This window comes from Lampetra fluviatilis, chromosome 26 (genome assembly GCF_964198595.1).
Source record: "Lampetra fluviatilis chromosome 26, kcLamFluv1.1, whole genome shotgun sequence".
Taxonomy (NCBI): Eukaryota; Metazoa; Chordata; class Hyperoartia; order Petromyzontiformes; family Petromyzontidae; genus Lampetra; species Lampetra fluviatilis.
The window spans coordinates 7,659,533-7,731,621 of NC_136300.1; positions in this window are offsets into that span (position 1 = coordinate 7,659,533).

The following is a 72,089-nucleotide window of genomic DNA, read 5'->3' on the forward strand; positions in this document are numbered from 1 at the left end:
ACATTTATATTTACGCGATCTAACCCCCCCCCCCCCCCCGCTGTGCCAGCCCCCTTTATTACGGATAATTTTGGTCGCCAAAGCTAACGTGTCCAACTGTAAACGCGCTGCTTGTTGTTGACCGCTTTCGTGTTGTTGGTGCCTTCGGTGCTGCGCTCAGGGATCCGTCGCGTTCCCACAGACGCAGCGTCGGTCCACAGAAGCCTCTCGAGAAAGAGCCTTCGGGTGACCGCAGCCGCGGCTCGGCGATGTCTTCGTCTTCTTCAGGGGGCGCCTGTTTCTCCCCGACGCGACTCCGATAGCGCAATTTGGGGCTGGGAGGGGAGGGGTTGGAGATAATTTGTTGATAAAATAACTCACGGACAATTCGGAGACGGCACGCGTGCCAAGGCGCCGATCACTCCGCAGCTTTGCAGATGAAGGCTCACGGCGGCTACGCAGGTTGTTTTTTTAGAAGATTGGGAAGAGAGAAAAAAAATTTGGCATTTCACAAAGCGAAGCTTTCAACGGACGGTCGACGCGAATCTCACTTGGCCGTCAACTTCTCCACTGGTTTGGTGGCGATTCGCCCGCGCCGCGCTCTCGCCAGGTTCACCTCGAAGCGCACGTGAACAGGTGAAGTGGGAGAGGTGGAGAGGAGCGGTGGAGGCGACCAATCGGCGAGACCAGGAGAGCCGCTGCTCTTGCATGGAAATTCCCGATGCATTTATGAGCAGCGCACAAGGCAGTTAATTACCAATAAAAGCAAAAATGGTAAAAGTTATAAAAGAGATTTTGTTTTAAATGGACTGCCCCGCGTAAGTAATTGAAATGAATCTTGATGAAATGTGTGCTTTGTGCATATAATAATATATATTTTTTAAAATCTACGTGTATCTTGTTTGCTTCATCGAGCATTGAGCTGTGATTATATCTGGTGTCCCTGAGTCAGTTGTGAAATTCCAAGTTATTCTGGCAGAGACGACTGTTGACTCACTTCCCACAAACTTGTACTCATTTTATTGATACGAGAGATGAACGGCTGAGTTTACCTCAGATAAGGAATTGAGCTCGTGACATTTTTTACCGTGAGATGAGTGACTTAACACAGTGCCATGCGCCTGGGTAATTTATCAAGTAAATAACAAATATCTACTCACGCAGAAATACCTCTTATTTATTTGTAATTTATTACCCATATCCCAATTGCAAAAGGGACCCGTAACTGTGCTATATCGTTCTCGATGGCGCTGGGCTCTCCGATTATTTATTCAAATAATCGCAGATTAATTCCTCGACTTATCCGATGATGTGAAAAAGAGTCGGGGGGGGGGGGGAAGCCCCCATCTCTGTTCCCACATGTGCCGTTGGAACGGGAAATGATGGGCGGGGCTTGGTGAGGTGATTAGTAATGGTCGTCGCGTTTCATTGGGCTTGGCTTGTAAGGGGTTTCCAGCCTTGGATTGCAGGATGTAGAGGCGGCCATTTTTTATAAAGGTGACCGTATAATGAAGCACACAAAGTTTAACACGTAGGCTTTTCAACCAATATTATCCATAAAAGAGTGTTTTTTGTAAATGTAAATTGAAAATGTTGTGGGTTTACTCTCCAACACACAACCGGTGTGCTGTACTCGTAACGAATTGGCACGTTTTGTTTACGTGACAAACCTTACTAATTGGCTGTGTCGGGTGGTGGCGGGTTTAGCGACGCATTTATATTTACACAATCTAACCAAGAAAGTTATATTATGAAGCACAAAATGTATTATAATTCATGTTCACAATAATAATAATATTAATTCCCTCTTTAATTCTCAGGGAAACCTCAGAGAGTCTCAAGACTGTGTTGTTGTGTTTCACCAATGTCTTGCAAGGGGCCCAGACTCAACTATCCACAGCAATGTATCCGCCACCTACTTGCTGTACTGCCATCTGCAGTCCCTCTTGAAGACTCACATATTCAAGAACCATTAATGATTCAGCCAATCTATGCCACTCGAAGCTTAAATTATGCACCGTTAAGGCATTTTCATACAAAAACATACTGACATATCGAAAGGCTAGGAATCTAAATTTGCGTTGAGTTTCTAATGTCCTCTTAACACATTGCAAATATCGTACATTACAAAATATCTGACATTTTAACGGTGTTTAAGTGTGTGTATATGCATTTGTAATCTGTAGTGAAGTGATTGGCACACATTGCTACGAACCCAGCGTACAAATGTTGGATTCCCAGCAACGACTAACACAGGGTTGCCAATGTCTGAACTGGTCCTGGGACTCCTGTAGATCGGCTCAGCCTTAAATGAGAGCCCAGTGAATAAACATGAGCACTTGGCAGGAAAAGGCGGTCATGCATTGTGCTGGCAACTTGACCCCATTGTGCACCAAGATGACCTTAATAGGTGCTTGCTGACAGCACTCGCCCAACAGCCTGTTGAAAGGCTCTTTGGGAGAAGCTTTGTGCTTGTGTGTGTGCACGTGAGAGGTGATGTGGTGGTTTCAGCAGTGTGCTACGAGCCCAGTGACCTGGAGTCATGGACAACACCAGTACAGCATGTGGTACAGCAACCTATCCCGAACCTCCCCTATGGTTGATCCAAATAACAAAAAAATGCCTTGTGTAGAATATAATTATCACTACTCGGAATACAGTCAGTCTGGCCACTCACTCAGCGTTAGTCTGTGCTCACGAACAGGGTTCGATAGCGTAGCGCGCTGACCGCTACAGATTCTCACCACACTCCACACAAAAAAACACAACGACAAAGATTCCCCTTATCGCTTGCCCCAACAAACTGTTGGGGCAATTGCTGTTAGCGAGCACCTATGAAGGTCGGAAAGGTACATGAGGGGGTGGGTGGGCCAACACCACTCCCGACCACCTTTGTTTCCCCAGTGGCGATGTTTACGCATCGCACCAGGTACTCGTTTTAAGGCTGAGTTGACCTAGGGGAGGCTCATGATCGGTTCAGATGCTCGTCGCTGGTGTTGGCTGTGAGCGGGATTCAAACTCGGGTCGCGGGGCTCCTAGCGCAGCACGCTAACCACTACACCACCGCTCCCCACTACCACACTCTACGCACACAACCACATACATACATACACACACAGACAAAATGGCTCGAGACCGGTGATTCAGTTCCTCTGACTCTTCAGAGATTTAGTGAGTGAGCAAGGCTTGGAAATTGCCAGGCGCCGGTGTTAGTGGCTTCTGTCCACGTGCTCAGAAGCGGTGGATTGGTGATTGGTGTTAGATAGGAGGTGGGAGACTCAATTGTCACAGGGGAAAGGCTGGGTGGTGCTGTGGTTAGAGCACTCGGAAGGTGGTGGGTTCAATCTAGATTCAGCAAAAACTCCACGTTATTGTGACGAGGACAAGTCGATCTCGATGATGACTGCTCACAAAGCGGTACTCGTAATGTAGACAGTCGAGAGATGGTGTGCAGAGTAAACCCGATAATTGTTTTTTTACCCTTTTATATGGCAACAAAACTGACACCTTTTTTACAAGGAGTCATGTTTGCATTGACCACAATACCTTCGGTCGGAATGCAAACAAAAACACAACTCTGATCATGTATGTACTGTCCTTGAAATTGATTGGTCCACACCCGAGACAGCTTTCTTAGAGCCTAGTCTCACCCTGGTGTTGGACCAGATGACGCCAAAAGGCGCACAACTCAAGGACAATGAACCATCAAAGTATGAGAGCTCGGGTTAAGCATTTACACCATTGGAACCTCATTTACCAGTAAACCCATCAACGGGAGCTGAACTTTCAACCTTGGCCTCACGATGTGCCCAAGCCAATATGGGCTTTGGCACATCGTGAGAAAGGATGATGATGATGATGATGGCCTGTGGTCGAGACCAACAACTGAATAACAGCCAAAGGAGGGGGGAACAAGCACATTATCTCTCCACCGCCGCGAAGGAGATGGAGTGATGAAATAATTTCACGTGCCGCTGCTGCGTGGATCGTTACATATCAGGGCCACGAGAGATGCTGGCGACTTGGTGAGGCCTTCGTCCAGCAGCGGATGAAACGTTCGACTGATGATTTCCATTCGCATTGCATTGCTGGCCATATCCGTAACACTTGCTCGGGGAGGCGTGATTGCGGAACCTCACGTCCCTCTGCGATCTACTCCGGGCTGGGAGAATGCCGTCCCTTAGTCGTTGGCTTTCCCAACCGAGAGATCGGGCGCCGTCCACGAACGAGCGTCAGATGAATGCAGCGGCGAGATGAAACGTGTCAATGCCAGCGTGGTGAGCTGCGACGCCCCGACTCGAACACTGGCACGGGCTACCTGGTGGTGCCCACCACCCGTCCTGGACTTTAGCGCGGCGGTCGTCACATTCGAGGCACTGCGCTGTGAGCCGGCAAGAGGCCGCGGCGTCTGCGTGGCTTGCCGCAGTCGTACAGCCCCCGTGAGGCACCCTTAGATCGCACACAAAGACAAAGATCCCCCGTATAGACTTAACATACCCTAGGGGCAAGTGCTGTTAGCGAGCACATATGAAGGCCGGAACGGTACACGAGGGGGTGGGTGTCCAGCACCACGCCCGACGGCCTTTGTCTTCCCAGTGGCCGCGTTAACACACCGCACCAGGTACTCATTTGAGGCTGATTCGACCTCGGGGAGGCCCAGGACCGGTTCACATAATCGTCACTGGTGTTAGCCGTGAGCGGGAATCGAATCCGGATTGCCGGGTTCATAGCGCAGCGCGCTAACCACTACACTACCGGGTTCCCAGATTGCACACACACACGCGAACTGGGGAGTGAGTGGTGGCGCAGTGGTTAGCGCATTGCACCATGAACCCAGTGTCGAGTGATATATGCGAGCCGTCCCTAGGGCACTCGGTGAATCGTCGCGACCGCCCCGGGCCCCGCACTTTGGTGGGTCGGGGGGTGGGGCACGTTTCGACCTCACGGTGTCAGACGTCATACTTCCTGCAGCCCCCTATCAACGGCCCTGGATACATGGACTCGTCTTGCGCCTCCCCCCTTGGGCTAACTCAGCCTTAAATGAGTCATTGGTGTGTCACGCGGGATACAGAGGCACACCATGCTGACCTTAATAGATGCTCACTAACAGCACTCGCACTGACAGTCTCAGCACGCTATGCGGGGGGGGGGGGGGGGGTTCTTTGTGTGTGTGTATATATTTTTTTTTTTATATAAATATCTATTTCAAAGAGTTTTGACAGCCCCAACGATAATTCCCATTGGAGTCTCTTAAAGTGCCAATGCCGATCTTGCATGCATCGTACAACATACATACAAACATGCGTGCGATGCATAAATATACAATAAACACGCTCGTTCATAATGCAACGACGGAAGTCAAAGTATGGAGGCGAGTGAAATGAATAAGTAACGCGCGTGCGCCCGATGCGTTTGGGCCACCGACTTGCGTCTGCCTCTGAGCCGGTGCACGCGCGAATTCAAATCGACGGCAAGTTGCTGCCGTGGTCGCGTTCGTGCCTCGCAGCAGCGGGCGTCTGGGTTTGACTCCCGGGTGTGTCTGGACGGGCGCCTCTCCGCAATGAGTTCGTTTGTTCTCCCACCGCCACTCACTCTCGTCCGCCCCCCCCCGCCCCTATCCTGTTCTGGCATGGGTTTCATCTGGCTTCTCTGCTTCTCTGGTGACCAGCAAGTTACGTAATTGCGATTACACGCACAGCAACATCGCCCTCTACTGCGAAGACGCGGCAGGATCCTCCCGAAAGAGAGCCTTGAGACTCGGTGAGGCTTATCACCCAGTAACAGAGCACGATCATTAACAACAACAATAATAATACAGAGTACGATCCCAACGTCAACCAAGGGAAATTCGTGCAGTATCAAAGCCAAATGAGCAGTCTGCAGTTTTCGCTGTTTCACTGCTGCCTCATGGGACAGCCAAATTTTCACCGGTTGAGTTGGTGATCTAGACAAGGCTGAGAGCATTGGACATACAATGTGTAGCGATTATTGGCATAAGGCACTACCCCTAAGATACAAAATACACCTATCCACTATACTCCTATATTTAAGTATCCTATATTCCTCTAGTCTTATGGACAGGTTTAAAACCAACATAATTACTTACAAAAATATTTAACAATGCCAAAATAATTGGAGAAATCACGTCCCCAGACTGTTCTGGCTGTCGTGACATCATTTTCAAAGGGGGGCGTTCTCTGGCACGAGGGGGTACACTGCTCGCTGGCAAGTGGAAATTATACTGATGACAGCACAATTGGAATATAATTGGGGTGAAATAAGCAAAACAAATTGAAAAATAAAAGACTGGGTGGTGGCATGCTCGCGGGAAGAGGGCATGTTGCAGGCCATCCGCTTCCCGCCTGCACGTTCGCTCGCGTCTCCTCCCTCTTCGTAAAGCAGCCGCACAGCAGCAAGCAGAGATTTAAAAAAAACAACAACGCTGCCTCTTAAATGATGAGAGATCCCCAACGCAAGGGAAAGAGGCGTGCAGACTGGGAGACAAATGTAGAAATAACAACACCCAAAGGTGCGCCACTCACGCAACAAAAACACACACGGAACAGCAAGGCACACGATTCCCATCCATATTCTTCGCGTGTTTTGTTTACTCAGAAAGAAAAGACCCCGCCGAGTCTCGTGACTTCTTTTCATGAGGGTCCTGCCACGTTGTCGCAAGAAGTGGCGATGATCGTCATGCATAGTCCCATGGAGTAATTTTACGGTGTACGTTATTTCTTTGTTTCCAAATTTGGACCGTGACGCCGGCTACGAAGGGCCCCACTCTTGCGACTGATGTAAACGGGGTGGTTTAACGTCACGGCCGACGTTTGCTACGTGCGATACGGCCAGCCTTGCCCAAGCCGCCAGCTCGGCAGAGCTGCACGCGTGGCCGTCTTGTGCGTCGTTTCGGCCACCAGGTCAACGCGCGTTTCAACAAAGTGGCCATCACCACCGCTATGCAGTCGCCCTCGCTACGTCACTGCTGCCCGTTGGGTCGGACGCAAGTCTGGGAGCATTGCGCACACCACGTGGCCCTCGAGTGGCGTGCGTGCCAGGCCTGCTGTTTGTAAGCACATCTGTGTGTGTGCTGTTACATCTTTAGCACAGGGGTTAGTGCAATATTGCGATTCCCAAATATGTTGAACGACGTGAGTTGCACGACGATCGCACAGTCTGTTTGTTTATAGTGTGATATCGCTGTTATGGTGAAACTTATCTTTTCTCAAATACCATGTCCCAACGTAACGTCTTTGAGAAAGCAAACTGTCATAATTAATTAAAATTGTGAATAATTAGATATTACTTCATCAATTAAATGAGCGCTTTGCAAAAGTGATGTTTTTTTCTCTTTCGGTAAATGACAGCATGGCAATTATATGACTTTAATTGCTTCTTGCGTAACTGACAAAATGTGCGTTCTAAGCATTTTAGGTGTTAAAGCCGCAATGATGAGCACACGTGTGGGCATGATTACGTTGAGTGAACTGCAGTCCGAGAACTTGGCAGCAATCTTCGTCGACACCGGAAGTGCAGTACAGCAAATCACAATGTATATTTGAAGGAAAATGCATGTCGAATTTCTTTCGCACCTCACGTAGAAAACCGTGCTGACGCGGGGTTGCGGAAATGTGAATTACAATCGCAAAGTTGCGAGTAGCTGGCTTCGCGATGCTCGTCATATCGTGAAATGTAATATCGTGTTGTGAAAAATTATATCTCAGTAACCGTTGGGTTTGAATGGACACACCTCAGCCGATGAGGGGTCAGTGGATCACAACCCGGCACTCGGTTTGCCTCGCTAAATAAGTCAATGCTACTGGGATACGTTCGTTGATTTAGGGGGCCCATTAGTCAATGGATTAAATGTCGTTCGATTTCAGCACTTGCGAATGCGCCCGCGCGTGTTTGTGCGCGTGTGGAAACATCGCCTCGAGAGGGAGACAAAGGCGGCCGGACGTGGTGCTGGTCACCCAATCCCCCTCGTGTGTGCCACTCCGACCTAGCTAGGGGCGAGCTAACAGCACTTGCCCCAACATTCTGGTAATGCCATACAGAGCACATGCGTCCTAATGTGAGCGGCAGGGTTTCAGTGGCAGCACAACGCGGTACAAATCTGACCAACCTGAGTTCGATTTCCGGCTCTGGCAAACGTAACGTCGTGAACGACATCCGAACAAGGTAGTGGGGAGGGGGGGGGTCCTCCTCCAGACTGCAGAGCGACTCTGCCTCATACGGGTACCTGTCACCGACTGCGGTGACAAAAGGGTCGTCCATAAATGACGTCACGCACCTAGGGGGGGGGGGGGGGAGATATTTGTGACGATGTGTGACGAGGGGGGGGGGTTCAAAAATGTGACGTCATATCAAAATGCGCAACTTTAAATAAATATAGACACTTTCTACTTAATTAAATAGACGTTTTAAGAAATGTTTTCTCCTACAACATCAGAGTGCAGCGCCACATTAAACACGCACTACAATGACAATAGTTTAAGGCGATTGTAAGCATGTTTTATTTGGGGGGGGGGTGTAGAGCTTTGTGACGTCATATTTGAGGGGGGTCTGACTTTTGTGACGCCCTGTGACGATGGGGAAGGGGGGTCAAAAATCGTCCAAAATTGCGTGACGTCATTTATGGATGGCCCCAAAGGCTGCTTGGTCGTCACTCGGACCACGACCACCACCACCAACCGCCCTGACGGTCTCAATAGGCGCTCGCTGAACACGCACGTGCCCCCCCCCCCCCCAACAGCGCCTTGCGCAATGGTGGGTGGGGGTCGGTGGGAGGCGACGAGCTGGGGGGGGGGGGGGTCGAGGCAGAGGGTGGGGGGGGGAGGTCTTTGCCTTTGTCAGCGCGTGTAAGTAAGTACACGTGACACCTCGGCCCGCCTGCACCTTTTCTTTTTTGCCCGGGCACCGCGGTTTGCAGCGCGGACGCGATAGGAGGTTAATAACGCGGGGATGGCCCCTTCCTTCTCCTCCTCCCCGGAGCGTCACGCTTCGAGCCGACGCGATTGGCACACAGACCCCGCGCAGATGTCACATCATTAACATTATGGATTACCCCGTAATGTCTCCGACAAGCATGGCATGGGTGTGGGGGGGGGTGGCGGGCTGTCTTTGTGTGTGGGTGGTTGTTGGGTGTGTGTGTGTGTCTTTGTTGTGAAGGCTATACGGGGGATCTTTGTCTTTGTCCATTGTGGGGGAGCGGTGGTGTGGTGGTTGACGTGCCGCGCGAACAAAAGAACCCCCCCTCCCCCCCCCGAGTTCGAGTCCAGCTCATGGGCATTAACAGTGGCGAATATTTGAACCGGTTATGGGGCCTCTCCTAGGTCGACTCAGCCTCAAATGAGTATGGTGTGGGTGTTGGGTATATATGTGTGTATTTGTATTTCTATTTGAATACGTAGGCTACTCGGGGGATGGTTGTCGCTGTGCGTTTATGGCGAGTTGGTGGCACAGTGGTTCGCGCAACTGCGTTGTGATCTTGACCACCCGGGTTCGATTCCTGCTCATAGTCAACATCAGTGGCGAAGATGTGATCTGGTCCTGGGTCTCCACGAGGTTGACTCAGCCTCAAATGCTCACCCAGTATGGTTGTTTAGCCAGCATCAGCAATAGGCTGGATGTAATTGCCTCACCAGCCGCTCGTAATACCTTAATAGGTGCTCACTAGCAATGCTTGCCACGACAGTCTATAAGGCTAAATGGGGGATCTTTATCGCTGGATTATCAAGTGCATTTCTCAAAATCACACCTATATGCCTCACCGTACAATAATAACATTAGTAAAACAGATAGGTATGATAAGATTTGAGTCTAGCTTTCACGATTGCTCATTTACTTTGATAACTTTGATCAAAATTGATCTTTGCCAATGTCTTGTAATCTAATCGTTAGTTAGAAACATTGTAATGGATGAGACAAAGAGACTTCAGAAATGAAATTTCTGCGTAATTTATACACTTACTTATTTTGAATGAGTTTCATGAATGCATTGGGCTTTAGAGAATTAACAACAAAGGCATTATCTATGAATATATATGCGAGGGTACTTAATTACTGTGTCATATGGAAGTTGCGCATCATTTTGCGGACAATGTTACGTATTCACTTTCAACGCAATTACTCGAGTATGTAATCATCAGCATTGGCCTCTGGCTAGGTGGCACTGCAGCTAAAGCACTTGACTCACAATCAGAGAAGGTTGCGAGTTAAAAAAATCCCAGTCAGAGCTCAAGTCAGCCTATCGTCCCTCCGGGGTGCGAACAAAATGGGTAGCGTCACTTTGTGGGAAGCCAACCAATAAAAGGACAGACTCGCTCTTGACATGGAACTGTGGAATTTCCACCAGCGGCTCAGGGCAAAGAGACATTGTGAATGTTAATGTGTCTTGCACATTTATTAACCATGTGAGAATCCGGTGAGATGCATGGTCTCATTTGTTGTTCAGATAAGCGTTTATTTTGCTCCATGTCTATCATCTGCAATAGATGTCGTGCAAAATGTGGGATTTCAACCGGTGCCTTAGAACCCATCCATCGGGGATAGGAATTGTCCAACATTTTTGAGGGCATGGGGACACTGACTTTGTCTCTCATCTATGTCGTCATTGGTGAGCCGGTTATGACCATTCAACTCTGTACACATGAAATCCAAATTTTATCTTGCATAGAAATCCAGGGCCTCGAAATCAAACCCAGGTTATCTCTGGTAAAAGGCTTCGCCTGGGATTCATTTCTCGCTCGACATTTTTCAGAATGCCAATTGGCTGGTTTGGAGTAGGGATAATTGTCAGCATAAGGCACTACCACTAGAAACAAATTGTATGCTTCTCCATATCATCAATATTATTGTACCGTATATTTAAACATATATAAGCATCAATGGGACAAATAATGCGAGATGGATGTGCAGTACAAAAATAATTCCTGGAACAGCACTCCGGACTGTTCTAGCTGAAAGTAAGCACCGGGCTTCGTACCGTTAAGGCAAGTCAATTTTCTTTTTTTAAACTCAAGAGACCGGAATTAGTCTCATTCACAAGAGTGACCCGGGTCACCAGCAGAGCAAGAGCAAAACATCGAATAAAATAAAGTACAGCAATTAAGCAAATAGTAATCAGGACAAGAACTACATTGCAAAAAAACGTAACTTCGCATTCAACAACAAATCGCCTGCAGCGTAAGTTGTCCCGGACAGATTATTTTAGACTGATCATAGTGCAACTACAATGCAGATCCCTGACACGGCTATGATAAATTTGCCTCCTGAGTGAGCGAGCTACCCTTCCACAACCCAGTTATTTCAGTTGAAAGCAGCAACAGCTTTATTAGAACAAGTGGAAACGCTTGCCCTTTGTTTTACAACAAAAAACTACAAAACATCTACATTTATTTTTTTACCCGCACACTCTTATTGCGTCGTTAACTGTGTTGTTAGCAGATTCTGAGAAAGGCATTAATGTGAGTGAGTGAGTGAGTGATTGACGGATGGGCAGCTCTGCCTGTGTGGAATCCTGATATGTCGCCTTCGTATAAATCAGCTGCAGGTCACGTTTATTGCCTCTATCAGACCGTAATAACCTGCAATGACGTGCCGCTCGTTGCTGCTTTTTAGGCAGTGTTAGCACTACAATGAAACAATTCAAAACTGTCTACACTGATTTACCTGACGCCCTGCTCCGAGTGTAATGACCTGCGTAAAGTTTACGCACTTATTCTCTCTCTCTCTCTCTGGCAGACGTGTCTGTAATGTGTAGCGTATAGTGCAATGGCCTCGTTAATCCTGCGCACTGTATTATTTTGTCTAACTTGATTTTGCTTTGATCAACGTCCTTGTCCATACACGTTGGCCAATTCGCCAGCATTGGCGTAAGCAAGCCTGACTCTGCTGATGACACTTTGAATGTCAACACCATTGTGAAGTTTCCTTGCTGTGAGCCAATGCTTCTGAATATACATCTATCGATATGTGCATTCTAGAAGGCTGTGCGCGTCGGATAGGATGCGTACATACAGGATTTGTAAATACAAGATGCGTAAATACAGGATGCGTACATACAGGATGCGTAAATATGCTTTAATTTGGTACGTGGAGAGAAACTTATGGAAAGAAGGTGGATTACCCGCTCATTTATTTCGTTAATTTGACAAGGAATGTTTAAAAAAAAATTGACCAAGACAATGTATGTTACAACACATTTTATCTCATTTAATATTGAGATAACATACTCTTAGGTTTTTCGGTAAAGTCACGTAAGTAAAAAAAAAATAATTTACATTTTTTTACCTACGTGACTTTACCGAACAAACTTAAGAGTATGAATCCTTGCAGTCACGAAAACTTCAAATCTAGAATTGAGATAACAATCGTTTTTATTTGTGATCCAATGCGATTGTTCTGTTCTGATTTAGTTTTCTTTGCTATGGCCAATGTAGTGGTGCCGATCTCCTGAGTTCTCACCTGCTTAAACAACAAGACAACATCTAAGCTCTTCATGTGGATGTAGACACAAGTAACAACTTCATATTGATTATGTTATCAGAGGTGTCAACAATTCATCACTGTCACGGTTTTGATTGAGGAACCGTACGCGTGTGAATATGCAGTAACGATGCAATGGATACCAAACTGTGCTACACATCCAGAAACCTGTGTTCGATTTCCAGCCATGGCTAAAATCAGTGCCAAGTGGTATCAGAACTTGCCCTGGGGCTCCCCTGAGATCGACCCTGTCTTAAATGAGTACAGCCGTGCCTGCAATTGTATAAACACGTACTAATATAAGAATGATTAATTTGTTTTTGTATCCCTTTGGGTTGTACGGTGGTTAGCGTGCTTAGCTCAAGATCGTAAGCTTGTGAAATCACATCTAGGCAAGTTGTCAACTCATGCCATCATCATCACAGGGTCAATAAAATGAGAACCACTGTGTGGTAAGCCAACAGTGATCACCATATGGGTAGAATCTTCCCTGCCATCGACACGTGGAATTTCCACTATAGGTTGCAAAATCACCAAATACTTTTTTTGAGCATGGAAACATTTAGACTTAAATTTAAACATGTCTAACCATTTTTAATAGAATATCTGTATTATGTAAAATGCTGACTTTAATAAAATAAATAATAATAAGTAACTTTCAGCCGTTTGTTCATCCGTGGTATCCCCACACCTTTAAGCCATGAAGTTATTTGACCATATTTCACCATACTGGTCGCGACATCTTCATGATGGACCTAGGACCTATTCAGATATCACTCGGCAATTCTGTTAGCCGCGGTGGCGATTCAAACTCGGCTTGCAAGACTCATAGCACAATGCAAAACTATCTCATTTAAAACTTGTCTTGGGTTGTAAGGCACAACTGATTGCTTTTGTAAGAAATACATCCATTGATATCACACATTTTTTTGGCTCCATTACAGACACTGTGACACGTTTATTGCTCATAAATTAGGAATGCCTCCCGGCGATATCAGTTCTTAGAAAGTGCATCGCCTACCGTGTAAAGTCGGGTTTGTCCTGTTTCCAAAAAGGAAGGTACAGATCTTTCTGAACTTACAAAGGAGCTTCTGTCGCAGCCGTACGCAACGTTCGAGATGAGCCTGATTTAGCCATCAACTGATGTCCCTTTATTTAACCAGGTGGTAGCTGATTGATGTTTGCGGTGTGTTCGTTCGTTGTGAAAGAAACCCTTTCAGCCACCTTGCACATCTCGCCAAATGTACCACATGCGGATCTCTGTGAAGCCGCGAAAGATATTGCGTCGTAGCAGCGAACAGTGGTCACACTTTAATAACGCGATTTTTCGATCTGTTGCATGTCGTCTTGCGGTAAAATTTTCGTAAACAAAATATATTGATCTTCTTTGTTCTTTCGGTAAAGTCACGTAGAATGGAAATAATAAAATAATAAAAAGAAAACAGAATAAAATTATTCTCACGACGTTTCGGCCACAACGCAAGCAGCCGTCTTCAGGTGGAGAGCAGGTCTGTCGAGTAGACAGAGTCTGAATGACACACTCCAGGCTTGGAGCGACTATCCCAGCCTAAATAGTCGCTCCAAGCCTGGAGTGTGTCATTCAGACTCTGTCTACTCGACAGACCTGCTCTCCACCTGAAGACGGCTGCTTGCGTTGTGGCCGAAACGTCGTGATAATTATTTTTATTATTTTATTATTTCCATTCCACGTGACTTTACCGAAAGAACCAAGAAAACGAATCCCTGCAGTCACGAAAGCTTTAAAAATCGAAAAAATATATTGAAAAATCTGTTGACAATCCACTGCTGGTTGAAGGCCTCCCCCCCCCCCGTACACCGTGTCAGTCACGGAAGTTGTTTGACCATACTTCACCAGGCTGGTCAGTGTCGAGTCGCATACAACACACTTTGCTCAAGACCAAGCGTCGAGGTGTGGGTCTCCCTGCTTGTGCTATTGAGAGACATTCTCCCTCTTTGTGTATGTACGCTGAACTTCTTTCGCACCGTACGGCAACCAGCACGGTGTGTCGGACCTCAGAGGTGACAGCCCAAATCTCAGCACGCAAAGGAATCGGATCGCAAAATGTGCTTCTCAACACCCCGCTGAGCAACATTCTTCGTAACTGAAGCGCCCGGCTCATCCAGACGTTTGACCAGATTTAGAGCAGAATTATAATTTTTTTAGATGAGAGGACCTCATCACTGAATGTGAGAAATAATGAAGCCAAACGTGAGTGCTTTTGGCAGCCGAGGGGTCGAGGTTTTTCGCCAGAGGTGAGAGATGCCTCGAATGGGGCAATGAGGGGCTTTAGAGAGATGAGAAATATCTTAGCCCCAGGTCACCATTTCCAAAGACATTATATCTCAAAGAGCTGCCTTCTTGGTTATAAATAAGGGTCTCCTATTTGATGTTTATTAATCCCCGATCTCTCTACCGTAATAGATAGCTTCGTTGCTTTCGCAATGGATCTTACTCGGATGTAAATAATAGAGCAATATTTATTTTGCCCAGGCCTCTTTACGATCGGTCTGAGCGCTGGGCTCACAATCACCGAGACTCCGAGTTCAACTCCTGGTCGGGTTTTCAACCTGTTCAAGCGAGCGATAAGGCGGTACTCACCTCAATTGCAGCCCTGAACCAGTGGTGTACATTCCACATTCCTCTCCGCTTCCCACAAAGTGGTCATCACCCCAGACAGATGATGAGCTGTGCAAGCCATATCCATTTGGGTTTTCTGTTAACGGATATCTGCTCCAAGGCACGCACGTGCTGAAATCAAATTCGTATCTGTATCACTGCATTGCTGTTCATGTGAGAAATTAAAAAAAATCTAGGTTTTGCAAGTATACCTTACTCTAAGTGATGCTGCCGTGATGAACTGATCACCACACACTGGACTTTGCAATCCACATGTCACGGGACCAATCATCAATCTCCCATCGTGGTAGCTGAAGCATTGGGCACATGTATTAAGTCGCCCCACCTCTGCCCACCCAGCGGTATAACTGTGGCCTGCGCTCCCTCATTGCCACTTAGCTCCTGAACATATTGCCGCCAGCATGAGCAAGAATACAAATATTCGGTCGGCAGGTTGCGTGTGGTGGCGTAAAATGTGGGTACTCCTACCTCTGCCAAGACGTCGAACACGCGTGGGAGAGTAAGCAAAATATCCCCCATTCGGAGGGCCCTCTCAAGCTCCCTCTCGTGGGAGGCCCTTCTGCCAGCAGTGGCGTGAGCAAGCAATTGCAGGGCTGCACCTTTGCCTTTAACCTTACTCGGCAAGATGTTAAACACTTGCGAAGTGTACTTGTTTTTTGATTCGGTGTGGGTGAAAATCAATTTTTATTGGAGGCACTGATACAATCATGGAAATGTTTTATTCCTATACCGGGGGCATTATCCCCACATCAAAGCGGCAATGATGTTATTGACGTCCGACGAATGACGGTTCGTGTCAACCCGTGACTGGGAACTGAACTTACAACCTCCCACTTGAAAAGTCAATTACACTGCCGTGGCAGAGTTTACGCCACAAACGAAAAGTCGCCAAAAAGTGAAACATCCACACACTGCAATGGTGATAGATGTTGCTGGAACAGATATGTTGGTGTGCAACATCTCTTTTCGGGATACGGGGACCGTCTTGTTTGTGGCTATCGGCTTGCAGATGAGCCAGCCATAAGTGCAGACTGCATCTGAGAAATCGTAAGTGCATCCAATGTGTGCTGTTCCAGAGAGCAACGACCTTGATAGTAGCATTCGCAGAGAGACAAGAGGGTGACAGACCAAAGTTAGAAAGGGGATGTTGCAATTGTGATGATGGCAGCAGTAGCGGAGATATGATGAGACGTTAGACCAAATATGAGAGCGTGGCTGCAGCAATGGCCGTGATAGTAGCAGTAGCAGAATTACAAGGAGGCAGCGGGCCATTAATGACCTGGTGGCTTCTGAGAATGAGCGAGGGTAGGATCACGAATCGCGTGAGCAGCTTCCCGCTGGATTGAATCTCCAACAGAGAGAGAGAGAGACGTGATGCGCGTGTTCCATCTCTGGTGGAGCAGCGCTACTGAGCGCACCACACAACGGGCGGCTTGGTGGATTCCTGGCGGTCGGCGCCGGTGGCATTTGCCACCTGCGATTGACCGCCGCGTGCCCCCGCTCGGCACGATAACTCAGGGGTCCAGTGGCGGTGGTCGTGGAGGGGTTAAGTCAAGCGTCACCAGCGCACGCAAGCATACGGTGTGAAATTGAAACGAGCCAACGGTGACACATCGCTATGAAGGAGCGGGCACAGTAAATTATGAACGCCGGATAATTTATCCTTTCATCAGGCCATCGCTTGACCCCCGGAGCTCGCACGATGAGTGTGGAGTGAGAAAGAGAGCGCGTGTGAGAGACACGGGGGGGGGGGGGGGGTCAGGAAAAAAAATTCCATTATTCCAAGGCGGGCGTATTTTATCCGGCGATGTTTTAATTTACATTACAGAGACACGGCGTAAAAAAAAAATGGTCCCATAAAAGAGATTAATTGCCTAATTATGTGTCTCTTTTCATCTCCCTCTCATCCCTCTTTGCACGAGGACCGGCGGGTGGCCGGAGCGTGTAAGTAGGTTCTTATTTCACTGTAACTGCCCCTGTGAATTGGCGCGCGTTATTAATATTAAAAGTCCATTCCTGCATCCGACCCCCACCCACCCAGCCACCCTTACCATGCCGCTCATCGCACCTCCCCCCACACCCCCAGCTCTCTGCAGCCCTGCGTCACGCGACGCATACGTGCGCGGCGCGTCTGCACGTACGTAAAAGCCACCATAATATTTTGACAGTGACACGTCCTGTGATTTTTTTTTAAAGCAACAGCTCCCATCAACCCCACCCCCCACCCTTGACACTCAACTCCCACTCCCCTCCCCTTTTCCCCCACAACCCCTCCCCGTCTCGCCGCTTGATCGCCTGCTTGGCTTCGGCGCAGCGAATGTGATGCGGGGGGGGGGTGGAAGACGGGGCGAGGGATGAGAAGGATCAGAATTCTTGCTTAGCGCTCGGGTGGGCTGAAAGGCTGTGGCAGAGCGCCGATGCCGCCACCGCCGACCGAGATGGGCCTCGGTTCGCGTCGGGGTCTGAGCCCGTCGCGGCTGATGGCGCCGCCTCCAAGTCCCCTCGACAAAGACTGCAGCAAAAAAAGACGGAGGCGCTCGTATAAATGTGTTGTTGTTGTTTTTTTGTTTCTCCGTCTATGAATTACGCCCAGCTGGTACTCGATACTGTGTTTTAAATAAACATCGGATGACTGACGTGCGGAGAAGCGGCGTTTACCGAGCGTGAGAACGCGAACAGCGACGAAGGTCCGCATATGGAAGTCGTCGGCTCAGAAGTAGTTCTGCGGTGTCATCTTCCTCCCCCGCCTGTTCTCCGACACGATGCGAGGCCCTGCCGGTTGAAGTCATTCTCAAAGGGTGTGTGTCCCCCCCCCACCACCACCAACTCACGACACACGGCTCCCGATACCACAAGCGGAGTATATTAAACCCGACATCCAAAACACAGCACCCACCACACACTTCAACGGCGAACGCCGAACCACTTAAGCCGCTCGAAAGTTGACCCCAGACCGCCGGGTTTGAGACCAGGGCGTGACCGCGTGCCACCGATGCCCGCTCAGTCGCAAACCAGCTGCTCCGCCACGTGACTTCCTTGATGTCGCCACGGATCGCAGGGAAACGGCTCGTGGTGACAGCCTGCATCGTGTTGACGCTTCCCTTTTTTTTCTTCTTCCAGAATGCTTTCGGCTGTAAACGTTTCTCTTAATCTAGATTTAAAAATAGGATGCATTCACCTCGCCTGTCGTTTCCGATTATTCCAATTTAGCCATGAAACTTGCCTTTTTAAGCGAGGCGGCGTTTCCCTACCGCATTGCGCCGCTCCTCGGATGCCGTGGATTATTGAATGCATCTGTGCAGAGTTTGGAGTGTCATCTGGTTTCGGATTTCTCTGGCGTGCGATTTGATCAGGAGAAGTCGTCTGCTGAAAAACGGCGCGGTTTTTTCAGCCGATGGCTTTGCTGAAAATAGAAATGCCCGTTGATCCACAAACGTGAACTGAAATTCAACATTGTGACCGAATTAGTTAATTCGCTAACTCGCAGCGAGGATTTTAACTCGTATCGTTTTGGTTGTGAGTCAGCGTGCTGATAAGTTGTGCCTCTCGGTCAAATGTTATTTTTGCCATCCGTTTCACTCCAGAGGATTTTCGCATTCATGATTGCCAAATGCGAACGTTGCCACGATGTCCAGGTCTTGCCTTTTGTGTAATTGTAGTCTATGTTAATTAAACACAAAAAAAGCCGTGACAAATTCGCTTAATAAAAAAAAAAATCTTTGCAACTGTCAATGAAGATGCATTGCTTGCATTTTAAGTAAATGTGAATTAGAAGTGTAATTAATTGTTACGAATACACCGCGCATAAATTAACACGGTAGGTGAGAGGTTCCTTAGCAACACAGACAACCTGGGTTCAAACCGTGGGTAACGACCTCATTAGAAAACCAATAATAACAATGTATACATTGTTACAATAATAACAATGTATACATCATTCTCCTCAGGAAGCCTCAATGAATCTCAAGACCACATTCTCAAGAGGACTCTGCATTTGCATCGTTTGGTTCAGTTCCATCAATGATGTTTGCAAGCATGGTGTGGTAAACTAGGAAACCTGGAGAAAACCCCCCAGATATAAGGGGATAACACTCAGCACTGCCCACTCCTGGCCACCTCACAGCGACGCACCTACAACACCTGGCAAGCCCTATAGTGACCCACCCAAGTCATAACCACGCTTAAGGCTGCTTAGTTTTGTGAGATCTAAGGAGATCAGGCGCATTTACGGCGATGTAGCCATAGGCATGCTTGATTATACCTGAATAACAAGCCAAGTTTTAACGTATCATCTTTGCAAAACTTCTGCATAGTTTGATTGCTTAAAAGAAAATGCTGCATTATAATATCGGTCTTGAAAGCCGATAGACTGATGGACTCAACATATTTGGATTAATGTGCTGCAGTCACAGAACGGAGCCAAACTCACATTCGCGTTTACCCATAATGCTCCGCGGCAACGCATGACGCGTTTGCGTGGTGTATTTGTTTTGTTTGTCTTGAATAGGCTCCCTATAGTTCACCGTATGTGGAGTGTTCTTGCCAAGAACATCTGGTAATTCTGTAGCATTTGCTTAACGGGCCTGTGACTGCTGATGGGACCCAAAAGGTCAAATCCGGTCCAGAGTTTGCTCGCTAAAACAACTGCTGCTGGAAAGAAAAAAAACCAAACGGCTGATGGACTCTGTACGGAGACGTCGCACTGGACTATCCTCTTCGTATTTGCATTTCATATGAAGCGCGCTTGATGGCCTCAGCCCAGTCGCTGATGACTGGCTCTCTAACCACAGTGCCGGCCTGGCTGGATTTACTCCCAGTTGCTGCGTGTGAGCGTGTATCATGCAGCACGAGAGTGTGTGGGCTTAAGCTCTCCAGTGAAGGATGTGACACAGGAGGGCAGATTGAATTCGCTCTGTATGTTCTTTCCGTGGAGCGCGTCTCCTAAGAGGGTATTTTGCTGCCTAATGCCAGCACAGCATGCTGACCCAGTAATGTGTGTCCTCAAAGATTATTTATATATATAGTTATTTATTTTATTTGCTGCTGTTGCTGCTGCTGCTCCTCCTTAGCATGTTTGGGTGCATTGCTGTTTATCCAGCAAAAACAAGCCGGCCTACAACCGGAAAATTAAGTGCATGCAGTACGACGTCCACAAGATTCGAGCGTCACATATCCGCCCTGACCAAATAACCGCCCACACCCGGTGCAGGAGTAGAGCATGGTGTGATTACCTTGTGCTAAAGATGTTCACATATGCGCCTTTAATTCAGTCCCCATATGCGACGTGGAATACGTGATGTTATGCTGTGTTATGCGAGTACACGTACGTGTGTGTGTGCGTGCGTGTGTGCGTGTGTCAGAGTTGGAAGCAGTCGCGCTTCGGCAACAATGGGGGGCTGGAGGAGCGACGCTCACAACAACGGGCGGAGGGCCGGGCGGTTAAAAATGTACCAACTTAGCACAGTGGGGAGCACAGCTGGTGCATCGGCCACTCATCTCAGTCAGGCAACCCGTGGCAGCTGGGTCTGTCCCGTGACCTCCTGGCAGCGAGCCTTCCACGCTTCACATGGCCGCAAAGTGCACCTGACCTGGCACAAGCACCGTGGTGACGTCACCTCCACCTGCAGGCGAACGATGGCTGCTGTTGTTGTTGTTAAGGGAGTACTGGAGTAACGGTGCGTTCACTGTGCCGCAATCCAGGCGACCTGAGTTCGTGTGTCATATGAACCGGTCCTGGGACTCACCCATCACCAATGCACACTGACCCTGGCGATGTATGGGCAATTAACCACAGCGTGGGGAGGGGAGGGCCTTCATACATCGGTGGATTGACAAAGGGTCGTAAGTTATCATTGCTGTTCATGGCATGGTGCATGCGCTCTACCCTGACCTGTTGGGTAACCGTCCCTACAGTATGTTCTCCCGGCTCAAAGTGGATACTTGGCAAAACAAAGGTAAAGGCGCAACCCTGCAATTGCTTGCTCACATCACTCCTGGCGGAAGGGGCCTCCGCTAGAGGGTTGCTCTCTCTCTCTCTCGAGAGAGAGAGAGAGAGCCCATCGAGACGGGGTATGTTTGGCCTCCTCTGCCACGCTTGCCAGACGTCTGGAGAAGTGGTGGCGGGGTACCCACACTTTACCCCACCACACGCGAACTCGCAATTTACTAACTGAGGTGTGCCCATTTATACTGCTGTGTGGACAGAGACAGGGGGATGTAAGGGACCATCATCACCACCACTACTACTATCATTTATAAGGATGATGATGATAGTGGTATTCATAAGGATTACCACTACCATCATGATGATGATGACCATTATCATGATGATGATAGTGGTAATTATAATGATGATGATGATGCAGCTACGTCTTTCACAGCTTGAGTTTCATTGATGTTTGGTATCCACGTACACATGCAGTGTGCATGGAATTTCATTACACTTTATTTTAATCATTCAAATTATGATTAACTACATTAGCTACATGTGATTAACACCTATTAGTTGTTAATCAATGCTCTATTGGGTTAAAGTAACATGTGTTTTAGCTGTTCAGCATTGGACATATGTTGTTACATGTTAATCACTAATTACTATGCAATTTGCCATAATATTGCTCAATTACATACACATATAATTGTACTCAACTGTTAACCATATTGCAACACCTCCTCTATCCTGTAAAAAATAATTCCTTCTTGTCGTGAATGTAAAATGTGATTCTCTTCGCAGCGATGGTGCTCATACCAATCGACAGTCCTGAACCAGTGGTGGGGAAATTCCACATTCCTGTGCCCGGGCTATCCTGTTCATATAGCGACCGCTGTTGGCATTGCGAAAAGCGGTGCTAATTTTTTTTTATCCACCCTAGATTGTGATGGGCTTGAGTTTTACCTTTGACTGGGAATTGTCTCCGCAGCCGTCTGATTGCGAGGCGAAGAATTATTCCACAGCGCCTCCTGGCATCATTTAATTTACGTACCACTCTGAACTCTGCGTAATATATTTGTGCGATCTGTTGATTTGAAAGTGGAGAATGTGACAGCGGCAGTCGCCAGAGCCAGACCACAGGTCACGTGATCCAGCATTGCCCCATGCACCGCCGATTCACAGACCATGGGATCACGTGATCCACACACGGCCCACACCTCCGACTTACAGACCGTGATGCCGCCCCCACAGAGGCTTCACGTAATGAACTTATTATATATGTTGAACTTCTTTCACACACGTACGTACTCAACCGTGCTAATCGGAGGTGCGCGGGGGGAAGGATAACAAATAAACACAAAAAGCAGTTCTAATAACCTCAGCAGGTACATATGCAACGTTGGTTATATTATCACCTTTCCATAAGAAAAAATATGTAAAGGTGCAGCCCTGCAATTGCTCATTTCCACTACTGCTCCTTTTCGAGGGTGTTTTGGCCTACTCTTCTTCCACGCTGTCCAGGCATCCTGATGACCCAAAATATCAAATTCTACATTTCAATGTAAACCAAAACACAATTTTCCTGGGGGGATGGGGGTTGTACTCGTCTTGTATCCCAAGAAAACCCATACGTACATAGAGATAACGCTAGAAAATCCATACAAATAGGTCAGTAGCCTCCTTGCTGTACTACTATCAACAAGCTTTCTTGCAGTCTGCGTGTTGGGTGTCTTATGTGTGCGCTTGATCCCTGCATGATCCGTCAACTCAATTCCAAAGCACTGTATCTTCTATAATTGAAAGCTTTAACGCCTCTCTCTCTCTCTGCTTCTTCCTTCGCGCAGCTCAACGTTTTGGAATTCCCTTCCCATCGCCTCTCTTCCCAAGTTCCCACAGTACCCTGTTCAATTTGAGAGACACGTCAACTATTATCTGTCGCACCCTCGGTCGTGCTGTTTGTTGCTGGCCGCGTGGTATTTTTGGGGGCTGGGGGGGGGCCGCGCTCGGCAACCGTGATGAAAACAAAATAAACACTGCCGTGTTTTTTTTGCTGCTGTTGCTGCTGTAGTTTTTTTTTACCCGAAATCATTTGGCGCAGGGTTCGTGCTGCTCAGTTGAAACTACAGGTGTGCTGGAATTGATGGCTCTCCACATGTTGGTTTTATTTTTCCAGGAATGACTTGTGGCTCATTTAATGTGGTTTTCACCACTGTGGCTCTGTCAAGAAATGGCCCCCTATAAATCTTTTGGCTAAAAATAAAAAAAAACCCGAAGCGTTGCTAACCGTCGAAGCAACCCAATTCCAAGAACTATAATTCATTTACATTTATATACGTGTTTGTATACGTGTCTTAGCATGTACGCACGCCTTAATAGGTGCTTGCTGAAAGCACTTCGCCAAAGAGTCGATGTGACGAAATGGGTTATATTTGTATGTGCGTGGGTACGTGCTCGTTTTTTCACTGTCGTAAATCAAGGGCAAAAGTCGCCGACGCGCTCACTCTCCACACCCACCGACTCCGCACGCCCAAACCTCAACTCGCCACTCAGGTGGTCCTCAGCCTTGACGTGGTCTCACCATCCGTTGACTCGAACCTTTGGCCAGCTAAAATGGTTGGCTGAACGTCCGTTGCCGGCAGAGGTTCCAGTCTGAGCGCGCGTCACCCGAACTCAGCCCTCACACCTCTTCTTCCTCGAGTCCCCTTTGACCCTTTCGGCCGCCGGGGTGTGACCGTTTCCTTCACCGACACGGTGTCTGTCTCCTTGCGGTGCTCTGTCTCTCTCTCTCTCTCACTCTCCGCTTCTTTTTGTCCATCGCTGCCGCCGCCGCCGCCGCCGCTGCTGCGTGTTTCAACCGAGACATCGTCCAAAATCAAGCGCCGGCAAAGATGTTTTTCGTGACATCTTGAAGGATTCAATAATCCAGAATTATTTGTTCTCCTACCACATTTCTAAATTTTGGTTGAGCTCACACGTCAATTTGTACAAGATCACCTTCGTCCATCACTTCCCTGCCACATCTGCTACTTACGATCCCCATCCATGCCACAGTCACCTGGGGCATGGATGAGGGTTGCCGTGACCAGCCTCGTGGCACACATCTCTCACCTGCAAACAATGGACGATTAACAACACTGCCCACGAGGCCCCTCCGCCCACACTTGTGTACGAGACAGATCCATTCAGCTCCCTTAATTGTTTAAAAGCCAAGGAAAAGTTAATTGCTGCGCGAGTAAGCATCGAGGAAGCTCTCATCTCGGTGGCGAGATGTTAACTACCTTACTTGGTATCCAGGATGTCGTGGGTTCGATCCCAACCCTGGCAATGCCTGTATATTTTAATATTTTTTCGTTCTTTTGGTGAAGTCACGTAGATTGAAAACATGTTGATACAAATAAAGTGAATGAAAATAGTCAAAATAATAATAAAAAAATCCTCACTTTATTTTTTTTCTTATTTTTCTATCTATGTGACTTTACCGAAACAAAAAAGAATATAAATTCCTGCAGTCACGAACATTTTAAGTCAAAATGTATATTTCGAGTTTGCATGTTCTCCCCGTGGTCGCGTGGATTTTTCTCCGGGTCCTCCGGTTTTTCCCTTCACATTAAGAAATGTGCGATGAGAGTATTTTTCCGCCATACATGTCCACACGTGATAAGCCACTTCGTTGCGCTAGCCTTTGTGGACAAGTCGCTTCTGAAAAAGAAGCTAATGACACAGCGGACTTTACCTAGTAAACGTAAAAATCGTTTACTGTCATGTAAACTTTTTTGTGTGATTTGCTTACCTTTTCTATACGTTGCACTACTATCGTGTGTTTTTGTATTGTTTGTTGCTGTAACTTACTGACCCGCCCTCATTGCACATCTGTGAAAAAGAGATGTGTAACTCATCGGATCGCTCCAGTGTAAGTACACTCAAAAGTATTTTAACAAAAAAAAATATATAAACAACAAGGCAGCAGTGATTGTTGATTAAATGTTGGCGGAGATTTTACAAGTAAGCAAATGTTTGTGATCCACTCTGCTGATGGTAGAACCATTCGTTATTGCCACAACGATTGCTGGCAACATGTGCTCATGCTGTTGTGTGCCTCGGTGGTAGGGAATATGTGTGCGCGCGTGTCTGTGTGTGTATGTACATGTGGGGAGCGGTAGTGTAGCGGTTAGCGCTACGCCTCGCTATGAACCCGGCGACACGGGTTCGATTCCCGCTCACGGCCAACACCAGTGACGCTTATCTGAACCGGTCCCGGGCCTCCCCTAGGTCGACTCAGCCTCAAATGAGTACCTGGTGTGGTGTGTAAACATCGCCACTGGGGAGACAAAGGTGGTCGGGCGTGGTGCTGGCCACCCACCCCCTCGTGTACCGTTCCGGCCTTCATAGGTGCTCGCTAACAGCACTTTCCCCTAAGGTCTGTTAAGGCTATACGGGGGATCTTTGTATTTTGTGTGTATGTACATTTCCAGAGCAGCCAGGCAAAACCACGGTTGTCCATCAGTCGTCGGGAAGTGGACAAACTACTTTTACAAGCGTCCGTCTGACCCGAACATCACCCGAATATTCCCAGAAGAACACTTGGACAACAACGGATAAGAGCCAACGTGGATGTGCGTCTGCGCGTGCGTCTGCGCGTGCGACCACGTGTGTGCGTGGGGAGCGGCAGAGTAGCGGTGAGCGCACTGCACCGTGAACCCGGCCAACCAAGTTAGATTCCCGCTCACGACCAACAACAGTGGCGAATATCTGAATCGGTCCTGGGCCTCCTCTAGTTCGACTCAGCCTCAAATTAGTATCTTGTGCGGTGGGTAAACATTGCCACTGGGGAGACAAAGGCGGCCAGGCGTGGTGTTGGGCACCCATCGCCTCGTGTGCCGTGCCGGCCTTCATATGTGCTCGCTAACAGCACTTGCCCCACGAGTATGTTAAAGGCTACACGGGGGATCTTTGTCTTTGTTTTGTAGTGGTTAGGTGGTTAGCGCACCGCACTACAATCCCAGACATCTGCATTTCATTCCTGGCCATGCTCAGTCCTCGTGTTTGTTGGACACTTAAAATGCCCCAACATCTCATACGCCCTACATCACCTCATCTCAACAATTCCACTACCCAGCATATCATCACCGATGAGCGGTGTCTGAATCGGGCCTGGATCTCCTTTAGGTTGACCCAGCGTTAAAATGAGTGCCAGGTGCAGTGTGCCCAACATCATCAGCGTTCATATTCTTGGTTCTTTCGGTAAAGTCACGTAGATAGAAAATAAAAATAAAAGCAAAAAACCAACGACGTTTCGATCGCAACACCTTCATCAGGCCGCTTGTGTTGCGATCGAAACGTCGTGGGGTTTTTTTTAAATTGTATTTCAATTTAAAATTTTCTTTTTCTTTTCTATTGACCTGACTTTACCGAAAGAACCAAGAATATGAATTAATGCAGTCACGAAAGTTTTAAGTACAAAATAATCAGCGTTGCAGAAGGGAAACGTGGCCAGGCGTTCATATAATGCAGGCCACGAAACCCCCTCGTGTGCAACTGTAGCCTTAATAGGTGCTCACTAACAACACCACGCAATTGATGTGTTTAACATCTAAATGCCACCGCATCTCAAGACGCAGCAGAGGAACAGAGGGCGGTATTTATTTTACGAAGAGAGAGAGAAGTAGCCAGTCATAGGCACAGGGCGGTAGCTGGGATGTGAGCTTGCATTTGAACAGGGGCAGGGTGCCAACAGCACTGATGGTGAGGCCGAGTGCGTTCCAGACCATAGGCGAAGCAGAGCAGAATAGGCGACCTCCCACCGTTATTATGAGACGGCGATTTAGCGCTAGAATCCTTGCGAGCGCGTGTCTGTGTATGCCTATGCCATCACTATATGCAATCCTATAAGTGTGTGGGTGTACGTGCGTGTGTGTGTGCACGCAGCACGCACACGCGTGTACGCGCACCGACGCGCTGGCATTTCCACACGCGTCCCGCACGACGCGCGCGCACAAAACGCACGCCCCGAAAAAACGGGGCACGCGTTTACGCACGCGTGGGCTATCACCGACGCGCATGCACATACGCGCGTGGGCTATCACCCGCGCACGTGTGTGCATGCGCGCGGGCTCGCGTGTGCGTGGCTCGCTAGCCCTGGCCGGGAGGTCGCGGGTCAACGGGTGTGCGCGCGCGTCCCCGACGCCGGATGAGCCACCACGCCTCATTAGCACGGAGGGAACGCGGGAGGGCCCGCGCTCTCGGGCCAGACGTCGGCGGGGAGGGGCGGGGGGGCCGTTCGGGCCGCCGGTCTGGACAGGGAGCCCCTCACCTCATTTGTCTTCCCGCACAGTTGGATCGTGAGCGGCGGCAACTGGGGGTGGGGGGGGGGGTGGGGGGGGTTGCTCCTGCAGAACTCCTCAGCCCTCCAAACTCGGCCGCTTCCCATCGCGAGGGGCGAGGGCGCATCGGCCGGGATGAATGCCCCCTAGGCGTGTGCTTACTTTGGCTCCTGCCCCGGATATGTATCCCTTCCACGGTGGCATCTTGCGGGTTTATTAAACCGAACAACAGAAGCAGCCGCGTGCCTTCATGTTGAACTCGTCCGAACGTGTCCGGCCAGCACGTCGGTCAGCGTCTCCGGGTTTTCGCGTGAGGCGGTTCGCGGACCTCGCGATGCTCAATTGTTTTTTAAAAAAAAGTTGCCAAGTGCGGGCCTCCATGAGGCCCAAAACGTGGAGCGGCAAGCAAGAGAGAAACGGCACGGGCGACGTTGTACGGGAGTGACCTTGGCACGTTTCTCGAGCGGATCAAGGTTACGTTACGTGCAGTTGGTTTGTTTTCCCCGATTAAGAATTGCCGCAGTGTTAATCTCATCACGGAATTAGTGACGACAACGTCCGTTTAAGTGAAGTTGTTGTTGTTGTTGTTTGCAGGCAGCGGCGATGATGAGAGGACGAGAGTCATCCACGCGACGTTGTTCGTAGCGTGACGAGGTGAACGAGGCTCAAGGCGAATTCTCACCAAGCTCACGTGACTCACGAAGCCTTCATCCAGCAGTGGATACACAAAGAACTGTATTCATACTCTTTTGTTCTTTCGGTAAAGTCACGTAGGTAAAAATAAATGTGAAAACAACTAAATAAAATCACGACGTTTCGGAGGCTTCCATCTTCAGGTGGAACCGTTACAGCCAAATTCACTGTATTTATTTATTTGTTTTACCCTACGTGACTTTACCGAACGAACCAAAGAGTATGAATCCTTGCAGTCACGAAAACTTCTAATCTAGAAATAACTGTATTGTTCTATATATATAAAACACTTCATTATATATTATGATTATTGTGGCCATGATAGTTGCTCACCAGCCTGTAAATTGTGCCTGCCATTCATTCTATTTACTTTTCTTGTATATATAATAATATATCAAGATACATATAATAATGATATTATATAATATCTCCCTTAGGAATATATATATTATAAATTATAACTAAATAAAGCCAATGTCAGACAGTTGTACAGACTGCTGAGCAACGATATCGAGGTCCGGATTTTATTTGTTTATATCGCACGATTATCATTTTTTAAAAACACAAAACTTATTGGTGGCTAGTGGACGGAGCCGTGGGGCCTGCGAATGTCTCCAGCCACGTGATCGGTTTCGCTGCCAGCGCTACGGAGGCACAGTTAACACCAACTCAACGCCGTGCCTCAGCAACACCGCGAGGCCCCACAAAGAATAAGAAATATATATAACAGGCGAAGGTTTTTTTTTAGGACAATGGGTCCTTCTTCGTAGCCGGCAAATAGAGAGGCCGCGGCTATGGGTTGGACAATAACAACAACAACAATAATGAGTTGGAGACCACACTCCGAATGCATTGAAGAGCGTTCGCCCAAAAGTCACCTCAGAGAAGCCATGGTGGCTGGCTGCCATCGCTTTTCAAACAAACACATGGCGACTGAAATGCGGATTCTCGGTCAACGATGAGGGGAGGGCCCATGGTTTTGAGGGATGCATTGTAACCCCACCGCCCCCCTCCTCCTGAATGCGCGCGCGGACCTTTTCCTTGAGCATCTGTTTCCTCCAGTTCCCCCCGGCCTCCTGTGGCAGGACAGGGGAGGGAGGAGAGGTCACTAAGGAAAGGCTTCTGACAGTTGGAGCGTGAAAGGAAACCGTCCCTCATTTTTATATTCTGTGAAAAGTGGGTGTTGCGACTACTCGGTTGATTATTGTCGTCAAGATTTGATAGCGGTTTATTGGATAAATTTACGCCATTGGTATGTTGAGTGTTATCTTAAGATTTTTTTTCCACGATTGCTTCTGGTTTTCGTTTTTTTGTGGTGGTGGTGGTGGAGGAGAAATGGATTTCTCTGTTCACTGTTTTACCTTCAGAACGCGTGACACTTCGCATTTTGCCTTCTGGCAACATATGGCAATGAAAATAAAATGTTTATGCATAAAGCTCACGGTTTGATATTATCAAAGATTTATAGAATCTCATATTGCTTTTCTGTTCATTTTGTACTTTTTATTGTATATATATATGCAATGTTTAACTCATGCACAGTATTGTACGTATTCCTTTCGTTATCAAAGACTGACCGATAATATTACAAACCAAAAACAAACCTACCACCTTTGTCATTAACGCTGCCGTGTATAGCTTCATATACGGGTGCAATCCGTTACACGTTTTACATGGTTAATGTGTCAATAAACGGGGCTTCGAAATAAGCTGAATGCGAGATGTTTGGGTGGCTCAAGAGGCTCTCAATGACCGCATCAGAGCACTGAGCCTGCACTCTCGATGCCCTAGGTTGGAATCGATGCAGCCACCTGGGATTCAAACAAGGTTATGAACAAACCAAATGTTTAAAGTCTCTCATCCCAAAGATGAACATTTGCACACGTTCATCTATATCGGCACAGGCCCCTGAGTGTATTTTGAAAACTCCACATTCCTTTGCTTAGAGGTTATTTTATTTCTTAAATTTCTATTGTTGACCCTCCTGCACCAAAGGGTGCAGCTGCTTCGGTTGATGCTCAGATTATCAAGCCCAGTGGGTTGGTGGTGGTTGCTGGTGGGTGGCAGTGGAGGCAATGGCATTTAGGATGAAATTGTGATAATGGTGTTGATGGCATTGAGACTATTAATGATGATGATGATGAGTACGACGATGACATTATTATAACAATTATGATGATTGCACTGACAGTATTATTGAGGATGAACCTTTGACGATGACAATCTGCCGAGTGTTACCCAACAAACACTCAAGTGTGGCACACAGACGCGAACAGCCAATCGAGACATTGCGAAATTGCCACTGTGTGAAACTGACGCTCACAATCATGGAGACTACGCTAAAATTATGTTAAACCTTTCTTAAGGCCCCGACTGTGCCTTTACGCTTTATGGGAGAAAACATGCATCATCATCATCATCATCAGAAAAATCAACAGAGAGTACAGAATCAGTCAGAGAGGCTGTTCAGCGAGGAGATGTAGCGATGAGATCAGTTCTCGTGCGCAGGCGGCTGGATGGATTGTTACATCGCCGGATTGTGAGAGGATGCGGCGACTTGGGGAAGGTCCTTCATCCAGCAGCGGATTGACGATTGTCTTCTGCTGCGGATGATCCTGCTGCTGCTGCTGCTGATGATGATGATGGCAACGATGTGAAATATGAAGCACCGCACTATCTGCTTCCCGGTTTTTCTGAGCACTTTTGGAAAATTCATTTTAATTTTTTCGCGTTTGTGTAAGTCGTCAAATGAGCAGGAGGCGGCTGCCGTTGATGTCACCGATGCTCGGGGGCCACACCTCGAGCAACATCTCGGGGCTGCGATCGTCGTGGATCCCTGTCCTCTGAACGCCGACCACCAAGGAGACCCCGCGTGAACCCTCGCTGCTGCATCTGCACAGCGGGCGCGTACCTGGGGATGACCTTGTCACTGAGCGGCCGGGGTATGCATCCAACCCTCGCGATAAGAATCCGTGCCGGTAAAATGCTGGCTTCTCTCCCCCCCCCCCTCTAGCTCGGTGGCTCGACGAGATATGATCTGACGAGGCGAGAGACCGCGCAAGCACCGATGTGCTCTGATGCGGAAGTGTACGACGACGACGATTATTACGGTGGTGATGGTGATGATTATGATGATAATGATTCAAATAATTACAAAGATTATGACATGAAATCGGCGGGGCGGCACAACGTGCGGCTCGCAATTGCAAGGTTCAAACTTTCGGTTTGGGGGTTGACTCGGCCCATCATCCCTCCAGGGTCGATAAAATATAAAATAGGCGCCACTTTTTTTAAGGTGAGGTCAACAGTGGTTGTCCTATAGAGATACTCCACCGCCCCCACCTCCACCCCGCGATAGCAATGAGGAATTCCCACCGCTGGCTTAGGAATCCAACCGCTGACTTCGTGCGCGCTGGCTCAGCGGGGGGAGCGATCAGCAGAAACGAACGAGCGAGACATCCCACCTCGCCAGAGCCTCGCCAGAGCGGGGATGACCCAAGCAAGAGCTTGAATTTCAACGGAAAGGGCCCTTTCAAGAGCTTCGCTCGACCACACACAGCGGGCCTCAAGCTGCGCTCCTCTGTGGGCTCGTGTTGTAGCTGTGATGTGCATTTGTTCTCCGCAATTACTCCTTATATCGCCGCTGATTTACAAAGACAATGGGGGGGGGGAGGGGTGCAACAAATAAAACAATTTCAATCAATGATGGAAATGAGACTCAAAAAATCTTGCAATGGGGAATTGCGCGTAAAGAGCGTTTCTTCTACCTACGCCGAGATTTGAGAAAAGCAATTTACCGCTGTTCAACAAGACACATTTAATCAAATGTTAAATTCAATATTATGGAAACTCAGGTGGGAGCCCGTTGACACACCGAGTCTCGCTTGCGAGAGAAACTTGGTGTGAATGATGAGACATTCCACCGATCATTTTGTTTCTTCAATTATTATTTTGCGATTTTTTTTTGGTCACTGAGCACAGGCCCAAAGGCCCAACCACGCCAAGAGGTCAGCAACAATCTGCACTGTTAAAGTTGCATTAGACAAGAGTTAATAGATTTATTGACTTGAGCAAGGTTAGCAGAGACAACGGGAGGGAACCCTTGTGTAGAAATAATCAAAACGCGAAGTGTTGCGGAATCAAAACGAGAAGTGTTGCGGCACACAGAACGGAGGAGACAAAACAGCGGCTCGTCAAACCTGAGTTTCATTCCTCGCCGCGGCTAAAATCAGCAGTGAGTGATATATTGTGCTGACCAGCGTGGCGCGTACAAGACGGTGAACAGGGGGAAGGGGGGTTGCTGAAACATAGGGAGGGGAGCTCTGCATCCCGGTGACTCGCACACGCGGTCATAACCGCTCGGAACGCATACGCGTGCACATGTGTGTGGCATTAGCCACGGAGAGTTCTTTATGGGCATCACTCTATAGTCGACTGCTTCTCGAGATCCCCAACTGCGTGGGAGTACACACTCGCTGACTGCCAATGTATCCACTGGGACGGTGGTGTGCGTGCGTGCGTTGCGTGTGTGTGCGTGTACGTGCGTGTGCGTGCGTGCGTTGGCGTGCGTGTGTGTGCGTGCGTGTGCGTGCGTGCGTGCGTGCGTGTGCGTGCGTGCGTGTGCGTGCGTGTGCGTGCGTGCGTGTACGTGCGTGCGTGTACGTGTGCGTGCGGGTACGTGTGCGTGCGGGTGTGTGCGTGCGTGTGCTTGCGTGTTCGACAGCGTCCATCCTGGTCCCCGCCGTGGAAATGTGGAATTGTCACCACTGGCTCTGGGCCACCAACAGAGATGAGCAGTGCCCCGTTGCTGGCTAGAGCATGGAGACGCCTGGCACGTGACTCGCGCCGTGGCGGATGGTCCCGTTTCTCGAGCGTCCTGTGATGTCTCCGTCACCATTAAGGGTGGTACGTGGCACAGTCGTTTGTGGCGCCACGGTGGCGAGATGTTAACTACCTCGTCTGGTATACGGGAGGTCGTGGGTTCGATCCCGACCCCTGACCCCTGACTCCTGCGATATATTTTGAGTTTGCATGCCTCTTCCCGTGGTCATTTGCAATTTTTCTCCGGGGTTCTCCGGTTTTCCCTCCACGCTTAAAATCAACATCACGCGTTTAGATAATCTGGCTGCTATGAATTTCCACGTGATGAGCCACTTCGTTGAGCTATCGTTTGTTGCTAGGTCGCTTCTGAAAAAGAGCTCATATAGCTCAGTAGCCATCACCTGGTAAAATTAACAGTTCAGTTTAGTTTCGTATGACCGACTGGGTCTTTTGGTGGTTGAGAGCGGCAAGTCGCATGACTCTGATGAGGTGGCCACGTGGCCCACAGGTCTATCGAGGCGCTGAGCTGGTCCTGGTGCATTGGGGTTGATCATCCATCCTTCCCCTCCCCCTGGAGGACCCTATGAAACTTGCTATTTTATTGATAATAATTACCAAAATAAATTACATGTAATGTTACATTATTGTTGATACAGGGCCCGATTTCAAAAAGTTGACTTTTCAGTGCTGCCCCCCCCCCCTCTCACCCCTCCACACACCCCGGGGAAGTTTCTTAGATCGGCCAGGGGGAGAACGCAACCCTTTGGAGCGTCGTGCGAGAATCACGGCCAGGGGCGCAGGGCCCCCCTCCCTCCCTCCCCGAACAAACGCGGCACGAGCAGTCGGCGCCAGAGGCTCCCGTTGCTGGCAACGGGAGGGCTTTTTTTCTGAGCTAGGAGGTCTAAGTTTCTCAGTTTACGGGGGGGGGGGGGGGGTCTCGTGTGGGGGCTGCACGCGGCGAGTTTTTGCGAGGTGTTAATCACCCACTAATCGCCCTCTCAAACAACCGTAGGGGGTTCTCGCTTCACACCGGGGAGCGTACACTTGCCTTTTATGCCCACAAAAAAAGCATTCACCTTCCTGCCTACTCCCCGCAGAAACTCACTCCGCCTCGCTCTACCCAACCCATTCCTCTCGCCCCACCAACGACAGGAAAAAAAACACACACTCGCCGAGCAAGACAACCCGCCTGATTGTTCGCGCTGGAAGAGAGAAGGATTTTTTTTATTTTAGGAGCCAGAAGCCACCCCCGTACCCCACCACCCACCCACCCACCCACCCCCACTCACCTCACCCCTGTTGGTTCCATAAAGAGTGAAGCATTATAACGCTGCGTGTTTGTGTTTTCAAAGCACGTGTTTTTAAATTCAGGTCGTTCGTCAAATTAACTGCAAAGAGCTGACAAAAGCTAACGTGGAGACGACGTTGATGATGAAAATGAAACGTATTGTCGCTGCTACCGGGTGATTTGGCTCTTTTTTCTGCGTTACATTTTTTGCAGACTCTTTGTGCGAGAGCTTTGACATGGGTAATGTTCCAGTTACACCTCTGACAATTCAAATTGCATAGAAATAGCACATTGCAGATTTAAGAACAGCTGAAGCGGATTTATACATCAACATATATATTCATTTTTAATTTAAAAACGCATTGTCTTAATCAGGTCTTAACTTCTCATGGAATATTTTCCATGGCCTCCAACCCCAAATTCCCAGCCCCCTGGACCCCCTCCTCAACAGTGGCGTGGGCGGTGGTGGGGAAATATTTTCCAGAGCTCAGGCCTGGACAACTCCTGCTAAAACTAAGCCCCGGTCTTAATTTTCAAATTCGTGCGAGGCGGTGCTTCTCCCTGGCACCGAGTTGGAAATTCCACACTCCTTGGGATGGGGCCGTCGTCTTTGCTTGACACAGCACACCTAACTGTTGACCTCTTACCAGCGGCGGTTACTTTATAAACCCTGGATGGACGACGGGCCTCAGCCGATCGTCAATCGGGATTCGAACTCGCGACTCTCTCGTCGAGAGTCGAGCCCACCGAGCCCGGACAGCGCTGGTGATTGACGGCGAGAAATCCAATCGAGTGGCGAAGGTGGAGAGGAACGATGCAGGGCGGAGGCGACCTCGTCCAACTTTACGAGTGGCGCCGCCTGCGTCCTCCCCCCGGTGAAGTTTTGTTCAAATTTCCGACTTGCTTTTTTTTGTCGACGAGGAAGCCACTTTCGATTTTTTTTTTCTTTTGTTTTGTCACCGACAAATCACGAAGGGAGTGCCTACCAAGTGAGCAAATGGTGCCACGAGCAACGTATTACGTGTCTCCCTCTGTCGCGTGGCATTCGAAGAGCGGCTGGCAAAATATTGATCGGCGTGTGTCCCGCCCGTGAATCCGTTTGGACGGCGTCAGGAGTTGCTCGATGCGCAACGCCCGCGTCCTCCCGTGTGAGCGTGGCGCCACGGTCAGTGCTCGGCTCGGAGATCAGCTGATCGCACTTCACATTCACAATTTGTGCCGATGTGCATTGAACTTCTTGCGCGCGCCATACGTAACCAACCGTGCTAATCGGAGGTGTGGTCGGAAGGACAGCAAACATCGGGCGACCCTTCCGTTTTCACCCACGTGCGGAGGAAATAGCCGCAGCCAAACCCGACCCTGCCGGACATCGGCGACCAAAGAGCTTCACAGCTCATCGGATTCCTCCAGGATAAATATTCTGATTCTAATGCTGCCGTGCGTCGTCGTACGCAGACCGCAGCCCGGTCGTTCATCCTGTACGGCAGGTCGTGGACTCGCCGCACGCATCTGGGGCGGCGCGGGAACGTCCCGGTCAGCGCCCTTTGCCACCAATCGTTGGCGTCCTTCTTGGCCCCTTCTGCAAGCGAATACTGCCAACTGTTGCCCTTCAACGCGTGAGGTCCGTCACATTACGTTCGCACGAATCGTCATACGAGGGAGATGATGAGTGTTTGAATGAGGCCGTACGATTTGGCAGCTGCCGTGCGTTAACTTACACAAAATAGTAACTAAGAGTGGTTGACAGTTGACGTTTTCTCAAAATTTAATTGCAAAGATCCCCCAGGCAAAACAACTACTAAAGAGTAAAAATAAATTAAATAAATAACTCTTTATGAGCGCTGCTCCCACGACTCATACGATCAGTTTTATCCGTGAGCCACTGATGGCATTTCCACATTACTCTGACAATGGCCAGTCAAATTCCGATTTAAAGCTTTCGTGACTGCAGGATTCATATGAATTGTATTATGTTTTATTTTTATTATTTTATTACTCCCTTCTACGTGACTTTACCGAAAGAACCAAGAATATGAATCCCTGCAGTCACGAAAACTTTAAATCGAAATTTAACCGCCTCTACGGGTAGGGGATACCACATAACTCATTAGGACGCTGTCTCTCCGACAGCTCTGTTCTTCACCTGATGACGGCTGCTTGCGTTTTGGCCGAAATGTCGTGATAATTGCATTATGTTTTATTTTATATTATTTTATTTTTTCCCTTCTACGTGACTTTACCGAAAGAACCAAGAATATAATGGCCAGTCATTCCATCACACGGCCACTGTTAACTTTCCCCACAAACGCGGTTCTCATTTGAGGGTGAGTGAAACCCCAAACGGGAATTGAACTCAGGCCCTCCATACCGAGTGAGTGAGATACCCACAATTCCACGCGTGCGTATGCCATCTCGCCAAGAACACATATTGAACTCGCACTCGCCCATCTGGTTTCAGGGTTCCGTGTTTTAGATACCTGTATATTTTAAAAACGACAAGAGACATTCCTAATACATGTTTGTCGAGGCATGCAAACAGCTTTCAAGTCACATGGGCGAAACACGTGGTGAGCAAATTATTTTCATGAAAACACTCAACATATTCATCGATAGCACACAACCGTGGCCTTAAAAGGACAACGAAAATCGGTGATGGTTTTTGGGCAATGGGCCTTCTTAATATCATGTAAGACTAAAAAGTCTGCCGGTTGTTTAAATGGCTGTGGTTAAAGCAACATAACAAAAAAGGCACAGCCAACATTAAACATCGCTCTGTCAGCACATCGTCCGTGAAGGACGGTAATGAAACCCGTCGGTAAAATAACTTCAAGCGACTGAATGACATACGGGGATGTCAACCTAGGTTGTGCGTACATGGGTGTGCATGCACGTGTGTGGTGTGTTGATTGTTGTTACAGAGCGCTAGGAACCCAACCTGCGAAGTTAGATCCTCGCTTAAGGCCAACGTTAGTGACATCTGAACCAATTCTGAGCCTCCAGTGGTCGATTCCACGTTCAATGGATACCCGGTGAGGTGTGTAAACATCAGTAGTTGGGAGACAAATGTGGCCAGGCGTGGTACTGGCCACTGCACCCCTTTGCGTGCCGTGCTAGCCATCATAGATGCTGCTCCGTGACAGCACTTTCCCCTAAAGTCTGTTATGGTTGTATGGGGGACCTTTGCATTATGTGTATGTGCGTCTCTCTGTCACGGGCAGTGCTTATGCAGTAGTTTGCGCACAGTGCTACAATATCCGGTGACCTCAGAAGAAATTCCTGACGATGGATAAGAGCCGTGGCAGTGGTACACGATCCGGTTTTGATACCTCCCTTAGGTCAACTGGGCCTTAACTCAGTGCTCGCCACGATGTGCAAACGGCGTCGATGGAGGGAACGAAAAGACGGTGGGAGCTGTAAAGGCCGCTCGCCAACATCACTCGGCCACGTGTGCGGAGAAGTCCAAACGGGGCGGTGGTGCGGCGGTGTGGGTGCGCGGGCGCGCGCGACGTTGAACAGAGGGCGATGTCAAGCGGAGTGAAATTCATTTTGCGTCTCGCTACGTTGGCCCGAGAGCAGGTGAGATGTTTCTGCCAAAGTGAGCGAGCCTGCCAGAAACACTCCGACCGCACATTCATCTTGCGAGAGGGACAACCCCACTTTAGGCTCACGGTGGTCGAGCTACGGAAGAGTGTACCTTAGGCACGCTCATTTATTTATTATTTCTCATCATTTATATATTTGGTTCCAAACGAATGGCTGCGAGAAATTGAAAAGCTCAAAGTTCCAAAGTTGCGACGAACAATTAATCTGTACGCATTAGCCTTGGTATGTGCGTGTGTGTGTATGTCTCTATTTTACTTTTATTATTCGTAAAACTGCATTGAGTTCAGAATGTTATTGATCGGTGGTGTGGCAAGTCCACGGCTCACAATAGCAATGTTGCAAGGTGGGCCATCGATTACTCGTAGGGTGTCAACTTACCTACAAATAATATCTTTCATTGTTTGACACGTCGGGCTGGTTGGTTTAACAACTGTTTTAACACCTGGTTTGGTTTAAGAACTCTAGCCGTGGCCTGATGACGCTGGTTGTTATTACTGGCGAAGCGTTACGGTACTCGAATTGTAGATTTTGTGGGGTTCACTCTCCAACCCATCGGTGTGCTGCACTAGCAACGAACTGGCATGGTTTGTTTACGTGCCAACCCCTTATAAATTGGCTGTGTCGGGTGGTGACGGGTTTAACGGCACATTTATATTTACGCGATCTAACGTAAAAAAAAAACACCTCTTTTATGGATAATAAATTGTCTAGTTCACTCCACCTTGAGCTACTTGGGTCTCTACGACTTTGCTTGGACTTACTCGCGCCGAGCACCACGGCCGCCAATAAATATATGTGGGGCTCTCATTGACTTTTCACGAGACGCGGTCTCATCGGCCGAAGCAGCAGCGGCGGTGTTTGTCATGAAAACATAACCGGTTCTTGTGCGCGACATTTCCCTCCAGGATGGGGCTGCTAGAGGCCTGCAGAGACACGCCGACACGTGTAGAACGTCACGGACGCCGCGGCTTCTGTGCTTTGCTTTCGTTCGCCGGCCTCGGCGAGCCTGTGCTCCAAGCTTGCAGGGAGGGATGGGCACACGTGAATAAAACAACCGCACGCACACTGGCGTTGTCCAATGCACTGGTGAAAATATAAAGTGAAAATACAGTGGTGAAAAACCAAAGATGTTCTGGTTATAGCCTTTATTAAGACCGTTGGGGCAAGTGCTGTTAGCGGCCATCCCACACGAGGGTGTGGGATGACTAGCACGACGCCCGGCCGCCTTTGTCTCCCCAAGTGGCGATTGTTTAACACACTGCACCAGATACTCATTCGAGGCTGAGTCGACCTAGGGGAGGTCAAGGACCGGTTCCAATAGTCGTCACTGGTGTTGGTGACCGTGAAAGGGAATCGAACTCTGCTTGGCGGATTCACAGCACAGCGCCCGAGCCACTGCTAGATAACACGCGCGCACACAAGAGGCTCCTGACACATTTTCGTAGTAGGTGAGGAGGGGATTGTATGATCTCATTTGAGCAACTTCTCAATGTTTTTGGTTCTTTCGGTAAAGTCACGTAGAATGGAAATAATAAAATAATAAAAATTAAACATAATAAAATTATTCTCCCGACGTTTCGGCCACAACGCAAGCAGCCGTCCTCAGGTGAAGAACAGTCGAGAAGACTCTGTCTTCTCGACAGACCTTATTATGTTTTATTTGTATTATTTTATTATTTCCATTCTACATGACTTTACCGAAAGAATCAAGAAGATGAATCCCTGCAGTCACGAAAGCTTTAAATCGAAATTTTACTTCTCAATGCTCGATATTTTCAGGAACGCTGCCAAACCGGTTTTTATTGTTCTTAAGCTATACGCTATTATCGCATCCCCTATTCCTATGATCCTACGAACAGATTTGTGCGAATTGTATGCAAGGACTAGGACTCACCGTTGGTTTTCGCAAATATTGGATGTGCCAAAAATAATTCCCAGCACTGTGATCAGGACTGTACGGTCTGAAAACGTCCAGGTTCGAGTAATTATATTGACATTGCGCCTACATTTGGGGTGCGTCTCACCTCCCATTGCGCCTTCGATCCGGAGAATACGGTGGAGTACTGCCGTACAAACGAATGATCTCAGTACCGTACTTCTCGAGTACACACGCGCGCACGTGTGCTCTTGCACTGCACGCGAATCGCCATCATCGATGGCCACGATCTCTCCAGTGCAAGAAGAATGCCTCCCAAAGTCACCACTATTCCCCACGTCCCGGCGATCCAACAAACCAGCATGCACCTGTTTTACACGCAATCAGAAATCTGCATTTTTACTGGAAGAATCCGATGGGCTATGAAGCTATTTTTCACACATGTCCAGTAGGGGCTGGTAAGAACGTCACAACGCTCCATCTCCACAGCGGACAACCACCTGGACACGGACTACGTTTCCTCATTCGGCTCCCAGTCCAATGCGAGTGTAACTGTGCACGCGCGCGTACACCTGTGTGACTCTCCGATGACTGGTCCTATTGATATGGCACCAGCAGTGTCAAGGTGGGCCTCTGTGGAAGAGGAGGCTCGTGAATGACGCGTCTAGGCACTTGGAGGCAGTCGCTCTCCAACAACAAGGGAGGGCGGAGGAGCTAAATCGCGCGTTGGCACAGTGGGTGGGGTGGTGGTGAGGGGGTGGGCACAGGTGGTGCATCTGCCTGTCATCCAAGTCAGCCCATGGTACCTGGTCTGTCTCATGACCTCCTGCCAGCAAGGCCTTCGACACTTTCACGTGGCCTAAACAAGTGCACTGGGCCTGTCACACGCGCCGTATTGACGTCACCGTCACTTCGTGGCGAACGGCGGCGGCTGCTGTTGTACAGCTCCGTCTACGAACAACCCACGTGCAAAACAACGTATGGGCTCGCTTTAGACGCGACTGGGGAAGTGCTGTTAATTCCGCATGCTCATTTGAGTCGACCTAGGGTGAAGAAACTCCCCCAGAACCGGTTCGGATATTCGACGTTGATGATAGCCGTGAGCGAGAATCGAATTCAGGTGGGCCGGGTTTGTATCGCGGTGTACTAACCGCAGTGCCACCGCTCCCCGTGCACACGCGCTCACGCCCAAACAAAGCCGCACACGGCAACAAGCAAGCATGCAACACGTCCACACACACACACAATTGTTCACATTGTCCAAAAAAATTTGAAAATAAATGTTTCCACCCATTCATCACCCCCAAGGTTTGACTAATTTTTGTAATTGCAATATAAGCCAGTGGCTGTTGAATATTTCAAGTATTTTTAGACGAGTTCCCCAACAAGACTGCACTTGCCAATTCCTGTTAGGAGAAAAGCACATGGCAAATGATCAGCTGGCCATAAGCGCTGGCATGGATTATCTGGGTCAGCTGTTTTCTTGCAGTATTCGGAGATGAGGAGGAGGAGGGCGCACACGCCACGAGTTATGGTTTGTTGAGGTATTCGTGCCGGCCGTCCCTCTTCATGAATGTGGCGGAAAACGTCTCAGTGCTAGAACGCAGGCAGCGCTGTGTCTGGTGCCGGATGAAACTGGCAAGGCACATTCATGCACGGCCAGTGCTGGGAAGGTGGCTTTTGCAAAGTGATCGGCCCTCATTACTTAAGGAAATGTTGCAATGAAATATAATGCCCTGCTTCGGGATGCTGCATCCAGAGGTCACCAGTCCGATCTCCCAGCGCGGGAGTTGAAACAATGGGGCAAATTAGTTTAACCCCCCTCCCCGCCTGCCTCTGTCCACACAGCGTGTGGTGGGCTAAAGTGTGGGTACTACTACCTCCTCCAAGCCGTTTGTCCAGCGTGGAAGGGCAGGCCAAATTCCGCCGAGAGGAGCTCTCGAGTGGAGGCCCATGCCGTGAGTCGCGTTCGATGTGCCATTGCACCAACTGAACTCTGGGTGTACAGTAGTTTCGTTTTTGTTGTTGCTTTAGTTGCGTTGAAAATTCGATCCTGGACCTGGGAGTTGCAGTGCACTGCCATCAAAGGGCCCCCTGCCTTTGGAATCGATAACCGAGGATGCTCGCACTCTTCCAGACAGAGGAACATTTTCATTTTTCGCCTCAAGGCTTGAACCTGGGATCACAGGAGCACTGCCTAGGTGTCCAGACAAACACATTAGCCCCCTTAGGCACCAGACTCCCTGGAGGGAATGAAACATGGTTCTAGAGAAAGGATTTCCTCTCTCGGGCCTATTGCACTCTATACGTTTAACCAACAAAAAAAATGGTGTTAATGTGCAGGGAAGGGAAGGTTTCTTTTGGGTGTCAGCTCATGACAGTTGACGGTTACGAAAAAAATAACTTGAGATGGCCGGGGGAGTTGGAAGCTCAATGGGCTCATGATGGCTGTGTCAGAGCACTGAGCCGGCGATGCTAAGACCCTGGATGTGAATCTGGGCAGCCACCCGTTTGAAATAAAACAGATTCTCACGTGCAATGAGTCGGTGGTCTCAGCCTCTTCACTTACGACTGCATGGAAGAAAAAAAAAATCACGTGCATTTTTTTCTTTTTCAATTTTAATCATCCCAGGTTTTGGAGAGATTGATGCTGCCGTGGGGTAACGATAAGCACACTGGGCTTGCAATCCAGAGACTGGCGGTGATTCAATGCAGTAGGTTCATAGCATAGTTGCGCTAAGCGCCGTCCCACTGCTGCCCCGCCCCTCTAGTGTGCAATATTGAGTGCAAAATATCCGGAGCAGAATCGTCAAAAAAACTAAAATAAACACCGTTTTCGTTCGTACATCGCACAAGTGCTCAGACAATAATCGGTCTCTGGGATTTAAAGAGGAACCGTTTTTTTTATCTACTCATTTTTCCTTTCAGCACAAATATCCCGGCTCTCATCAAACCCGATACGCGTTGTTCCGCATTCCTCGGCAAAATCAATTCGAGAAAACGAATCATCAGTTTTTATCGTTCTGTAAGTAAGTGCCGTAAATACAACGCGAGAGGCGAAGGAAAACCGCACAGCTGCAAGAGCCACTTAGTTTTACAAAACCCAGCAACACAATTGCCCAACCTTTGCCAGACCCTGCGCGAATTACGCACAGCAATCAAACACGCGTCTGGCAAACCACAGGTTCTCAAGTTAATTTAGGATTACACAAAAAGCCTAAACAATTAAAGTCAAAAGTTTTCCTCCATCGGGTGTTGGGGGTGGCCCCGATTCATTGAGTCAGTGGTGGCCCCGGGTCTTCAAAGGGGGCCCTGAGTCCGGTGACAATTCCACATTCCCGTGCCGAGGACAGCCTCTCTGTGGGATGACCACGGTGGGTGTAACGACGCGTCCGTTCATCGATGACACTTTCTTCTTGCACTCGTGATAAAAGCATCGATTAACGTGTGATGATCGGTTATTTTAAATAGGCTTACGTATGCGTCAAATGTAAGTTAGTTCATGGGACTGCCTGCAGTGACGTTGAGGCGCTAGAATGCATCGCGATGTTCAGACACATCCTGGAATTGAATCGCGACCATGAATCTTGACAATAAAATCGAATCGCAAAAGGAGGCAAATTGCTACAAGCCTCACGACCACTTTTAACTTCAAGCAAAGTAATACTCATTTTTGTATTGATCTCAGACACTATAGAGGTTGGCCAGGTAGCCCAGGGGTCAGAGTCCTAAACTAGCATGGCCAAGGGCCTGGGTTCAAATCCAAGATTTATCCACCCACGAGTCAACCGGGTTCACAAGTGTGGTCAGTTGATGGTGTCATCCCACTCACCAATGACTGCAAACAATAACAACACATTAATATTGCATTGACATTCTTCTGTTAAATTCGTCTAAATTATGGCTCTTCGTATTAAAAATCGGTTTGTTGTCATAGGAAAAAAAATACAGAGTAGATGTTTTCTAATGACTGGGAGTAAACTTGGGGAAAAGACCACAACATATTTTTGTTTCGATGCCAACAAGGCCAATAGTGTCGATTGTTACCACACCTCACCATTGCCAACTTCAACCTTTCTCCACCAGCTATTGCACAATAGACGCACAACCTCCAACGTCTGCCCTTACATTGTCCCACCATTTGGCTTTGGGTCTTCCCCTTGGTCAACAACGTCTGAGTTTTCACTCTCGATTCGTGTCTCGGTAACCCTTTTCTCCCCAATCCTGCATGTGCATCCACCACGACCACCATCCCACCCACCACGACCACCTCTTCACGATCACGTTGACGGGGGAGCCCATGTGTATTGAAGCCCATGTGAAGCCATGAGCCAGGCCCCTGTGTTGCACGAAGTGCTACGATGCTACGCTCAAATTGTTGCTTCACCTGACGAGAGAACGATCAGTGGGCGTTGCACAGGATGGGCGCTGGTTAAAAGGAATTGCACTTGACCTGATGATGGCCGACGGTCGAGCATATTGATGGGCTGGTAAACCAAGAAAATTGAACAAATCCCAGCGGAGGGCATCCACGAGAGGACGTGGGGCATTGAAATGAACTTACACGGGATCGCGAGAGATGAAGACGGCTTCGCGGAGGCCTTCGTCCCATCCGTGGAGTGATCATCGCCGATGACGCTGATGACAATGGAGTCTTGCGAATTTGACCGGTAAATCTTTTGAAGTCAAGTTATTTGATTGGATACCTGGGATTCGAACCCACCGTCTCAGCCTTGCCTGCGTGAGCGTGATTTCCCGCTGATCCCACAACGTGCCCCTAAAAGCACGAGCAAGACGCACGCTTCGCCGTGGCACGCGAACGGCATCGGGCACAATTATGCCGGCCACGCGACACGATGTACGTGCTTCTTCGTGGACCAGCCTGATAGATTAATCAATAATAAAGATACTAATTATATGGCGTGGGCCATTACTCAGTGTTGCACGTGGTCCCCCCCCCAGTGTCGCTGATCGTGTTCCGCACGTTAAGGGTCGGGCGCCTGAATTATTTTGTTTAACAATCTGCCAACACGAGCAGGCATCGTCCGCGCAATTGAGTCATTTTATGGCTTTTATTTCACACGGCCGCTGTAAATTGGCGAAAGTGCTTTTTGCGCGTGGCTGCGCGGGTCACAAGGGTGTAAATGTGATTGTGCCTGTGTCAGTGGCAGGCCTAGTGAGAGAATGCCCCCCCCCCCCCGCCATAGGAATGTGGAAAGCACGTTACTGGCACGTAATACGTCCAGGCAGCCAACAGAGGTAAATATTTCCCCGTGATTGCCTTAATTATGTGTGTCATGGTTTCTCGAGCTGAATTTTACTCTGCGTGATTGAAAAGTGATTTACCAGAGACGCTCAGGGCCAGTGCTGTTAGCGAGCACCTATTAAGATAAACTTGACAGCAGAGTAGTTGCTTTGGCCATCACCACATACAGCTGACCACCTTTAACCTACCTACTTTGACAATGACCACACCAGGTACTCAATTGATGCAAAGTCGATCTAGGGGAGGCCCAGACCAGGTTCACATTTTCATTAATAATGATTATTACTTATAACAAAATTTTAGAAAATGTGTTGTTCGCGTCATACTCATAGCGCAGTCTATCACGGAAACGCTATGCTTCAGAGACACCATCTGCAGGAGTTTCACTGCACGGAGTGGTGGGGGGGGGTGATATTGCTGCTGCTGTTTCTGCTGCTGTGTGTCATCCCAATTGAGCAATGTGCAGATACATTTGAAAACGTGTACAATGACGCCGACACGCAAATGGCCAGCCCCTTTAGTGCGACGACGTCACGGGACCTATAAACGTGCGCCCGCGAAGCAGGCGGGCAACGGATTGCGCGGTTGATTAACCAGGGCGGCCCGCCGGATTCGAACCCGCGAGGCTCTTCAACAAGCGGCGGGCGCACTTACCCCTGGGTCGCGTCGCCACCGGTTTTCACGATTCGTGGTCCGGAGTCGAACCTGGGTGGATCGCAGTGCATGGCGATGTGCGCACGGTGCCAGCATTCCCCGCACGATCACGAGCTTCCTCCCTCCGTCACCTGGCAGAAGGCGGGTGCCAGTGTCCTTGGTGAGCACCTATTAAGGATGGTGCAGCACACATTGGGGAGGTATGGCCAGCACCACACCACGGCTGTCGATGTCTCCCCCAATACCGGACTCATTTCTATGGGATCACAACTGTTCAACCCGAACTATTACTGCTGTGATATGTGCATTGCCTTTGTGCTGTTCGGCCTTTTGGCGTTCTTTGGTCTAACGCTGGTGACGGGGCACGGCCATTAACGAGGCTGTAGGCCAATCGATTTCAAAGACAATGCATGCATTATCAAAGCGCATTTGTTTGCATATTTTACTACGAGCTTGCAATGGGTGTGTCTCTATTTGGCGTTTTGACATCTTATTAAAGGGTTAAAGCCTGTTCTTTGTTTCACTGTGCTTTTGTTTACATACCAGACCAAGTACTCATTGTCAAGGCTGAGTCGACCTAAGTGAGGAACACGCCATGTTCAGATACCGCTTGCCACTGATGGTGTGCTTGACCAGGATGTGAACCCGGGTGTCTAGAATCATAATGCAGTGCGCAAACCACTGAACCACTATTCCCCCCACACACGCACACGTGCACACTGAATTGATAGCACGCTTTCCACATTGCGTTTTTAAATGCTCACTGTTTTATTCGCTTGTCCTTTGCTTGTGTTTTACAATCAGCATTCCTGATATTTCACAGCAAAAACACAATCTCCCCTAATGAAATGTTGCAGCAATTCAGTTCTCTTTCCACATCACGCTGTAATGAAAACAACTGAGAAATGGTTTGTGATCTCACGCGCAGAACAACAAATCCCACAACACACCGCTTCGGACTCGCGTTGCAGCGACGTTCGAAGCCGTTTCACGATGCGATATCACATTTCACGACGCGACAATTATCGCAATATCAGTTTGCTATGCATTTTGTAAACAGCATTTAAGATAACGCGTACAGCCAATGTTACGATTCGTTTCTCTTTTTTTTGCGCGTAAGGCCCACGTACATTATCTGGCCCAAATGTGTGTCGTCAGGACCCTCCGCCACCCAACGCAGTCAAACAAGTGAGATTGGAGCGTCTACGGGCGTCTCACGATGCACCAATAATTACAATCTCAGCTCACTCACCGGTAAGATGGGGAAAAAAATGTTTTACTATTCGCGGAAACAAGTTAACCGACTTAAAGTATGGAGCCACTTTGACTCTCCTGCTTGACTCTCACTCTGAGTTTGAAATCAGCTTGGAGATAGATGCGTTACATTGTAGCCGCGCTTGTATCACCTGCACATCAAAGCAAGTTTCAACACAACCTTGCTGGCATTATGTCACTAAGTTATGTTTAGTTCATCCCCGTCTATTAAGCGCTTACTTTGGCCACTTAAATACCTTGATTGCTACCCACCGGCTTAGCTCTAACCAGGGCATGGATTTAGTTTGAGGTGGCTTTTAAAGGGATGGTTGACAGAGCTGTTGTTGTGTAATTTAAAGGCCTTATGCAACCGATTTGGGAAATATGTTCCTACATTGCTTGTAATTTACATGGGTGGCAAAGAGGGGCTGACGACGACGATGATGATGATGTTAACGATGACGCTGGGTCGGCTTAATAGGGCACTTATCCATCACCGCAGAGAATCTGGGTTCGAATCCATGCGGCGAGTTGGCGGTCTCAGCCCAGTCAAACAATGTAAACATTGTCATCATTGCAGTACGCTGCCGTGGGGAAAATGGATAGCACTCTGGGTTTTAAATCCAGAGATCTGCCGGGTCGATCTCGCGTCTCAGCACCACATCAAGCCACGATTTTCTCCGCAGTGCTGATGTCTACAGACAGAATGGGGGGGGGGGGGGGGGTGGGGTACTCGTTTAAGGCTGAGCTGAACTAGGGGAGACCCAAGACAGTTTCAGACAACCACTTGCTGTGCATCGCGTGCAGGAATTGAACTGAGGTCACAGAGTTCGTGGCACGGAGCACAATCCAGAGTGCTTTCACTTCCTCCAGGCAAAACACCCACAACTGCAACACAAACAAGATGTCATTTATCAATCGATGCATGCTCATAATATTACACGCAAAAATATATATATATTCTCCAAACAATCTCTCTGCCTTCCGCTGGGCTTATCCGACTTAATCTAGAGTCATGTTCTAATTTCCTTGGATGCTTGTAAGCTTCGATATGATGCTGAAATTAGTTTTCCTATCTCTTCGACGGACAAAGGTCCGTGTGCAATTTCATCTCGGAGCATTTAACCCCGCGGTACAATTGGCGGAATGGCGGGATGAAATTATATCGTGGCAGAGTTGAGCGCGCTGTGATGAGGAAGGAGGGCGGGGGGGGGATGGTGGCTGGATATTGACGGCGGGGAATGATGATGGCAACTGGATCATCATCGTCGTCGTCATCCTCAACCTTTAACGATGGCGATAGAGCGATGTTGTGCAGTGGAGGAATCAAAACAATCGCGTCAAAGTGTCTCCCCCTGCTCAAAAGGTCACCTTCCGCCACACAGGGACAGCTGGCATCAGGGGGTCCCCTAGGCAAAAAGAAAAAAAATTGGAAAATACTACAGTTGGGCAGTGGAAAGATACGGATGTGATGCAAGGCGGTTTGACATTCAGGGACATTCGATCGCCTAATACATAAATAAAACATATGCATGTATCCCATATCCCCATTGATGGTCATTACTCGCTGGATACCATTCCACATTACTGTGGTGGGGGTCAGTCTATTCATGGACTGAATTTATCCCAGGACAGGATTAAAATCAGAACCTTTTGAATGTGAGTCGATCGCTATGACGCAGTGGCATCTGGCCGGATAGTGGCCATGACAAATTATATATGAGTACGTACCATGAAGAAGGATCATTGCTATAAACGTCGTCTTTATATATATTCCTTTAAAGGCCCCAGTAATATTGATGAATGTTTTTTTTATATATATGTATGACTTTGGACAATGGCAGGGATGAAACCTCAATCACGTGACTGTAACAAAGGCGTCCGTCTCTATAACACAAGCACAAAGATCCCCCGCTAAGCCTCGTGGAGCGTAAAGACAACGTGCTGTTAGAAGACACAAGCTTAGGCAGGTAGAGCGCACGGGGGATTGTGGTGTGGTCAGTACCACACCGTCCGATGTTTACACAGCACACAGGGTACGGCACTCATTCAATGGATGAGTCACCCTTGGAAGAGCTTAGGACAAGTTCAGACTTCAGATATTTCGTGCAACCGGCGCCGAGCGGATTTTATGCTTCCCAGCGAGCGAATGCATTTACATCCCTAGAATAGAATACGAGTGATGGAGTGTAACGCGCTCACCACAGTGCCGCTGCAGTGGTTAGCTGGACTCGAACTCGGGTCTCCGGGTTCGTAGCGCAGCGCGCTGACCGCTGCACTACCGTTTGCCACACCTGCTGCACCACTACTATACACACGCGCGCGCACGCAAGAGCTGCCCTTACTCCACTTAATGACGGTGATATCACCACAGCGTATTGTGCCAGGCTAGGTGCAGTTTGAGACCGGGCTAGGTGCACTTTGAGGCCTCGTGAAGTGACCAGGAGTCGCTGGCAGGAGGTCGCGAGACGGGCCCGTTTGTTGCGGGGTGACGAAATTAAGTGACTTTGTGCCAGGCTGGTTGCACGTTGAGGCCACGTTCAGTGTCCAAGGTTCGCTGCCAGGAGGTAGCGAGACGGGCCCAGGTGTTGTCGGGTGACTGAATGAGATGACTGCCCCCCCCCCCCCCACTGTGCCACAGTTGGCACCGACTCACACAGGCACAACTTGATAACTGTGCGCGCGGTGCAAAAATAAAAAAAATAAAAAAAATGGAATAAAAGTGTCGCTCCGCAACACTGGGCTTAAAATATTCAGTGTTCGGCCCGAGGCTGCTTCGCGTGATTGTGCACGGGCGGGAATAAGGGTCCCGATGAACGCCGTGTCAAGGTCGGGCCTGGTGTCTCTGGCATCGAGCGGCATTACCCTGAGCATGATTACGACCGGGCGCGTGTCGCGGACGGATCGCGCTGGGTGGGGCTTCGGTTAGGACACTCGACCCACGGTGAGAATGGTGTAAGTTCGATTCCCGGTTGAGGTGGTTGGCTTGTCTCGGTTATTAGAACGAGTATCGCAGCTCTTTCCAGAACGTCAAGCCTGTGCCGTGGCCGGCCCCTGCCACTGTAATGTGGAATTTCCACCGTTCACTCGATCCCACCAACAGAGATGCTCACGGTGGTTTCCCACTGGATTAACTGGCCGAAGCCATGGGGATGTGGAATTCCACGTTCCTGTGACAGAGGCTATTCTCTCCATGAGACATACACTGGACTTTTCACGAGGCGGTGCTACTCTGCTTATTGACCTAAACGCTGTATTACTACAATATTATTTGTACTACTACTACAGTATTAGCAAGGGAACTCGTAACAAATCTGAGACTCGAATGCATTGCAATAAGCGCAGGCAGTAAACAAAAGCTGTGCAGTTGTAATCAATGAGAGGTGGTGAGGCCTTCATCCAGCAGTGGATTGTCCATGGCTCATGATGATGATGATGTGCAATTGCTATTGTTTTATATGATGGATTTTTGCTGTTGTTGTTGTTGTGCAGACGAGGCTGGAATGGGTGACATTGCGACTTTACTCAAAGCTGTTTAATCACATGCGGCCAAAGCGCAGTCGCCAGAGCCAGAACACAGGTCACGTGATCCACACACGGCCCCATGCACCGCCGATTCACAGACCACGGATCACGTGATCCACACACGGCCCACACCTCCGAGTCACAGACCGTGATGCCGCCCCCAAAGCGGTTCCTGAATGGCTTAATGCACGTCTGAACGTTGCACTTCTTTCTCACTGTACGTAGACAAACGTGCGAATCTGAGGTGCGGATTGAAACCATGGAATGAATAGCGGTCCCAGCTCAGTCCTCTGACTTGTGAGCCTCTGAGCCACCTTCTGACAATTGATTTGCTCAGAGAGGTATGGCGATACCGGAGAATGTCCATGCCTGCCGAGGAAGACTCTTCTGAAAAGGCCTCTGCAGTTGACTTTGCTGTGCACAACCAACACCGTGTTCTGCAATTGCTGACGAATCATTCCGCCAAATTAAGACACACCAGCAGTACATCAATATCCACGGAAAAACAGCATGCGCATTCAATGCAGTAAGAAGCAAACACTTGAATAGATGTTACACACACACACACGGCCTTTTGTTTTCAGCATAGGAAAACGTTGTCTGGTGTTAGCGTGCGTTTGTGACTCAATAAAAATAAATACATAAATGGGACGGCGTATAATCGGCACTCTAATTAAGGCTCCAAAAATTAACAAGATGTGCCCCGATGTATGTTTGCAATTACTCACAACACGATACAAAAATCGGGATTTACGCCCACAGAGCGCATGACAGTGTGTCTACAAACCCATGAGTAGGGCCTGATATTAAAAAATATAAATATGTGTGTCATCTAGACTCAAACGAGGCTCGTTTGGATGGAAACTGTTTCTTTCATTCGGCACTTTGGATGCCTCCACGGTTCCACGCTCAGCGCAGCGGACTTGCCGGTTCTATTCAATCTCCCGGGACGGCAGCTGAAACAATCGTAACGTTTCGTGAAACCTTCCTCACTTCCATCCTTGCCGGCCAGGTAACTGCGGCAGTTCCTCGAGATGGCAGCTCGCCTGTGGCTGGGTAAAGTTGTGGTGGGTACTCCGCCCCCCCCCCACCCCTTCCAAGACCAGCGTGGAAGAGGAGGCCAGGTGTCTTCTCGAGGGGCTTTCTAGAGCTACCTCGAGCGCAGATTCTTCCACCAGCGGTGAGCGGAGTGAGCAGGCAGTTGCAGGGCTCCACCTTGACCGTTGAGTATAGGAGGTGGCTGGGTTGGCTAAGGGGGGCTCAACACGGCCGTGTCAGAGAGCTCAGCTAGAACTGCTGAGATCCAAGGTTTGAATCTGGTGGTTTTGGAGGATAGCCATAGGTTCCATATATGTAACCAGTGTATTATTGGGTTTTTTCGGTAAAGTCACGTAGGTAAAACAAAATTAAAATTAAATTAAAATCACGACGTTTCGGAGGCAACACAAGCCTCCGTCTTCAGGTGGAACCGTCACAGCACGCTTGCTGTATCAAGTAACTTGATACAACTTGATACAGCGAGCGTGCTGTGACGGTTCCACCTGAAGACTTGATACAACTTGATACAGCAAGCGTGCTGTGACGGTTCCACCTGAAGACGGAGGCTTGTGTTGCCTCCGAAACGTCGTTTTTTTTTACCTACGTGACTTTACCGAAAAAACCCAAGAATATAAATCATTGCAGTCACGAAAGCTTCAAATCTAGAATGTAATCAGTGTGTTTTAGTTAATTTCATTTTTTTTATGATGATGGACTTGAACACCAACGCTAAATTGGCCCGTACCGACTGCAACTCTTTCTCTCCGCTGAACCTCAACCAAACCTTTTCCGTCAATGTAACCCTGACAGTGGGCAGCCGTGATTCAGCGGAGACAGGAACCTTTCACTCCACCTTACCTCTGAGCGTTCAGGCAAGGAACCCAATGCCACCGAGTGTCACATTCTCTCCCGTCAAACTTTGGAGAGAGAAGAGACGGGAAAAAAAGTCGGCAAGTTCACAAGCGCCTGTCTCCGTGGCACGCGGAAAGCCATGAATTCTCAGCTGCTCCCACACCATCATTCATCTCCAGGAATATCTTCACAAACACACAGCCAAGCCAACACTTTGATCGAGCCTCAATGGGATTTTTTTTGCGTATATATTGTATATACATTGCTCGGCATTATTAACATACAGCGTGAACTACAATTACTGACAAACATCAGTGTCGCCGTGCACACTTTTAGTGCTTGTTGTTCGGACACTTGACTCACAAATTCGATATGTAAAAGGTAAAGGTGCAGCCCTGCAATTTATTGCTCGCGACACTGCTGGAGCAAGGGCCTCCACTAGAGGACGCTCTAGAAAACCCCTCTAGAGGGAATTTGACCTAAATCTCCCATGCTCGCCAGACAATCTCAAAATAGGCAATTTCAGGGCAGTGATTCACACACGAATGCTGGTCGGATGGCAACTTCGCCAACTGTGGCGCGAATAAAACAATCACCCTTCAGTAGGAAGCGAATGGAAGCTGTCGTGTGGAGAGGCTGGCCAATGTGGAGATGGAGATGCTCATGTAACTCGTCCCAGGGCCACGAGTGGAGGTGAGGACCTCCACATCGTGTGTTGGGCAGGGAGACACGCTGACTTTTAGGTTTCTTCCGAATAAGAAAAAAAAGACAACAGTTAATTGGCCAAACATCCCAAGGCAATACAATTATAAATAAATCAACGAAAGAGGCTTTCGTGGGTTAAATGTAAGTACGCATTTAATTTAATATGTCTACATTTACGTAAAAGCACCTCCTGGCTGGTTGTTGAATTCGATACCGAACTCCTCTATCCACGACCCTCTTGCGCGTGCCTTCCTTTATCCACCTCGCCCAGTCTCTTTTTTTTACGATCAGTGGAAACAAGAAGATGCTCGGTGTAGTCGGCACTTTGCTTCGTTCATCATTTCGTAATTTTTTTTTTTACATGTTTTAACTTTGCTTCATGTAAACCCCCACCTCTCGCTCTCTCTCTCGCTCACTCTCTCGCTCTCTCTCTCGCTCTCTCTCGTTCTGCACGCAGCCCTTCTCGCAGTCCGACGGCCTAGTCTCATTCTTACCGCTCAAGAGCGTCCCTGCTTGGGAAATTTTACCAAGTTCTTTATCCACATTCCTATGGCGGGGGTCAGTCGCTCCACGAGATAGCCACTGTTGTTTCTATATTAACAAAACAATCCACAGCCCGTGGCGCAGCCGCTGGTCTCCCTACGCCGCGCGAATCGCAGAGAGATTGAATCACCATACTTCACCACGCTGGTTTATTGCAGGCTTGACGGCGAGAGAGGGGGGTAACCTCGGACCGATTTTATTTCGATTTAAAGCTTTCGTGACTGCAGGGATTCATCTTCTTGGTTCTTTCGGTAAAGTCACGTAGAAGGGAAATAATAAAATAATAAAAATAAAACATAATACAATAATTCTCACGACGTTTCGGCCACAACGCAAGCAGCCGTCCTCAGGTGAAGAACAGGTCTGCCGGACCGGTTCAGATCTCACTCGGCACCGATGTTAGCGGGCCGGGCAATAAAACTCGGGTGGCCGGGTTCACGGGACGGTATCTCTGATCGCTGCTCCGTCACTCCGCCCAGTGTGCTTTGGCAACACAAACAATGACCGGGTGTCTCGCCGTGCAGGCGAGGCGTGGGTGGCGTTCATCGCCGTTGGCAGTCTCCGTCATGTTGATGCGAACGACGGTTCTCTGAGAATTACATGTCCTCTCTTACTCGTGGAAACAACGCCTCATGCATCGCACTTACGGTGTGTAAAGGGGGTAGAACAAGCGCAAGAAATGTGAAACGGCGCTGTAAAATGCTCCTACTGTGTGCTTTTTCTCGAATCTAATGTCCCATGTTTCAACTACCCCAATTTTTTTAACGACTCCTCCACGCTGCCCAGACGTCTTGGGCGAGGTGGCAGTGCCCACTGCTGAGTGGTAAGAGGTGGGCTGGAGAGGCGGGGGTGGGGTGGGGGTTCAGAAACGTGCACGCACGGAGATCAAACCGAGCAGGCGACCTCTGGATCGCAAGTGCGATGCTCCGACCGTTATACCGCGGTAGCATCTCATCGCCATGGTGGTTGTGCTCGTGACCTTCACTCATCGACTACTCCATCCGTGTCGAAGGTTCGGTCCACCAGACTGAGCGTTTCATCTCGTCCACACGAAGACAACCACCACCACTTGAGGAGGTGGTCTAAGCAAGTCACGCACTCACTACCACTGGGGGTGGTCTAAGCAAGTCACGCACTCACTACCACTCGGGGTGATCTAAACAATTCGTCGTTCTACAATCACCTCCCTCATTTGGAGAAACGTGTTCACACGAACTCATCAATTTCAACTTTGACAATGCCGTTTTGTTGCTGACCGCTTGGCGCTTTAAGGCCTTTGGAACCTGCTACAAGAACAAACAAGACATGCCAGGGGGGGGGAGGCGGGGCTTCGTGGCGGGGGGGTGGGAGTGGAAGCAAATCTGCAGGTGTGCCGCTGTGCTGCCGTCTAATGAAGAGCTCGCCACGAAGGCTCACCCAGTGGACCGCCTTGCCCAGCTTGCCATGGATGTGACCACACACACACACGCGGCCCGTGCGCGCGCGCTCCTGTTCAGCGGGGACGCCCTCATTTATTACTCGGCGGAGGCAGCGTGACCCAGGCGAGGGCTGCTCATATAAACGGGTGTAATAACCCCATCAGCCCGCGTACATCGCCCACAACCCCCCCCCCCCCCACACACACACACCATCCTGTTTCAAGAAGGGCTCGAGTACGCGTCTGCACCACACCGGCCCACAAAAAAAATTTGCATGCAAATTGAGCGAGCGGAGAAATGCGGGCAGCCCCTCCCGCTACTAACGTCGGATGATCTCGCATCGCATAGACAGATGCATGGCACAGGGAATCACGGCCACGCAGACAACGTTGCAGGACAAAGATCTCCCCCCCCCCTCCCGTATAGCATTAGCAGATTCATCTTCTTGGTTCTTTCGGTAAAGTCACGTAGAATGGAAGTAATGAAATAAAAAAAAACATAATAAAATAATTCTCACGACGTTTCGGCCACAACGCAAGCAGCCGTCCTCCGGTGGAGAACAGGTCTGTCGAGAAGACAGACTCTGTCCCCTGGGAGTGCATTGCGGTGAAGACAGACTCTGTTCTCGACAGACCTGTTCTCCACCTGAGGACGGCTACTTGCGTTGTAGCCGAAACGTCGTGAGAATTATTTTATAATGTTTTATTTTTATTATTTTATTATTTCCATTCTACGTGACTTTACCGAAAGAACCAAGAAGATGAATCCCTGCTGTCACGAAAGCTTTAAATCGAAACATTCGCAGACTGTTGGGGGTTGTTAGCGAGCGCTGATCACGTCCACTGCTGCACACAGCTTCGTGTTCGTCCTGCCACCTTCGTGTGCACCCCCCCCCTCCCCCAGAGCAGATGCTGATCAACACGACTGGATCAGGTACTTGTTTGAGGCTGCGTTCACCTAGGAGAGGGTGCATGTCAGGTTAAGAGACCAAATTGCCACTGGTGGTATGAATAGCGTACATGAATCAGATCCAACTTCCCTAGGAGTGCATTGCGGTGAAAGGTAAAGGTGCAGCCCTGCAATTGCTAGCTCACGGCCACCACCTGGATTCACGACAAGCTCCAATTGTTGCAAGTGCCGCGCCCGGAGATTGCTAAGACCACACGACTGCGACAGCATGCCATGCATTGCTTCACTGTGCTGTCTTTCATGCCCCCTGCAAGCCATGCAATATAGCTGAATAGAATACCCTTATATATATTTTGTATGCATAAAATAATCAACTGTTTTATTATTATTAAAGTGGAGTTTTATTACTTTTGTGCAACCAATCTTTATTGCATGTACAAATGTACGCACACACACACACACACAGTACACTATAGAGTATGCACAATACACGGCTGCACATACATGCATATATCCAACAATGATTATGTTGTGATATCATCAGCAAAAGGGCAGCCCTTCCAGATGAAATCTCATTTTCCTACAAAGATGAATATTTGGTTTAGTGTTGCATATTATACATATATAGATACCAATAGCTCTGCCATTGTCAGTGGCAGTGTTACATCAATATTTCCAGCTATCAGTCGATGCACATACTTTATTGCGCACCTCTGTGTGGATTTATAATTTAATAGTTTTACGGTTTCACAGATCCGCATCACTCTGTTGATGGATGAAGACATCGCGCACACTCTGTTGGTAATGGAGACGTCCTTGTTTGACCATTGCATGGCCATGCTGGTCAGCGTGGGCTTGGCAAGGGTGGTGGACGATGCCTGTGGACCAGTTCAGACGTCACTCGCCGCTAACGTAGGAGAATTGAACTTGGGTCACGGAGTTTGTGGCGCAGTGCACCAACCATTACACTCCCGCGCCACTCGTTCGACTACAATGCAAAGAAGGTAAAGGTGCAGTTCAACAAGTGCTTGCTTCTGCCATTGCTGGTGGAAGGGGCTCCACCAAAAAAAGCTTTAAAGGGCCTTTATACAGAGTATTGGCCTACTCTTCCCCTCCGGCCGGACATCGTCAAAGACGTAGGCATACCCACACAATTTCACCAACAGGCACTTACTCGAGTGGTGAAGTATGATCATGCCAACCCCCCTATAACGTACGCAGAGTGGGGGGGAAACCTTCATCCAGCAGTGTAGTGACGAAGGGGCTGTACTTTATTATCACTTCAGATTAGCGCAGATGTCTGAACGCGGTGCGCGATCTCTTGAATCATCCACAGTGCCGAGTGAATTTGTCCATGCTTTCTAAAATGTGTCACATCGGTGCTCCGTAATTAATTACGCGTTGTGTTTTGTTGACTGCAGCGATTTGCAATTACAAACGTGAAAATAAAACGCGCAGTGTCTTGCGCATGATTCACGGCTTCAGAACAAACAGCTGCAGCTTTAGACACACGTTATTTTGAGCGGCCCTGACTAATGCGTAATTAGCCAATGCTGATGCATTTGTACGCACTTAGTAATAACACACTGATAATGAAAGCACTGTGCCATTATTGTACTTAAGAGGGTGGGTTATTTTTGTTGTTTTACAAGATGAGACTGTGAATTTATCGCTCCTTACTTAACCAAAATCCCGAAGGGTTTCAAGCAAAGTTGTTAATTTTCTCAAGTCTCACGATTTAACGCGGCGAGGACATCGTTTGCCATTGTAATGCATTGTCGTGGCCACATTGCCAAGCCACTTCTGGCCATTTTGAAACAAAGATTAAAAGAGGCATTTTTTGTGCGTCAGGGCCCAAAGCCTCATGAAAATAATAACGATCGTTGGTTACATGGGAGTTTCATGGCATCCAATCTTACAAATGGTAGAAATAATAACAATAATACTGGTAGGAACCTCCTGGTTACACCAGTCCACAGGGGATTATTGTGTGAGGGGCGGGGTGGGGAGGGTGGGGCTGGGTGGGGAGGGTAGGGTGGGGAGGGGCTGGGTGTGGAGCGTGGGGTTGGGTGGGGGGTGGGAAGGGTGGGGCTAGGTGGGGAGGGGCTGGTCACCCCGTGGTGCCCTTATAAAACTCAATGTTTAACCTACTCACGCCGGCTTGTGCCCGCCCTCACAGTCGGGCATATTTGCGGAATTCACCACGCCGCCGTTGACCCTGGCGATTGACCGAGCAACCCAACGTTCCTACCAGCTCCCTCCGCAGGAATGTGTTCACTACCTTACTCAAAACTGAAAATCCCAGCCATCCATGTGCCATAGGCAGCGATGTCCTGCCATGATAAATTCCTTTTTTAATTGTAATAGGTAAAGGTGCAGCCCTGCAATTTCCCACTTAACGAGAGGTATCTCTAGGAGATGCCCTCAAGTGGATACTTAACCGACTGTTCCACGCCGGCACTACGAAAGAGGTCGGAGTACCCACACTTTACCCCACCACACGTGACCTCTCAATAGACTGTGGTGCACCCATTTATACTGCTCGGTGAACAGAGACGGGAGCAATGGGGGGGGTTAAGAAACCTGCCCCATCGTTGCAGCGTTAGAGATCCTTAAAATGTAACGTTGTGCACGAAGAGTTGTCATCCAAATTTGTAGCAGCACCGAACAAAATGTAACATCCGATTCGGAAAATGAACCGTGCCAAATATATTCTTACCACTTTTATAGTTTTTACTTGCAGAGTCAAATCTTTAAATATATATATAGCCATGATAGCGCATTAAGCTCTGACAATTAGAAGGAAAAAATGCGTTCAAATATGAATAAAGGCTGCTCTGTTTACCCACAAAAAATCGTAAAGAAAAAAGTCTTCATATATTGGAGTAATTTATGTCATCTCTCTCTCTTGCACATCCGCGCTCATATTTTTTATTTTTTTCCCTTAACAATATGCCAGCTCCCATCAGAGTGACTGGATAAATAACGCGTAAATAAATAAAGGGCGGATCGCATCCCAAGGTGGAATGGGATTTTACGGGCAGCCAAATGGCCCGTGATTGACATTGAGCAGAGTGGGTTATCGCCACTCTCTGTTGTCGGCTGTGCAAGTGGGAGGGAGGGAGGCTTGGTTGGGGCTCTGTGGGGGTGTGCGTTTTTATTTGGTCAGCCCTGTGACTGACAACCTGCCCGAGGCTATGCCATCACTGGCCTCAAATAAAGCATTGATGCAAAAGACGTCAGGATTCAGGCAGCCACAACGAGAATCAGAAGTGCACCGCCAATGAGCTTTGAAATTCTCCAAAGCCTCTTTTCTCTCAGCGTTTAAAGGAACAGTTTTGTATATTTAAAAAATCCCAGTAGCACTCCCTCCCTCATTAAAACGAGGACTGCCGGTCTACCGCCCGCACATTAACGTGGCGCCGTTTCAAGCGTCACAGTTTTTGCAAAAAAAAAAATATTCTAACATCCGGAGCCGTGATTGAGGGAGACGTTTCAAACACGGAGATCTCAAGTTAAATATGATGTGGTCTTGATTTAATGAACCCTCTCATGTTTTCGTTTGTTATTAGTTTTATTGTGACAGAAAGATGTCCGTACATCCGAGCGCCAGCTCACGAGTAATTCGATTCTATCAAACGTCCGTTTCTTAACTAAGTCTAAGCCCATTGGTGTTATGTCTTTATACAAGTGAAACCTCTGTTGCTGGAGTGATTTCCGATTTCTTAGATCTTAGTGATATTTTTATTATTATTATTTGACAACTACACTGCCAATGATATTCCCAAAATAATAATTGACCTCGCTAAGTATTTAACGCCTATTTCACAGCAGGAGACTGTGCACTTTTGTAAATTATGTGCAGAAATGCTGGGGTTTAGATGAAACAGGAATTTGAGCCAGAGAAAATTAGCTCAGTAGCGGGTGCAATGGGCCCCTTCAGCTGTCAATCCTCGTAAATGAGATGCTGTGGTGTGAATTTAAGTCAGAGTAAGGATTGAAATTCCATAATTTAAGGAGCTCCTATCGAGGATGACAGCACTCAGTGAACGCGACTAAGATCATGGGGTCTGAATTTGAGTTTCTGCTGCCCGTGATTAAGCCAAGCTCCCGCGTGTTGTGCATTTGAAGGTCTCGGTGTATTTCCTCGCCAATGAAAGCTCAAAACATCACCTTAAAACACGTTTATTTTATTGCAATACGCAGCCTAGTCTAGTGCTGAGAGATCACACGTATTATAAACACGATCGTAGATCAAATACCTCATCATCCTCAGACATGGTCAATCCACTGCTGAGTGAAGGCCTTCCCCAAAAGCCGTCCAACATCGTGCTGCAATGATCCACCCAGCCACCTGCACGCAAGGTGATAGCATCGCTCCATCGGCCGGTGACATCCGCATGGCAATTCCAGTGCGCTCAGCATTGTGCCCCACTTAAGGGGAAAATGTGAGAAGAAATACTTAAGGGTCCTATTGAGTGACATTAAGTTAAACATTTCTGTTGAATGAAGCCAAACGGAAGCCCGCTGAGACGGCATTGAGATAGAGGGGATTGGAGGCTTAGAGGCTACACATGGGGATACAAATGCACAACGCGTGATAATGTGAACTGGAAAGACACCACCAATGAGCAATGCAAATGGTTGCAAAGCCTTTCAAGAATAAATAAATAAAAAACAATTATGAAAACGAAACGTGTGTTCATACTCTTTGGTTCTTTCGGTAAAGTCACGTAGATGAAAAAAAATAATAATAAAATGAAAATAACTCAATAAATCACGACGTTTCGGAGGCAACGCAAGCTTCCGTCATCATTCTAGATTTGAAGTTTTCGTGACTGCAAGGATTCAAGTCACGTAGGTAAAAAATTAAAATAAAAAATAATAAAAATAATAAAAATGATCCGTCATCAGGTGGAACAGCCACAGAAAAATTACTGTAGTCCACATCCTCCTGATGACGGAAGCTTGTGTTGCCTCCGAAACGTCGTAATTTATTTAGTTATTTTCATTTTTTTTCCATCTACGTGACTTTACCGAAAGAACCAAAGAGTATGGATCCTTGCAGTAACGAAAACTTCAAATCTAGAATTAAACGTGTGTTCGTGAAATTGAGTTTTGAACGTTAAAAGTTGTCATCGAAGTGAGTAAACATGCAAACCTATAAACATCGAGTAGCTTGAGAACATCGTCTACACACGTGGTGTAACGTGTGCTCCTGTGTGTGAGTCATGTGCAATTAGTATTTTTTTTATTAGTTAAATAATATATTCTTGGTTATTTTTGTAAAGTCACGTAGATAAAAAATAAAATAAAAATAACAGATAATAAAATTAAATTAAATAAAAAGTAAAAAAATTATAATAAACTTAAAATAATAAACTTATTGTATGTTCCAGTGTGACGTTCCATTTGTTGTTTTAAACTAGCACAACAGTACCACTTTTGTGTATATATATGACCAACTCGCACTCAATATGCCTCTCGCATCTGAAAAGACAAGCGGGTTATATAGAGCCTGGCTAACACTTGGATGGGTAGACTACCAGGGCTTGCCAGGGACTGTGCGGTGTCCTTAGGTGGTAATGTCTCATACCCAGAGAAACCCACACACACGAGTGAATAACAATCACATCTCTGCACGGATGAACTCAACCCATTATAGTACTGCTATCGCCTCGTCACCTCAGAGCTGAAGCCTTTTATTTTGGGCACTCTGAGGCACTCTCCCTTCCAAGAACTCACAAGGTTCAACCCCAGCTTAGCTCTCGAGCTTTGCGGGGATTTCAGTGAATTCAGGGTGCAGTTACTCCACAGGCCATGCATGGAAATGGGCCGACATCTCAATGCGGACCCTCCTGAGAAAAAAAAAAAACTAGTCGTGAAACTCAAAGAAGCTGTAGTGGCTAAATAAATGAATGGGGTTAGCAACCTCCTTGCTGTACTGCCACAACGTCAAAGTGAATTTCTGCTCAGGTGAGAAACTGAGGCGGTGCCCACCTCCCACTCACAGCCCCGGTCGGGGAGGCTCAGCGCTCGAACGAGCAGCTCGCGAGCATAAGTACTTCGAGTTCAACTCCTGTCCCGGGTGTTGACTCCGTCTATCATCCTTTATTATGGACAACTTGCAGCTCAGCACACGGCAGATGCCTGCGCAGCGCGACTCACGACCTCCTCTTGATACCAAGATCCAGGATGGTCACGTGTCTATGTGTAATGTAGTAACTCGGAGGGAGACGACTTCACGGGTAACACTCTTTATTTTATCAAACTCGTTCACAGGTGACTAACACCTACTTTGTATCTCGGGTGACAAACACCCACTTAGTATCTCGGGTGACAAACACCCACTTAGTATCTCGGGTGACAAACACCCACTTAGCTACTTGGCGACTAACGCCCACTGAGCTACTCGGATGACCAACATCCACTTAGTATCTCGGGTGACAACCACCCACTTAGCTACTCGGCGACTAACGCCACTGAGCTACTCGGATGACCAACATCCACTTAGCTACTTGGCGACTAACGCCACTGAGCTACTCGGATGACCAACATCCACTTAGCTACTCGGCGACTAACGCCACTGAGCTACTCGGGACACTCCCTGCCCGGGGTATCCGTCTCGACTGTGGGTCCCCAGCCAGACCCACGGGGGCGTCGGACCCCGGGTCCCACAGCCTCGCCTCCGAGCCACACAGGGCCCCGGTCCCCACAAGGACGGCGGGACTAGGGGTCTCGGGGCACTAGGTCTTCAGCTCTGTCTTCGGGTCTTCAACTGGGTAACTCTTCCCGAGTGCTCTCGCGCGTCCCCCTTTATACCCCACCTGCGGACGTCGCTGCGAGCACCCACTTATTCGACCAATCGCTGGGCGCTGGCTACGATCCTGTTTTCCCACATCTCATCGTGCCTCACCACCCACGCCGCGCCGCCCCGTCATCTGTCACTCCCGGCGCGCGCGTCCACACCACGCCCACAACGCGTGCCCAACCCCGCACCCCGCGCCGCCCCGTGATCCATCACTGTCACAGTCGGCGCACGTCAACACCACCACTACATCACCCCCTACCACATAGCTCGCAGCCGACCCGGCTGCTATAAAAATATACAAACCGCCCTGTGTGCCCCGTAACACAACACAACAACAAGAACAACAACTAACGTAACAACACAACACGACGCGAACACTACCATCCGCAACCATCAACCAATGCCACCGCGACAATAGAACAATATATACAAACCGGCGAGTGACAATAGCAATGTGTATGCAGAAAGGAAAATAAATGGAAAAAAAATTTTTCTTTCGACTCGTGCAGTGTCCCCTTTTTTCCGAGCGTCCCTACAAGGGGACATTACCCCGGCAGAGGGGAACACCGGGCGAGCTCGGTGTAGAGAAAAAACGTCTTCATGAAAATTGTTGAGCCCTAGCCCGAGTCCGCCTTGCCGGTCCGTCGTACGGCACCAGACGCGGTTGAACGTCCGGTGGTGCCGGCGGTTCAGGAAGACATCGGCCAGGCATCGAGGACCCGTGCGTGCCCCGGGGTTCAGGCTCCCGACGGTCAGCAGCCGTCAAGCCCGAGGCACCGGGTTTTGTTGGGATGACTTGTGGCCCTGGTCGTCGTCCCGACGTGGTCCTGTGGCGCGCTGACGCGGGGCCCGGCACCCGGCTGCGACGTGACCCCGAAGGCCGCAGTTGTAGCAGACGACGGACGTCGTAGGTTTCGGTTGCTCCAGCTTGCGGGGTGAACGTGTGGGCGAACGAGCTCCCGTTCTCCACTCCCCCGGACGCGATGCAGCGAAGGCCTGCTCCTGATCCGCAGCTGGCTGAGGTTCGGCGATCGTGGCGGCCAGTGCCGCGTTCCCCGCCCATTTGCAGACGACCCCCGGCTTGCGTTTGAGGACCTCGTACGCGTGAATGCTCGTGGCGATCGCCAGGGAGCAGATATCCATCTCGTCCGCCACATTGATGGGGACCCCCAACTCGTGGGCCAACGCCAGCAGCTGCTCCGTCACCATGGCGTCCTTCCCTTCCTTATCCATGCGGGGAAAAGCTGCGTCCGCCAAGGCGAGTAGTGCCGTGCGATAGGCGAGCGTCGTTTCTCCAGCCACCTTCCGCCGATCGTAGAACTGGTGGCGACACGTGGAGGGCGGCCCGAACACCTTCGCCATCAGGTGTAGTGCGGCCTGGAGCGTAGAGCGGGACGACCTTGCAGCAGATGTGAAGGCTGCAAGCGCGTCGTCGTCAAGCATCGCTGGCAACGCACGCAGGGCAGTGGTGTCGGACCACCCCGACATCTCCTGATGAGCGAGGAACCTTCGTTGGAAGGCTCCCCAGTCGCCCCCATCCGCCTTGAACGCCGACAGCGCGGGCAATCTTTGCTGGAGGACCCGATCGTCGTCGACGTCGGAGAGATTTTCCCGCGCTCCGCTGTAGTTGTCTAAAATGTCGGCTCGGTTGTCAGGCGCAAAATGGAGAGCTCCGGCGCGCGCTGATGACGTGGGCAGCGCTGAGCGGAGGTGTCCGGCCACATGGCGTCCGTCTTTCCCGCCAATCGGTGGCGGCCCCCCAAAAACGGCGGCAACTTCCAGACTTTTGGCGCGAAGCGCCTTTTGGCGGGATTCCTCCAACGTCGCTTCCTCCACCAACCCCGCAGCCGTTTTTCCGCTCGCCGGAACGGAGATGTCGGCCAAGACAGCGGCGGCGGCGAGTAGCAACTCCGCCAACCGGGAGTGCGCGTCCTGGAGGCTGGTGTCGGAGGCAAGCGGAGCGTCGGCCATCACCGCGAAGTGCTGCATCGGCGGCAACTCCTCGTCCTCTCCTGCCGAGGTTGGTGTCCCCGGTACGCCGTCGTCGTCCCGACCTCGCTCGTGGGTACGGGTAGTCTTCCTCGTGTCCATACTTTTTGAAGACAGGTTTACTTCTGACGCCAGTTGTAATGTAGTAACTCGGCGGGAGACGACTTCACGGGTAACACACTCTTTATTTTATCAAACTCGTTCACAGGTGACTAACACCTACTTTGTATCTCGGGTGACAAACACCCACTTAGTATCTCGGGTGACAAACACCCACTTAGTATCTCGGGTGACAAACACCCACTTAGCTACTTGGCGACTAACGCCCACTGAGCTACTCGGATGACCAACATCCACTTAGTATCTCGGGTGACAACCACCCACTTAGCTACTCGGCGACTAACGCCACTGAGCTACTCGGATGACCAACATCCACTTAGCTACTCGGCGACTAACGCCACTGAGCTACTCGGATGACCAACATCCACTTAGCTACTCGGCGACTAACGCCACTGAGCTACTCGGGACACTCCCTGCCCGGGGTATCCGTCTCGACTGTGGGTCCCCAGCCCGACCCACGGGGGCGTCGGACCCCGGGTCCCACAGCCTCGCCTCCGAGCCACACAGGGCCCCGGTCCCCACAAGGACGGCGGGACTAGGGGTCTCGGGGCACTAGGTCTTCAGCTCCGTCTTCGGGTCTTCAACTGGGTAACTCTTCCCGAGTGCTCTCGCGCGTCCCCCTTTATACCCCACCTGCGGACGTCGCTGCGAGCACCCACTTATTCGACCAATCGCTGGGCGCTGGCTACGATCCTGTTTTCCCACATCTCATCGTGCCTCACCACCCACGCCGCGCCGCCCGTCATCTGTCACTCCCTGCGCGCGCGTCCACACCACGCCCACAACGCGTGCCCAACCCCGCACCCCGCGCCGCCCCGTGATCCATCACTGTCACAGTCGGCGCACGTCAACACCACCACTACATATGCGCCGCTTCTCGGTGGCAGCCCCAACAGTCTGGAACGATATCCCTCTGCACATTCGCAGCATCACCTCAATCGCCTCCTTCAAGAGAAACTTAAAAACCCACCTCTATAACCACGCGCTTTCTAGCGCCTCTGAGTTGCGGCCACTACGTCTGCAAATTTGCGCGCGTTACAAATTGACCTATTATTATTATACAATTGTTGCGGTGCAATTATGACTCCGAGGCAGGTTGCTGTTAGGGGCTCACGCCACGTTTATTTAGGGGCTTACGCCAAGTCGTTCGGGGCTTACGGCAGGTGGACAAGGCTTACGCCGAACCAGCACCCCCCTAGCCAACCACTCCCCAGGGGACAGGGTACTGGGATCCCTACAACCCGGGCTAACTCGCCTCTCCACCCTACCCCGGCCCGGGACCACCCCCAACCTAGGCCGGTCGGGCGGAGTAGGCTCTCCTAGCCTCGGGTGAGGATCAACTCCCCGACTCCCCACTCCTACCCCCGAACCAACCCCGGTTCCATCCCGGGTCCCCCTTTAAATTCCCCCGTGGGGCATGACGTCATCGTCCTCCACGTCCCGCATGACGTCACGTCCCGCGACGCCACTCTCTCCGAGGGCGCGCGTGACGTGATGTCACCCACAACACCTCTAAACAATTATCACCACTCTATGGGCGAAGTCGTCAGTGGTTATCCTGTGAGTATGTTCGCCTCTGACATAGGCATGTGGAATTTCAACTACCGGCTCACATGCTGCCATATAGCAGTCCACATGTCACCCTGCAGATTAAGTGTCTCCAGCGTGCGATGATTATCTGCGTTGCCGTTATGGGTGTTGTGGATTGATTGTATTCCCCTCTTTGCCAATGCTCTGGGGTCACCGTTCTTACGGAGATGTAAATGGCCCCACTCATCCTCATTGCATGGTGACCACGGTGCTAATAGATTCTAACCTCGTTAACTCCCAGGGGTTGCTGTTTCCATGGGGCCTGTTCTTCCCATGACCCCAACCGGGTGTCTTCCCCGGTTTACATATTCACGACCATAACGTGTCTAATGTGATTGCAAAACGCGTAAGAAAAAGTAACGTGTCAATTTCGATTAATTTCTTCATAGCACGAATCCATTTCAGCCAAAGCTGATTATGATCAATTCCAAATTGTCGCGTTGAATTCAGAACGTAGTGGACTGCAGACAACTCTGCGAAATCGTATGTTAAGCGTTTTAATTGTCCGCAATTATAATGTATGTTTCTGTGCATCTTTGTGTGTGTGTGTTGATGAAAGAAAAGTGTGTGTGATTTGCACACTGCACCATTATCCCAACAACGTGTGTTCACCTCCCAGCATTTCGAAACCACAGTGGCAAGTGGTGTCAAAACCAGCCTCTTTTCCCACTGCATAACCGAACCGCGCCAGGGCCATGCCGAGCCAGCCTGGTGCAGCGCAGGGAGAGTAAGGTTGATTTTCCACTGCATTGGTTGAGCCGTACCGCTGATGTCACAAGCGACGAACGCACCGATACTCCAGCCCCGGCCCTTCTTGGCCCCGAGCCAGATTCAGCTGTCTCGTGAGGTCACCGTTACCCGGTTTGGTTCTAGCCCGGCTTGGAAAATAGCCAGAGGAACAAACTACCCACGTCACAAGGGCCCGCTGGCGGCTCAGATCGGATGTGCCAGTTGAAAGGGGGTAAAGGCAGCTGGATATGGAAGGAGCCTACCACAAACTTGTGTGCCATTCCAGAAAATATCACCTCTTCCAATGGCTTACCAAGGCTAAATAGGGGGCGATGTTTGTGTTGTGGATGTCGCAGGGATCAGTGAGTGGCCATAAAGACACTGCAGTCAATTCCAAAAACCCCGTGGAATCCTGGAGCATCCATCCATCTGGTTTGATTCCTGGCCAAGTGCTGCCTGGTCCTCTGCTCACCGGACTCAGTACAAGCAAGTAGCGTGTACATAGGGTTACTGCTCTTGATAGGTCCTCACTAACAGTGCACATGGTGAGTGCACTGCGCTAGGAACCCGGTGATCCGAGTTTGTTTACGACTCAACGCGAACGTCAGTGACGAATACGTGAGCCAGTCGTCAGCCTCAAATGAGTACCTGGTGCAGTGTGCAAACATCGCCAGTCGAGAGACAAAGGCGACCGGGCGTGGTACTGGCCACTCACCCCCGCGTATGCTGCGTCGGCCTTCATAGGTGCTCGCTAACAGCTCTTGCCCCAACAGTCTGTTAAGGCTATACGGGGGATATTTGTCTGTGTGGCCGTGTTATTGTTTCGGATTTTTTTTTTTACGTCTCGTGTCAAGGAGCAAACGCTCGCTTGAGGGAGTTAACTTTCAGAGACTGAATGATGTCACAGCGAGCAGTGGATTTTCCATAACTCACAGGTCCCGTGAGCTTCGGTGCACGACGGAAAATACTTCCCGCACTAATAGTTAATTTCCTTAAGCAACTAGTATAAGTTTGTCTCTGAAGTGTGCCTTGCTTTACATTCCGTGCATATGTTATGTGTGTTTGTGCGCACATTTGCGCAAAGTGATGTCACTCTCTCAAGAGATCGATACAAGGTTAAGGCGCAGCCCTGCAATGTATTGCTCACGCCACTGCTGACGGAAGGGCCTCCAGTAGAGGGAGCTCTTCGAGAGAGAGAGCTCCGGAGAGCCCTTCGAGAGGGAATTTTCCCCATTTCTCTTGCACGTCTTCGAGGAGGTGTGAGTACCCACGCTTTACCCCACCACGGCCACACGCGAGCTGATGGACCGTGGTGACCCCGTGCAACGCGGCCGTGCCGGGAGATCTAAACGGTGACCTCTGGTTTATCAGCGTGCTAACCATCACGTGACAGCAACCGCTTAGACTAGTTTATAAATGTTCAGTCGTTCGAATCTACTAAAGTTTTTTCTGTTTTTTTCAAGTATGCAATGCTATGACGGTTGGGCTAAGGTTAGACTTAAGGGTTAGGATTAATTTGGCGCCAATGCTGGAGAAGATTATATTAAACATTAATTATGCAGAATGTGATTTCCCTCCTCCTGCTCCTCCTTCCCCGAGTTGGATAATAACAGAGAGTACTGCTTGTTTTATTTCCCCATTTCACGACCGGCTACACACAGCACGGCATTGTCATCATCACCGTCATTGCAGCCACCACCACCACCACCATCATCATCATCAGTGGGATTTGACAGATTTAACAGCGAACATTATCGCGTTACAGCTCATTGTAATATACCACTATTTAGTGGAATAAGCCTCGCACGGATTTTTTTGAGGGACGTACAGATTGCGTTCAATCTACGGACCCTGTCATTCCACCGCTGAATGTCGGCCTCCCCAAGTCACCACCACATCGAGCGATCCATCGATGTAACAGTCGACCTAGCGACCGCACATGAGCTGCATCCATCGCTCCATCTCCTCGGTAGATGTCCGCACAGATGGGTTACATTCCTTGGCTGCCACTCAACCATTATTCTTCACCGTCGACTATCATACAACCAAAGGAGGCTCATTCGTTTATTTGTTTTTGTGTGTAATGGTTCGAATCGTTTATTTCACCTGCGTATGTCGTCGAATTCATGTCTTCCTCCTTCTATCTCTCTCCGTTGTCCTCAAACTTTAATCCGAGGGCGCGCTTCTCCACGCTTCACTGCGCACTTTTCACTTTTGTTGTTTTGTTTTCCCCGTAACGACACGATACATTGCGTGCACACTCCATGACTGCCTCTGAAGCCCCGCCAGCAGAGGCCCGTGCCTCTCTCGTCGCCCACACTTAGACTCTGTCGACTCGACGTAGAATAAACGAATAAACCGATAACCACATAGATCGTGAACTGAACGGGCCACTGCCACCGACTGCAGTTTCACGTCCGCGTAAAAAATAAAAAATAAAAATATATAATCAAAATCACCGACGCCTCCGTAAGGCGTCGCGTGCAATCTGGAGGAGCGATTAAAACACGAAGAGCGCAATATTTCTCCCGAAAGCACATTAACGACAACACAACAGAGCGGTTATCACCGTACCCATCAAGTGTCCCGTGGAAGGCGCTGATAACGTCCGATAATGATGGGCCCCATTGTCACGGCAGCAGCGGCCAAATTAATTCCGCTCGTATCGATTGCCGAGCCAAAGCTGAGAGTGTTTCTCATTCATGGCGGGGAGGAGGTGGGGGGGTGATGGGGTGGAGTCCTTTTTGGAGATGGACGTCGACCAAAGCACGAGCTTATCGGTAATAAGCAGCCTTCTGCGTGGCATTTATTAGTAAAACGCACTGATTGCTATTATTTTCCAATCCGTGTAGGCATTAGCGTCCGAGATAACGGCGGGAACCCCGCGGATTGATGAGCCGCGCGCGGCTCCCCTCTCGCTGGGCTGTTGGCGCGCGGCGCGCTGCGAAACCTGGCGACCTGAGTTGGACTCCCCCCGCTCGCGGCCAACATCGGTGGGAAATGTCCCAACTGGTCCTGGGCCTTTCCTGCGGCGTGTAAGGCCACCCCCTCGCGCGCCGTTACGGTCTCAGGAGGTGCTCGCCAACAACGCTTGCTCCCAACGGCCTGTATAGGCTATGGGGGGGTGGGGGGGGGTAATCGTTGGTGGTGTAGTCGCGTACGCACACACTCTGCACTAGAGCCCTGGGACCTCATGTTCAACACCGAGCCACCATGAACCCCACCACTGGTAAACGGTTTTTGTGAAGAAATTTTTTAAATTAAAATTAACAAAAGTAAATTAAAAATAAAATAAAAATCACGACGTTTCGGAGGCAACACAAGCTTCCGTCTTCAGGTGGAACCGTCACAGCACGTCTGCTGTTTCTTACTTGAAACAGCAATCACTTTCTTACTTGAAACAACAGTCGTGCTGTGACGGTCCACTTGAAGACGGAAGCTTGTGTTGCTTCCGAAACATCGTGATTTTTATTTTATTTTTCATTTTACTTTTATTAATTTTAATTTTAAGTTTTTTTTACCTACGTGACTTTACCGAAAAAAACCTAAGAATATGAATCCTTGCAGTCACGAAAGCTTCAAATCTAGAGTTTATTGTGAACTTGACTTAGGCTCCCTCCTGGGTTGAGTTTGTCTTAAATGAATGTATGGTGTGCAGACATAAGCACTTAATAGGTGCTCCCTAACAGGACTTGCTCAAGGATCATAAAGGGGTAAATGAGTGAGTGAGAGAACAAAAGAAACGTGAATTTGTTTTGTGTGTGTACGTTAAGTTATGCTGAAAATGTACCGTTCACCATTGGTACCTCATTTGCCAGTAAAAAATATGAGAATAGTTTTTTTACCCTTTTATCTGCCAACAAAACTGACACCTTTTTTTACGAGGAGTCATGTTTGCATAGACCACAATACCTGCAGTCATAATGCAAACAAAAAACATAACTCTGATAATGTATGCACTGTGCATTGTCTTTGAGTTGTGCGCCTTTTGGCGTCATCTGGTCCAACACCATGTGAGACTGGGCTCTAATGAAAGCTGTCTCGGGTGTGGACCAATCAACTTCAAGGACAGTGCATACATTATCAGAGTTATGTTTTTTGTTTGCATTATGACTGCAGGTATTGTGGTCTATGCAAACATGACTCCTTGTAAAAAAAAGGTCTGTTTTGTTGCCAGATAAAAGGGTAAAAAAACAATTATCAATGCAACGTACGTTGAAGTGCAGATATTTCATTAGCAAGGCAAATGTTGCTGCATCACGCCGCTGCTGGTAGAAGAGCCCCCACTCCAGGGAGAACGAGAGAGTCTGTCTAGATGGCATGTGGCCTACAAACCCCGCGCTGTGCAGATGTCTCGTGAGAGGTGAGAGTACCCACACTTTACCCCACAGCGCGCGACCGACCAGTCAATTAACTGTGGATAAAATAATTCTCACGACGTTTCGGCCACAACGCAAGCAGCCGTCCTCAGGTGAAGACCAGGTCTGTCGGGGAGACAGCGCCATTCTCACGACGTTTCGGCCACAACGCAAGCAGCCGTACTCAGGTGAAGACCAGGTCTGTCGGGGAGACAGCGCCATTCAGACGCTGTCTCCCCGACAGACCTGGTCTTCACCTGAGGACGGCTGCTTGCGTTGTGGCCGAAACGTCGTGAGAATTATTTTATTATGTTTAATTTTTATTATTTTATTATTTCCATTCTACGTGACTTTACCGAAATAACCAATAAGATGAATCCCTGCAGTCACGAAAGCTTTAAATCGACATTAAACTGTGGATAATTCTGGATTTGAAGCTTTCGTGACTGCAAGGATTGATACTTTTAGGTTTTTCGGTAAAGTCACGTAGGTAAAAAAATAATAATAATAAAAAAAAATAATAGAAATAATAATAGAAATAAAATAACAAATCACGACGTTTCGGAGGCAACACAAGTCTCCGTCATCAGGTGGGACCGTCACAACTAGATTTAACTGTGGATAGGCGTGGAGATGATTTAATGTATTTTTTTTGGTTTTTCACCGTT